Below are 72,089 nucleotides of genomic sequence, written 5' to 3'. Positions count from 1 at the left end.
TTTCAAGATTGTATGTATTAAGAGGGCTTATCCTTTCTAGCTATTTAGATTTTTTAACACTCAAAATATAGGATAATAACGTCCTTATGTGAGTAAATATGGATTTTTTTATGTCGTCATTAAAATATTAAACAAATCTAATTCATGTGTTAAATGTTTATAGCTAGCTCACATTATTTTAATAAATTGATATAGCAATTTAGAATCATACACAATATTAAACCCAAAATATTTAAAATGAAAATTTTGATATTAGTTGAAACAACCAATTCATTCACATGAGAAATAAGAAATTATCACCATAAAATAAAAGGCGGAGAAACCCATGTATAAACTACTTTTGAGAGCAATAATAGACACTGACACTTAACAACGATTATTGTGTTAACAAATTGATAAAATAGGATGGAATTGTAGGCCAAATCTACAAAACATGTCATGATACAAAATATATATTATATATAGTCATTCATAGTAGATGATCAATTTAATGTCACATAAACCCAATTTATGTGTATTTGAACATAAATATAGGAGTGTGAGAAAATATAAAAGGATTAAACATATCATCACTACTAAAATTTAAAAGGCTAAAATAGTTTAAGTTATGACATTACTCAATTATATTTTATTTTAATTTTTGAAAATTTACTTTATTTGTATATGTTTACAGATTTTTTTAAATATATTATTATTACTATCAGATTATTGTTCCTCATAAATTTAAACAAGCTTTCAGCTACAATAGATATTCATACCAAATACCCTCTATACCCATGTTCAAAAAACTAATCTACAATAAGTATTTATACCTTTTCAATATTATTCCAAATGATCCATACTAGCTACTATTTATTATTATAGTATATCGTCTTGATTATGTAGTGAACATATTTATTACCAACAATCAATAAATAAATAAACTTGTTTCATGATTATGACCATTTTGTCTTTTATTCTTTTCACAAGGACTAGAAATTGTCTAATCCTCTTTCTTCCTGTTTCATGATTATGACCATTTTGTCTTTTATTCTTTTCACAAGGACTAGAAATTGTCCAATCCTCTTTCTTCCATTTTTTTTTGTGAAAACTAAAAAAATATCTCTTTCTTCTAGATTCCAAAACTTCCCAATAATTTTGTGAACCTTGACCATTTTTATTCATACAAATTTTCTACCAATATCTTTCATTTTCTTCTTTTATTTATGAAATTTTTTCTACAAATATCTTCCCTTTTCTTCTTTTATTTATGCAATTTTATTAAAATATATCTTCCATTTTCAATTGGTTGATAGTAAAGAAGATGAAACTTAAGCTCTTAAGCCATGCCAATTGATCCTTCTTTGCCTACCAAATTACTCTATTGTATATGAATCTTTAGAATGTGAAATTTAATATGGAAAATTACGATTATAATCTACAAATAAATTAATAATATCTTTTAAAAACAAATTAAATATTAAAAATATATTTTAAATAAAAATTTAACTATTTAACAATATGGTTATACTTTTCTTTAACCGGTATACGACAAACAAAATTTCTCGCCCTAAATATTTTGTTTATTGAACACACTTGAAAGATTATTTGATAAAAATCATTATGATATTTTTTAATTTTAAATTTTCGCAAACAAAATTTGTGGTGAGGTCGATGCTAAAATGTATTAAGCCAATATGAAATCATGATAATGTAGGATATCGAAATGCTCTTCTCATTGAATTGGCATAGGCTTAAGGACTCTATAATGTGCATTGAATTTTTATTTGTATTTTATGTCAATTTATAAAGTATTAATTGATAATTTTTTTCATGTGTAATGGTGTTAGAAGAAATTTAAGGTCGGTAAGATGTAGAGGATGTATTTAAGTTAATCTAATGCATTAATTTTATAAATGGCGTGTGGGTATAATTAATGTTAACAATGCATTTAACACATTTATGGGTGTAGTTATTAGTTATTGTCAAAGAGTTTATTATAATTTGTATTTTATTTTAGATAGTGATGTTGATAAAATAAAATTCATTAAATATTTATTTGAGGTTTTTTTTTGGTGAAAGGATTTATAAATTTTGATTCAATAACTTAAATTTTAAAAAGTATTTTAACCATATAATATTAATTTAATAATTAAACTAGATCTATTAAAAATTGAAAATTACCAAATATGAAATTAGATATATAACAAATACTATAAATTTATAAACCATAATAAATTTATAAATTTATAATTAAAATTAAAAAATTTAATGTTTTTTAATCATACATAATTATTATTTATTATTATTTTAAATATTTTATTATATGAGTTTGTTTAAATTAAGTGAGAAATATAAAATTTAAGCTGGTTAATGCATACAGGGTCTAGATAGGGCCAAGGACTAATCCTCGTGACTTTGGTCAGTCCTTCAAAGTATATTTTTCAAAAATAAAATAAAATAAAATATTATATTTATATTAGTACTTAAACATGATAGGGTTAATAGTACTCAAAAAGGACTACATTTATTTAATAATTTATAAAATAAACTTGTCTTGATGATAAACCACACTAGTTGGTGGGAAACGCATCGATAAATGAATTATGATGTGATTTTCTCCTAAAACTTTTCTCAAAATCTCTATATAGATCACAAAAACCTAAATTCAACAATTCTAAGAAATATTTTAACAATACCTCTAATTAATATCTACTTAAATTTTATAAACAAACTTAATTTATAATTAAATTATTTTAAATTTATTTTGAATCCAGATTTATTAAAAACTGAAAATGATTAAATTTAAAATTAAAATGAATCTAAATTGACACTCTTACATTTCATAATAAAAATAAATTTCATTAAATTTTTAAATATATTTCATCATAACAAATACCATAAATTTGTAATTAAATTTTTATTTTTTATTGTACAACATGATTATTTTATATTTATTATTATTTTTATATTTATTATTATTTTTATATTTATTATTATTTTAAATATTTTATCATGTATTATCTAAGTTAATATAAAATTCAACCCCTGTTAATGCGTCAAGATAGTGTCACAGGACAAACAACTATGTTTATTTAATAATTTATAAAATAAACATAATTTATATTTGTAACGAATGAGCGTATGGGTAATGTAGTCAGTGTCAAACGTAATGATTGCATTTCAAAGACAAATACCATTTTAAAGATAAATAACTAATGAATTATAGCTTAGTGACTATTCTTATAAGCCGGGACGCTTCATTCATTCCTTCCAATCGTAACTGTACGAGTAGGGAAAACAGGTATCCTCACTACGGACTTTTCAGTCGCTGGGCACCGTGCGTTGAAGGCGTGCATGAGGGCTGAGATGCTGTTGCAGAGAGCGCGTTTGCAATTTGTTGGCAGGATGATTTTTGATGGGCAAATTGTTTGTTATGGTGGGGTTTGATTGTGAATGTTTTTTTTTTTAAACTTTCAAAATTTTGGGTTCAAATTGTGAACATAGGTAGGGAAGTTGGGAAGGTGTGGTTGGTTTTGAAATTCCATAAGAGATAGGTAGGGAAGTTGGGAAGGTGTGGTTCGTTTTGAAATTTAATAAGAGATGGGTTTGTTTTAAAATTCCAATTTTATTATCACTTCAAAAAACTGTTTTGAAATGGGTTTGTTTTGAAATTCTAATTTTATTGAAACATTGAAAACCATATGCCGAGAATTTTTGTGAAATTTCATGACTGATGAATTTGTTTTGAAGTTCCAACTCTACTTGCTAGTTTGAATCACTGAGAACCATATGACCTGCTCTGGTTTACCGATTTAGTTTTAACTACAGTTTACCAATCCCCCGCCTCGTTCTTCCAGGAGGAATCAGGTCTGCACACATTGAATTCAATGTCTATTTTATACATACAAGACCGAATGGTGATGTCGAAAAAAATAGTTTCAGGATACCAATTCCAGTAGACTGTCCTACTTCAGGGTTTCTGTTATTGAAAGGAAGCCTTTACTTACCTTTTCCAAGCAACTTCGTCCATTTTGCTGTTAATTCCCAATCCCAATCGCTTCCAGATCATTGCTTCTTGTGTCTCTGTGATCTAACTCTATCAATTTTATAGCGGCCTGTATCCCATATTCATCAGAAACCTTTACATACCTCTGCCAGTTCGAAGATCATGAAAATATACTTTAATACTTGCAAACGGACGACTATTATCTTCCATTTGATCGGCTTATTATTCATTCTCAGTTTTCCTTCCGTTATATCAGAGTTGCGGTCATATAAATGCAATAATGGTTCTACTTACGCTGATGGAAGTACATTTTCCAGCAATTTGAATAGGGTAATGGGTGATCTTGTGAAGAAAGCACCTCAAACAGGGTTCAACACTTCTTTCTATGGCAAAAGTCCTAACAGAATCTATGGCCTCCTCCAGTGCCAAGGTAACATATCTAAACAGGACTGTTCAATCTGTTCACAAGCAGCAAACGATAGTGTTATACAACTCTGCGGAAATGAAGTCGGCGGTCGAGTATGGATGGATAACTGCTTCCTGCGATACGAGAAATTCGACTTCATTTCAAACCTAGACAGCGACGGGAATTATCTGGAGAACGTAAACGACATTAGTAGTAATGTAAATAGATTTAGGAGCACCACTTCAGATCTCCTTTCCAACCTTTCTGATCAAGCTTATGCTCCTGCAAACAAGGGATTCGCTGAAGGATCAGCTGCATATTCTTCTATTGGCACCGTTTACGGCCTAGTTCAGTGTTGGAGAGATATATCCATCAAGGACTGCAAATCTTGTTTGCAATTGGCAAGGTCTAACCTCTACCAATGTTGTTCTATTAAGCAAGGAGCTCAAGCTATGTTGGGAAGCTGCACGGCCCGATATGAAATATACCCCTTTTTTGACACTCCTAGTGGAGGGAATAGCACTAGTCCATCTCCACCTCCACCTCCGTCCAACGCCTCCAGAGCAAACCCTCCGACAGTAGCTGCCCACGCTCCTTCGGCTAAAGGAACTTCACGCACCACGTCAAGTAATCTCTCTCTCTACTGCTTCTACCGCTCTTCAGTATTATACAAATTGATTGCAATTTCAATTTCTGTAAATAACATATTGCATGATCTACTCTACAGAAGGTTCTTCTTCAAAAACTTTACCCATAATATTGGGGATCGTGGGAGGCGTGGTTCTAGCGTTAATGGTCTGTTTGTTTGCCATGTGGAGGAGATTGAAGTCTGCCATTTCACCCAGGCAAATAACCCATGCGCAGAAGGAAGGTAGAATCTGCACTTTGGGCCTCTGTTTCGCATGGCCAAACTTATGCATCTCATCAAATGAGATTCTCATTCACCTTTTTTTGGTCTACACAGAAACACATGAGAATGATTCAGAATCAACGCTACTCAATCAGGAGCAAATTCTCTTCACCTTGGAAGCTCTCACAGAAGCAACGGATAATTTCGATGAAGACAAGAAGCTTGGAGAGGGAGGGTTTGGCCCTGTATACAAGGTATGTATGCACCTAATATTATTATTAGCATATGAAATTGCATGACTTAAGGAAGACGAAGAGGGTTTTTCCCATGGGTTGTTGATACGGTTAATTCTTTCAGGGAATAACCAGAAACGGAAAGGAAATAGCAGTGAAGAAGTTGTCTGTAAGATCTGGACAGGGAAAACGAGAGTTTATGAATGAAGTGCAGCTTGTAGCCAATGTTCAACACCGAAATCTGGTAAAGCTGCTTGGGTGTTGTGCCGAGGGACCAGAAAGGTTGCTTGTCTACGAGTATTTTCGGAACAAGAGTCTTGACACCTTTCTGTTTGGTAAGTCACTTTGGACATTTTTTGGTTGAGAGAAAGATGATAAATCTTCTATACATTTAATCGGATTGATTATTTAAAATCTTTCGAATTCTGTATTCTGGAAATACAAATGCAGATCCAGAGAAGAAGAGGCATCTTGATTGGCATAAACGCTATAACATCATAATGGGTATAGCGCGTGGCCTTCTTTATCTTCACGAGGATTCACAGTTGCGAATTATTCATAGAGACATTAAAGCCAACAATATTTTGCTGGATGAGGGATTGAATGCGAAGATTGCAGACTTTGGGTTAGCAAGACTCTTTCCTGAAGACGAGTCCCACATCCAAACAAGAGTTGCAGGGACATAGTAGGAATATTTCCCTTTACCCTTCCCTAATAAAATTTATGTACAGTTCACTTTTATGCAATCGTGGGATTTAGGCACATAAAACGCCCTACTTACTTGAAGAATTTTGGTTGGAGTATGCAGCGGTTACATGGCGCCAGAGTATGCAATGCAGGGCCAATTATCTGTAAAGGTTGATGTCTATAGTTTTGGAGTGCTGGTCTTTGAGATTGTAAGTGCAAGGAAAAATAGTGATGCCAATCTTCCGGACGAAATGCAAAGCCTATTAGAATGGGTAAGACTTCATTTCAGGAATGTTTTTTCTATATGTGCAGCAGTGGTTGGAGATAATGGAGATGTTAAGTGAGTAGGCCTTTCCCTTGGATATTTGTGATGCAGGCATGGAGATTATACAAGCGAGGGTGTCTTCTAGATATGATAGATTCCACATTGACCGAAACATGCAGGCAGGAGCAAGCTTTAAGATGCATTCAGGTTGGGCTTCTATGTACCCAAGCAGATGCAGGACTCCGTCCAATTATGTCTAATGTTATCTTGATGATTTCCAGCGCGTCTGTGACATTAGCAAATCCAACGAAGCCCGCATTTGTAAAAAGTAGCGACAGCAGCCGCGGAGGATCCACAGCCGGCAGCTCTAGCAGTGGGATTCAGCAGTCACGGTCCTCTGCCACCGTATCTTATGTGTCGTCTGCCTCTCCACAGAATCCTTTGGTTCCTTCCCTAAATGATGTCACCATTAGTGAATTGGAGGCTAGGTAGGCACAAAATCTTCACGGCCCATTCACAGTTAGTAAATTGGAGGCTAGGTAGGCACATAATCTTCACGGTCCATTCTAAATAAAGTGGGTTTCAGACTATTGAAAAAAATAGTAAAGTGGGTTTCAGTGGATAACAGTATTTTAATGGATGTGAAAGTGGTACTTCAACATCCATTTTGTTTCTGCACATATTTCCCATTGCTAAAATAAAGTCATAGAAGGCTGGCCTTCGAGATTCAAGATTTTCGCGGAGGCATTTATTGATTAGAGCCGTGGTAGTAGCTTCTTTCTGAAATCAGTGATGCATAATAGTTGGTAGTTATTAGTGAGCAGTGCACATACCTGCTGTGCTTAATGAAGGAATGGCAGATGTAATGGCAGATGTATACACTTTATAAATTTTACCCAAAATTTTATCATTACCGTACCATTCAGTATATTTGAAGGGTTATTTGGGAATCTGGGATTTTAGTCGAATGCCGCTTTCTGACAAATTTGAAGAATTTCCTATGGTATTCATGCTGTCAACCATTTGTGAGGCACTGAAGTCTATTTGGTGGCAATGTTATAGTCTCTTAAGCAAGTGCACTATGATTATGTTTTGTTAATTTATTAACAAAATTAAGCCGGCCTCCATTGTAGTATTATTGTACTCTTGTTTTTCTTTTACTTCATAAAATATGATATCCGTATTGTATCTTACTGTATAAATATTTCTCTGTTTTATTAGAAAGTGTTTCCAGTTATAATGCTCTGAGTAGTGAATGTGATTTTTTTTTTAACATATTTGGATATTTTCCAGATAACTTAATAAATTTTATTAATGTGTAGTTTTTATATGAAATAAAGTGGATGACTACTCAACCTCGAAGGTTTGGCTTATGCCAAAATAAACCAATATCTTCATAAGAAAAGTGAAACTTTAGACTGCTAAAATATGTAAGTGAAGTGGGGCAGTACCCACCAGAGCAGGCGTTGAGAGTGATCATAATTGCACTTCTTTGCACTCAAAGTTCTTCGGGTGACCAACAATGTCACAGGTTTTGTGAATGGTAAGCAACAATTCAGAGATTGGTGTTCAGCGTACACAATCAGCTTGTATAGATACCACATCAGAAACATAAGCAGCTTGAGAAGGTGATACCTTTTCACGTTAAGTAGATTAATGGATGCCATGTTTTGGTAAATTATTTAATTATTGCTTTATTAGGACGATAAAATAATATATACAATCCAGCCATGAATGATTTGAAAAAGATTTATCTATTTCACGGTTATAAAAACAAATCAAAGTTATAGGATAGCTTGTTTGATCCTGAGATATATTCATATCTCAAGGACCACAAAACTGACATGCAAATATATAAAGTTTTAAAACAAATTAATAATTTTACATATATATAGATTGATTTTAAAACAAATATATATGGATTAAAAAAATAAAGTTGTATATATTTAGGTTTTGGATTATATATATATAGAGGTTGTATTTTACTGGAATTTTTTTGTTTGAAAATGTAGTAATAGAAAATATGAAATTTATAAAATATGTGTTATAAAAATATGAAATGTAGATTTGATCATGAGATATGTTATACATTAGGAGGACTTTAAATATATATAATATTAAACAAAATCGATAGGTAGAGTTTTTCAAATATATATCTACTAAACTAATTAATATATGTATTTTTAATTATTTTTTGTTGTTTAAAATACATTTTTTAATGCATAAATGGATTAAGTACTATATTTATAACATTAAACAAAATTGATAGGTAGAGTTTGTCAAATATATATCTACCAAACAAATATATATATTTGTATTATTTTTGTTGTTGTTTAAAATATATTTTTGAATGCATAAATGGATTAAGCACCATATTTATAACATTAAACAAAATTGATAAGTAGAGTTTGTCAAATATACATCTACCAAACAAATTAATATATGTATTTTTAGATTATAATTATTTTGTTGTTTAAAATACATTTTTGAATGCATAAATGGATTAAGCACCTTGTAAAGACTTGTGGAGCATTCCAATTCTAAAAATTAAACAACTTAAACTCAAATTTTCTTTAAATATCTGTGAAATTTTGATTTATATAATGATTTCTTTTAATTCTTTTCCTATGTCTGTTTTTTGCATTTAAAAATTCATTTTAATTAATCCCAATAAATATTTAAATATTTTATTTAACTCTATAAATTATTTGTTTTATATAATTTATATTTATTAAATAATTATATAAAAAATATATATAGAGTAAATTGTTATGGATATTTAAGAAATATTTTTTTTTTATTGAATTTCGGTTCTCCTCAATATTCAGCCTTTTAAAATCAATTTTTAGGGCGGTCTAGGAGTCTTTGCCTTCCTCATTTATCTGAGTACTTTACATATGGGGTTAGGGTTTAGGAGTCATTATGTCATAAACAGGAAATTAAAAAGTTATTTTAAGAAAACATATTAACTAAATTGAATTATATTATAAGTAATTGAACTATATTATAAGTGGGTTATGTGATGCACTCATGGACTTTGGATTATTCATTTGGAATAAGCTCTATTTTCTTTTGAGCACCACAAAATAAATCAAGATTTGAGAAGTCAAAATATATTTGTTTGTATTCAATACTACGATTGTAAAATATGGAATAACAAATTTGTGGGTGTTATTAGAAATTGCCGTAAGTTAAAAAAAAAAAGTAATTTTGTTGCAACTTAAAAAAACATTTCAAAATAGATTATATTTATGATATACTAAAAATATAGGGTCTATATATAGGTGGTGTTAATTATATATTAACAAGATAAAATAAGTTGTGAGGATACAAATCAACAATGCTATTAGTTAGGGAACTGTAATAATGTTTAATTCATTTTTTTTGTATTGAATGGTGTGGTAAATTAGATAAATTAGATATTTGTAACTTAAAAGAAAATGTACTATTTATTGGGCTCATTTTAGTAAAGTTCAATTTTATTAGTGTTCATGTATTGGTATGAGAGGTTTTGGAAGATGTTTTAGAATAGTGTTAATGAAATAGAGATATTTATTAGCATTTAATAGTAAATAATTGTGTGATCGAAATTTGAGCAAGCTTATATGTGAGAAAGAAAGAAAGAATAGCCTTCCTTCAAGTAATCAATATTTGGTACCTGTATTCATTGGGAGACACTTTGAAATCAATATGGGCATCAATGTTTGAAGTATTTCCTAAAACAAAGTCTCTCATCATTAGAACAATATAGGCCACGTTAAGAAGTAAAGATAGATTTATCCTCTCAAATACCCTTATTGCAATTAAGTTGTACAATGTTAAAAAAATAATCCATACTCATAAATTTCAAAAGTTGCAATCTAATTGTTCTACATTTTCTTTCTAGACTAACCAACATTGGAGGAAAGAACCAATTTTTTAAATGAAGGATTTTGGTAAGGTCTTTCCACACAAACAAGAATGTCAGAAAGAATCAATTTTAATTTTCAAATATAGTTTATTTAACTACAATAAGGGATTAAGTACATCAAAGTGAGCAAGCATCAAGTTCATAAAAACCAAATATTTCAATGACTCAATAATAGAGAGTAAAGCAGTTTACTGACCTTAAATAGAATTATGAAAACCTCTTTTATTGGTAAATGTAAACTTAAAGTAGAGAGATATAATATTTTAGATTGAATTCTAATTCTGTATTTTTAAAATGATTTGCAATTATTTTATTTTGTTAAATCTTGATATTCTAAAATTTCTTATATTAATTTTACATATGTTTAATCCAGATATTTTTCTTTTTATCTAAGCCCTACAATGTTATTTCAATCAAAATGAGACCTAAATAATATTTACTTTTAGTTTACTTTTTTAGGTTGATGGAAATATTATAGAGTATCATTTGAAATTGTTAATGGAACTAGGAATTTGATGGGTGAGAAATGTTATCTCAACTCAAGAGTAAGGGTTGTGTGGACTTATGAAGCCCCCCTTACACATCCCAAGGTGGATGGTAGACTCACAATGGGTTGTGTGGAATTATGAAGCCCGTTTACACATCCTAAGTTGGATGGTAGACTCACAATAGGCATTTCATAGATCCCATCTAATAAGGGATCCACCATCAATCATATACATTATTATAAATCTTAGTTTATAAATTTTATCCCTAAATAAATCATAATTACTAATTACTATTGGTAGACACTAGACACACTATTAGATTTTCTTGTCCTTTAAAAAAAATTATCAATATTTATTTCACTCTATCTCAAATTCACTCCACCATTTTCATTTTTACCAATTCTTAAACATTACTTATATTCTTCTTTAACTTTGTATTTAAAAAATATATTTAATTTATTTAAAAAAAATCAACTATGTTTCACCTATTCTCTCTTCCTTTTTCTCAGTTTCTCATTTTCGCTTTCCCTTTCCCCACTTAAAATATATGTTAGTTATTTTATTTTGTCTTTTTTGTTATATTGTTTTTGTTTTTAGTAAAAAATAATTGACTTTAGGTTATATTATTTTTGTCTTTAGTAAAAAACATTTAGCTTTCAATTAGTTCTAAAAAAATTAAATAGATTTTAAAAAGTCTATTAAAGTTTTGAAAAAAATACCCCGGATGCGGGTGGCATTGAGACATTCAATGGCGAGCCACATGCCGGGCATGGGCTGCCACGTGATGGCGCTTCAACCTTAAATGCGGCAAGCCGCCGAAACTTCACAACTGAAGCGGCCTCTGAGCATCCTTAATGGAGCCGAGGGAGGGAATGGCTATCCAGCGAGGGGCATTCAATGCTGGTCTTTTCATTGGTAATGCTACGCGGTTTAAGTATGTGGATTGCTTGGGGAAGGGAGCTCATTCTGGTGAGGGGAATTTACAGAGCGTTGAGCGTCTGTGCTGTGAGCTGGAGGTTGAGAGTTGGGTCAAGGTTTATAACACACCTGCATTCCCTGGACTGGTTATACGCCTATTTATGCTTTGCTCTGTCTCTAACTGGGGATTACACGTTGTGGGGAGGGCTCAGATACAGTGCCGGACCTCGTCTGCCGGGGAACGGAACAAAGGCTTGGTGGCTATCATGGTGCGTGAGAGGATGCCTTGTCGCAGAGGACCCGGGCGTGGAGAATCCTCTCGCCCCCCAGCTGCAGATGTACATCATCATTGTTGTTGTTGTTACTGTTATCGTAGGATGGGAGCCACCCCTATCCCGGCCTGTCAAGTCATGGAGGTGGGCAGCTCTAGTGGAGGGGAGCCCAAGCTACCTGCATTTGGTTCAGTTATAATCACTCTGGGCAGCTCTGGGGATAATCCAGGCATTAATGCACACATCTCTATGCTTTTCACCCAAATTCAGGAGGAGAACGCAGAAGAATCGTCTCTGGTCCTGGCGGAAGACAATAATGCGCGCAGTAAGGGGAAGCTCCCAATGGGGGAGCCGTCATTTGAAGCGGAAGGCTCAGCAAATGTTCGAGGGAAGCTCCCAGTGGAGGAACCGGCGAGTGAGGAGAGCAATTCAGGGACAGAACGCTCTCAATCCCCCACCCAACATCAAGCTCTCGAGCAACCAGAACCAGCGCACAATCCGTCGGCGATGGAAGAAGAGCCAGAGGATTAGCTCTGGATGGTGGTCCTGTGTTTTTGCCTTACTCTCTCAAGTCGAGTTTCGGGGTAGGAACAATTTCAATTTCCTGTTTCACATGGTCGTCTGTGTTTTTTTGTTGCTAGTTACTGTATGCAATCTCCACCATTGCAGTGGGGACGATGTCTCATGTTGGGCGCAAATCCTTGGTGATTGCCTGGTTTTTTGTATGTTCATGGTTATGTATTCAGTTTCCATAGTTTGTCTGGGTTGTATGTTTTTTTGGAATTGCCCCTGCGTGGGCCGTTATGGAGCCATTCTGGAAACTCTCAGCATTTTGAATTTTGATCCTTCTGATCTTACAGCCCTGCGAGGCAATTGTACAAGTCTAAAAATGCAGCCCATGAGCCGCAGTTGGCCTTGGGCAGCCAGCTTCTTTGAATGTAAAGTTATCTGTACATATTAATATAAAAGTAGTTAATCTTGCCGAGAAAAAAAAAAAGTTTTGAAAAAAATAAATATTAAACTTAAAATTTTGAAAATTAAAAATAGATTTTGAATTTTTTTTAATTTAAATTTCCATTTTTCCATTGGTTCATATAGATGGAGTAGCTAATTTTATTTATAGTACACATATCATTGTCAATATTTATGACCAAATTTCAATCAAATCTCATGAGTTGTGAATATTTGTTTGACATGTTATCATTAAAATATTTTATAATTAAAATGTCATTAACGATTTTTATTGATATTGACATGTTATCATTAAATTATAGTTAAAATGAATTAGTTTATTTTTTTTGTTAAAATGTTTTTTTTACAATTCAATTTGAAAGAGACATGTAACTCTTATGTTCACATGGAGTTTACATATAATATTAAAAGAAATTAATAATAAAATAATATTTCAATATTTTTATTTTAATATCAACCAATTAAATTAGACAATTTTTACCAAACACATGATTTAACAATTTTCACCAAATTAATGAAACTTGCACAACTAAATTAATAAAGTAATCAATATGTGTGAATGAACATCATATTGCACTTATAATAATACCAATTAGCATATTAAACAAACACATATAATAAAATTTTAAAAATATGTTTTTTCGAAAAGAATTTAAAAAACTTTGAATTAAAATTTAATAAACTATTTCTTGAACACGTCATTTAATGGAAAAACAATATACTTTATTCTACCTTCATATACATTTATTCAGTTATTGCAAGACTATTTACATATATTTATTTTTTAATTTTGGTCTTTTATATTAATGTTTTTTTTGTGGTACAAGGCTTGTCTAGTTTTTTTTTTTAAGCTTGGCAGAACTACATCTTTATCATATCCAATATATCACCCCAATTGAAGCCGGGAATTGAACAAATGAGTTCACATCAACTAGAACCTTAACAAAGTATATGTGGACATCTAGCTTTAAAATAAATATTTAATAATATTTAAACTATCATCGCATTTCATTAATTGGTGTTTTAGAAATAGATTATTTAATATTTACATGCATGTCAATTTTAATTTGAAATTGGAATTTTCAATAAATGTGAAAATTTAATGGTTAAAATGCATGTTTAGATTTTTATTTTTTAATTCAAACTAATTTACACTTTTCTATGAATCACTTTTTACATAAGAAGTAGTACTAAACAAACACTACATAGTAGCTACTCCTATCGCTTAGTTTAAACATAGCTAAATTATAGTACAAATATTGAATTTAAATTAGTGTTAAGGTTTAGAATTCCATCAATTTGAATTTTACTTATTTGTGAAGTCCTCATTGTGCAATTGAAGAGTAAGGCCCTAATTTCAATGCTTATGTAAACGTAGCTTTAGAAAACTATAATATGTTATGCTTGCATTTACATTTGAACTACATTAGTCGTCCAAATCAAAGTTATCTATCCAAGTCAAGAATTAAATATTTTATTTCTTAAAATTTGAACTAAAATATTCAATAATATTTTTTTTAATATAATTATTAATTTATAAAAATGCATAAATTTTATTTTTAAAATCTTAATTTATATTTAAAAAAAAAATAATAACAATGATTTATTATTTATTTTATAAAATTGTATATGTTTTAATTTATTAAAATTTGAATTTAGATTTTAACCCAAAAATAATATTGTTATATACATATTTTTTAATTTATTAAAATTTGAATTAAAATATTTATTTTTAATATAATTATTAGTTTATAAAAAATAATAGTATAACATAAATGAAACACATTACCATAAATAAAAAGTAATGATTGCAAAATCTCAATTTCCTATGTGTTTTGCAATTAATTGAATATAGAAATATTTATGTTTATTTAATAACTTATATTTTTAACGAGGTGAGGGTATTATGGGGATGGGTAATGTAATTCAGTGTTAAACGTAATCATTTCATTTAAAGACAAATAACATTCTAAAGATAAATAACTAATGTATTAAGTCTTAATTGATAGACGCGACACTTCATTGATTCCTTACCATCGGGACGGTAGAGTTGGGAAGACAGGTGTCCGTCCTACGGACTTTTCAGTCGCTGGGCACCGTCTGTTGCAGTCGTGCCAGAGAGATGAGATAGTGTGGGAGAGAGTGCATCTGCAACTTGCGACTTTGAAACCCTGAGAACAGTATGACACATCTCGATTCTTAAAAAAAAAAAAAAATGCAGATGTATAATGTAAAAATCAACAAAGCTAGATTTTTATCACACATTTTATATTTCTAGAAAAAATTATCACACATTCTATATTTCTAAAACGAATCTTATTCTAATTAATTATCAGGTGTTTCTAGATCTCTTTACATAATTTAGAAATCTTATAAAATTTCCCAGCATTTATAAGTTCTAGACTTTTCAATTTTTCGGAAATTTGTTTTTTTTGAAGATAACCACATTTAAGTTATAGAAAAGTATTCGTAGACTCTTCTCTACGAGGTCCGTTTTGTAACAATTCCTTCAGAATCCCAAACTTCTTAAATTGTAATTGATCATTTCGAAGGAAAAAATTCCTTTACTCATTGAGGATCCCAAACTTATTGTAATGGATCACTTCCCAGGAAAAAAAAAATTACTCATTCTTCCTTTGTCTCATACTTTATTTTGTGGTTATCCATTTAATTTGTTAACATAATTTCTCTGAGCTGACTGCATTGCATTCTATGATTGGATGTTTTTTTCTCCTTTCCATACATTCTTTTGGGAAGTTGCTTCATAAGTTTCCACAACTCATTAATATTTTTATCGAATTTATTTCTTGATTGAAGATTGTTGTCAACTGCGGGTTGCATCTTCTTTTCAGACGTTGTCAACTGCGGGTTGCATCTTCTTTTCAGGCATGATACTGTTGTATGAAAGACTAATATTTTTCTCCAAACGCACTAACTTTGCCACCTTTATGAAAAACCTTCATCTATTGCCAATCAGTTTTCTAAAAATGTCATTTCTTTCTCAAAATCTCTAAAAAAAAATTGATTTAAAAGTTGTGAACGAGGTTGAATTTCATCTTCAAGAAATAACATAGATTCTATCTCCTTAATCACAACTTCATGTTCATCATTCCTCTTTGTACCTCCTTTCACAAGCAATAGGTTTAAGTGTTTCTCTTCAAAGAGTTTTTCCCTCATTCACTTTCATTATTTGTAACAAACATTTAATTCCACTCTTCCTCTAATTTTGTGATAGTTGTAGGTAACTATACACCATCTTCCATACGTGCATCCACAGCAAATTCGTTAGTTTTTATTTACAATGTAAGAAATGAATGAAATATGTTTTTATTAAGTTCTTTATTGATAAAACAACGACTAATAATTGGAAAATGTCATTAATTATTATTGGTATTGTCTACTGAGTAATCATTTTCGCTAGGATAGTAAAAAATAATTTGAATCCGATCATTTTTTTCAAAAAACAATCACAATTAGAGTGCTTGAATCTTGTTTTTTATGGTGGAAATGGATTTAGCTGCATTAAAGACCCTTAGGGTTTCTAAAATTTTGAAACTTGATAAGACCCCTAAAGTTCCTAAAATCTTGAAATTTGATAGCTGTAACATGGATTTCCAAAAATTTCTGCCATTTGATAGTTGTAACTTGGATTTCCAAAAATTTCTGCCATAAAATTTCAATTTACAGCCAAAATTTCCATTTCCAAAAAATTCTGCCATAAAATTTCAATATCCTGCCAAAATTTCCTTTGCTTTCTAGGTCAAATCGATACCTCTTTAAACTATGCGATTAGTTCAATATATATGGTATCATTTAATTACCAATAAACATCGTGTTTTATATATATATAAAAAAAAGTTAGGTACGAAGATAGATGTTATCATGGTGTTTTCAATACAATTCATCAATTTCTAACTGATTGATTTTGAAATGTAATTTTTTTAGTGAATATAAACTAATAAAAATATAAAAAAAATTGTATTCAAGTTTTTATGATCTACAATGAATTAAGTAAAGTGATCCATAATTTGAATAAAGATGATGGTTGGAATATTAGTCGAAGTTGGGTCCCTGTCCTGTCCTCCTAGTTTTTTAGGCTTCTTTTTGGGATTTATTTTGGTTGTTTGTTTATCTATGTAGGTATTGGCATCCTTTTTATAATATTTGTTGTAGATTTATTCTTCATTAGAGTTATTTCTAGATCCTTCATGTTTTGATGTATTTTATCATCCTATTGGTTCTTAACTCCTTTTCTTATTTTTTTATTTGTTTAATGGGCCTCAGTCCCATATTTTATTGTTGACCCCGTTATACTTATTAATTATTTTATTTTATTTATTTTTCCATTAATTATTTTTATTTTATTTTATTTTATTTCCATTAATTATTTTATTTATCAAATGATCTTATCTCGATTAGGGTCTTACTAGTTTTTATAATTTTTTACTCCCCTCCTTTTAAGTTTGATTTTTTTTTTAAATATTATTTATCAAAAAATAGCTATTTAATATAGTGGTTAGTTATTAATATTTGTTTTTAATAAATTAATAAAATAATATCACAATTTAAATATTATTTTTCAAAAAGTAGTAATATTTGGTTTTAATAAATAAATTTAAATATTATTTTTCAAAAACTAGTGTTTAATATAGTGGTTACCTATTAATATTTTTAACAAATTAATGAAATAATATCATTATTTAGATATTTTTTTCAAAAATTAGTTGTTTAATATAGCCATTACTTAATAATATTTGCTTTTAATATATTAATGCAATATAGCCTTTACTTGAAATTATGTATCTACATTGCTCTCTATTTAAGCATTTGCCATGGTCTTCTTCTGCATCTAGCCACACTTGGTTCGAAATGCGTCGCCCAAAAAATTTTCTTATATGACTTCTACCGAAAAGCTTTGATTAATATAAAAATTACATGGTTTTCAATTTTTTTATGTGACATTTTACTTTTATTTTCTTATAAGATTAATCTATTTTCTTATATATATATATATATATATATATATATATATATATATCCAAATAAAAATTGTAATTTTATAAAAAAAATAAAATTACATAGTAAAGATGCATAACATACCAAAAATGATCGAAAGACCACCCATAATTAAAATCTTATTTAATAAAGGCAAGTCCAAAATCCATCCATAAATACTAAGAGGAGCTCTTAGACATACTTGTGAATAAGCTCATAAAAAGTTATATACAAAGAAGAAAATATGCATCGAATATGGAAAATAAAGTCTCAATAAAAAGCATGTATAGGTCTATAATGCGCAAGCAAAAAGATCATATCATCTACCAAGAGTCATAGAGGGACTCTGAATGTCCTTTGCTCTATTTATCTAAAAATCATTTACAGACATGGACTACCTAATTGATAGCTCGGCTTCTCAGAGATCGAAGTCAGTAAGGACCGGTAGGGGCTCGACCATAAGGGCCGCCATCGATTTATCGCTCATCCATCATATGGGTGAGGGTGAGCCTGCCGAACTCTCGACCCCCGGGATTTATCGCTCATATAGGTTGTAAACTGCCACATTTATGTGTCTATAAATGTGTTTAAAAGTGATGTGAGAGAACTCTTGCTTTTGGAGAATAGCCTGAAAAATAGGTTAAGGAAGATAATTATGCAATCTGAAAAGTTCATTAATCCAATTTAGAACCAAGGAGGAGTCACAAGTTTGTAATAGGGTTTTCTAAGGCCCGCGAGAGAAATTGTTTATAGCAGTACATACTTTTGCCACCAAAAAAAATAAATATAGAATGAGATTCTGATAAATATAGGACTTCTTAACCTCCACACATTTGCCAAAAACAAAAAAACATAGAATGGGATTCTGATAGATATAGTACTCCTCGAGCTCCACCGATAGATGGGGAGCCTTGAGCCTCCCCATCAAAAACGTCCCAAGGAAAGCCTATCCTAACAGGAGGTTCATCTATGTTCCTCGGATTTCGTATTCCAAAGAGTGCTCGTAAATTTTATATTTATGTTATATAAACAAATATTTATTTGTACTTATAATTTATATATTATATAATGTTTTCATTAACATATATTTTTACAATCATAATTATTTGTAGAAACTAATTAATATCATGTGTTATTACAATTTTTTCTTTATTTTTTATTCCAATATAAATAATTTAATATATTTATTTATATTTGCTGAGAAGAGATTTATGATAATGATTATATAATTTTTGTAAATGTTAAAAACTTGTGTAATCATATAAATTAAATGGTTGGTAAATGTTGAAAGGCATCAATTTATAATAAGTATTAAAAAAATTATTTCATGTTCCTAAAAAAAGCTAATTAAATTATTACTTTATTTTAAATTATTATTATTATTAATTATAAAGAAAATTAAAATATAAGTTATATATATATATTTAAATGGCACAAGATTCTCAACCATGGAGATTTGTGCCCACTTTACTGTAAGCTTTGTTACAATGTCTCATTTTTTGTAAATGGTAGCACTTTATGTTCATTGATAAAATGAAGTTACATAACCACTATCAGGCTCAAATAATAGCTTCCAAACTTGACAAACATAACCATACAATCTTGACATCAACAAATAAAGAGACAGAGCAGTAAAAATGCTCTTCAAGATAGGGAAGGTGTATTGGGTTAGTATTGGTAGGGGTTTAAATAATAAGGAACCATGTATTGGGTTAGTATTGGTAGGGGTTTTAATAAAGTAATTTTTAGAAGTATTTTATAATATGTAGTCAAATTAAGGGTATTGTTTAGTATGACACGAATGCACATGCTATGTTAGAGGTTCATTAAGTGAAGCTCCCATGAAAAGCATTAAAATTTAAATTAATGTATCAAAATTAAATCTAATTATCTTATATATTAATTTCAATATATATTTAAAATTTAAACTAATATATATGACATTATTTCAAAGCATTAAAATATCAAAACTAAAAGCATGATTTTCAAAACATTAAAACATTAATTTATTAACCTATATTTTCAAAATTAACACAAATGCATATGTGCGGGACTGTGGAGGAAGTCCATTGTACGGAGGAAGCTTTAAAGCTTTCATTGTGTGAACCTTTGCACTCCACACAATATATTAATAATAAAAAATAAAGCTAGCCTAATTACACAAACATAACCATAATAATAAATGAGGCAAGTCAAATTTCATGTGTTATAACTGGAAAAGAGTTAAAATGCATTACAATTAGAACGTCAAAGAAAAACACATTATTACAAACTACAACATTCATTATTTGAAATCAATAAAAATTAAATTAACGTATCAAAATTAAATCTAATTATCTTATATATTAATTTTGATATATATTTAAAATTTAAACTAATCTATATATTAATTTTCAATTAAAATTCACATTGCATCAAAAATAAAAATCATTATTACATATGGAATTATTTCAAAGCATTAAAATAATCAAATCTAAAAACATCATTGAAATATTAATATTAACGTATATTTTCAAAATGAACACAAATGCATATGTACGAGGCTATGGAGGGAGTCCATTGTGCGCAAGAAGCTTTCACACTTTCATTGTGCATAACTCCGCACTCTACACAATCTATTAATAATAAATAACCATTGGCCTTTTGCGGGACTGTGGAGAAAGCATTCAAGCACAAAGGCGAGCACCTTGTGTGTGCTTGCATGAAGGTCGGGTGCACAGGCACCTATAGGCGGGGTTTCATTCACAAGTCTATCATAGGTGGGTGATTTGGAGCTTCAGGCAACAAGACTGCACAATGGGCGCCAAGGGTGAGTCGGGCAGAGAGCGTCGGTGATGCATGCATGACGTGCACGGGTTGGGTGAGATGTGTGATGGGCATGAACTAGACCTCTTGAGCAATGGTCAAGAACAAAATGTAGAGCAAGAAAAAGGCATAGGTCAGGCGAGACATGTGATGGGTGAAACGAGCATGGGTGAGTTCGGTGAAGCAAGTGGTAGGGTAACGTGAAATACATGGAAACATGGGTGCTCGTGCCATGGGCGCACTAGAACAATGGCAGGGCACCTGGGCTCCCAATGTGGCATTGCGTGTTAGGCACTTTGGGATGCCCAAACAAAGGGGCGTACCTGCACGACACACAACGGGTCAGCATGACTTGTTAAGGGGTGCATGCCCAAAAAATGAATGCATAGAGACCCATATAAGTAAAGGATTATCATGACCTCGAGTTGGCACTATAGCCAAATGGGCACCCATGATGATCCTTGGCAACATATAGATTGTGTGCACCCAATTCGTGCAATGTGATGGGTGTGGAGCATGGGCAAGACGCATTGGATGCATTGGTCGAGTGTTGGGTAGTTTGGTTGTACGAAGTGGACATGTGGGCATCACATAGAGTGCATGGCACAAAGGCGAGCACCCGAGGTGTGCCCGAATGAAAGCAGGGTGCTCGAGTGCCCATAGGCAGATTGCGTGCACGAGCTGACAATCGGCGAGTGAGTTGAATTGTTAGGCAACATAATTACATGATGGGCACCATGGGAGAGTATGGCATAGGGTGTCGGCGATACGTGCATGACAGTGATGAGTTGAGCGAAGTGCGACGGGCATGACCAGGGGACATGAGTGACATTTGGCACGACGTGCGGAACAAGCAAGGGTGAGTTCAGTGAATCAAGCGGTCGGGTGACGTGTGATACATGATGACGTGGGTGCCCACACCCTAGGTGTACCTGTTGGGGCGCTCGGGCACCTGACGAGACATTGCGTGTTGAGCACAACGAGGTACCAGAATGGAAAGGGGTGTGCCCTAACGACATGACGGTTCAACCCAACTTGAGAAGTGGCATCTACAAGAACAAATGGTCGAGAACAAATCATATAAATAGAAGGAAGGAGCGTGAATTGAAGATCATCAATGAAGTTCACTCAAGAAGAAGGACAAGAATTGCAGAGTAGGGTGTAAGTCACAAGAAGGAAACACAACAAAGGGGAAGTCACAGGCAAGTGAGACTTTTATTTTGTGGACCTCTGCACTCCACACAACCTATTAACAATAAAAAATGAAGCTAGCCTAATTACATAGAGATAACCATAATTATAAATGAGGCGAATCATATTGTACTTGTTCTAACTCCAAAAGAGTTAAAATGCATTACAATTAAAACATCAGAGAAAAACACATTATTACAAACTACCACATTCATTATTTGAAAGCATTAAATTTTAAATTAACATATCAAAATTAAATCTAATTATCTTATATATTAATTTTGATATATTGTTTAACATATAAACTAATCCATATATTAATTTTTCAATTAAAATTCCCATTGCATCAAAATTAAAAAGAATTATTACATATGGCATTATTTCAAAGCATTAACATATCAAATCTAAAAGGATGATTTTCAAAGTATTAATGTCACACCCTCCCACATTTACCCAAGTTAACGGATCCACTACGGTAAACATGTGACGAGAAGCTACTATGATCTGATTTAACTCCCCATGTATAGTTAAGGAAGTGGAACTGACAACACACAACCAACATGACCTTCTACACATGCTACAAAACCTCTAAAAGCCAACCAACCTTTCCAGGTGACTAACCCTTGACGCAACTTAACATTTTACTAACCTAGAGCCTCATTCGCTCCCGTGACATGGGAATTCATGCGACTAGGACCCTCCATTCACTCTCACATCAAGTGCATGCAAGCGAATAGGGTCTTTTCTAGCTAGTTTAGTGACCCCAGATTTTGTGCCACTTTTTCAAGGCTATGACTCAGGCTACTGCCCAGAACTTCACGAAACTTCCATAAATGAAATATAACATTGGAACAATGATACTAATTCAAATACTTGAACAAATACTTAACTTGACCCCTACAAGCCATGACAAACATTTAATCAAATGTGTTACAAATATGCATTCTACAAATCATAACAACAGAGCTGAGCATAGGGCTCTCATACTTATATGTGAATCACTAAGAAGCACTGATGCCTTATTACATTAGCTGTATTATCATCGATTAGGTAATATATTCATTATTCTTTCATTTACAAATCAAAACATGATGAGAGCCATACATAATCACTATCAAAAAACATATTCATAGCCTGTATATAGACAACAAAAATAATAAGGATACAACTAGAATCCACATATGAACTAGTACATTTACACATGAAATACCAAGGAGAAGGAATTCTTATTAAAGAATGCAAAAGCCAACCAGGGTTGGGACTTCCATGAACCACCCGACGATAGATTGGTTGAACCAAATCTTTCTTTCATCCAATCACCCCTATGCCATATTCCAAGCATGAATGTGAGGCTCATAACCAAAAATCAACTAGCGCTTCCCGAGGCTAAACCACCCCACCCTCATCAATAGAACTAGGATTTACTGTAATACTCATCGGATCACTAGGCCCTAAACAAGCATGGATGCCACCGGATTTATCCACCTACAACATGAGGAATTTTATTGTCTCCTAATCTCTAGGATTTACCGCAATCCATAGTCCAATTTAGGGATGATTATGCCATAATCGAGACTCCACCCTCTAGGCTTTACCATATATCCTACCATTCACTAGCCAACGATTCGTAGGCCTGATCGAGGGCACCCACCTCTAGGATTTACTGTATATCTCATCATTCACTAGTCAATGATTCCTAAGCCCACTGAGGCAACCAAAAATCTAGATTTAGCGCAACCCACAATCCGGTTCAGGGGTTACTAGGACAAGGCTTTATCGCAACCCACAATCTGGTTCAGGGGTTACTAGGCCAAGGATTTACCGCAATCCACAATCTGGTTCAGGGGTTACTAGGCCAAGGATTTACCGCAATCCACAGTCTGGTTCAGGGATCCACCTCACTAAGTTTCAAATCCATGCGACAATTCAGCTCAACTGAAACATAAGAACCCCATCACACCATGGCTATCCGGAAATGGCAAGGCTAGACTGAAAAACATTGTCACACATGGAAAAACCCATGCCTATGACAACAAGATAACCAAGAACACCATGCATAACCATGCATGCTAAATCTAGCAAGGAAATCATACATGAAAATCGATACCTGCAAATAATCCCGTTGTAGCTGCTTGAACTTGCTCTTCCTTGCTTGATCTTTGTTTCCTTTTGCCTTCTTTTCTCTTCTTAATCCAATGTTGAAGTGCTCCGAGAAAACTGTAAGTGTCCAAGAGTGTGAGAGAGAGAGAATAGAGAGAGGGTTCCAAAACTGAACTGACAAAAAGATACCAACTAATCCTCATAGGCCTGAGGCCTCTATTTTCTTCATTTTTCATTATTTACCTTCATTTTCCTCCTCACATGCAACCTGTGACCTTTTTCCTTCATTTTCTCTTAATTTACATTATTTTCATAAATAAAATGTCAATTAATGCCTGATGCATTTCTGAAGTCTTTTCCATTGCCTTTGCCAATTTCCTTAGCCATAATAAACCAAATGAACACCCAAACTAGGATGTTTTGACCATCATTAAGCTTGGAATAAGTGTTCCATAATTGTGGTTATTACTTTTCTTTTATTAACTTTATTACATGGAATTCTTACCATGGTTGTTACAATTAAAATATTAATAATAACGTATATTTTCAAAATTAACATAAATGCATATGTGCAGGACTGCGTAGGAAGTCCATTGTGTGGATGAAGATTTCAAACTTTCATTGTGTGGATCTTCGCACTCCAAACAATCTATTAATATAAAATAACCACTAGTTTCGATATATATTTAAAATTTAAACTAATCTATATATTAATTTTTCAAATAAAAATAAACTTTGCATCAAAATTAAAAAGCATTATTACACAATATGGCATTATTTGAAAGCATTTAAATATCAAAACTAAAAGCATGATTTTCGAAGCCTTAAAATATTAATATTAACATGTATTTTCAAAATTAATACAAATGCATATGTGTGGGACAAAGAAGGAAGACCATTCTATGGAGGAAAAGTTGTTAAACTTTCATTGTGCGGACCTCCGCAATCCATTCAATCTATTAGTAATAAAAAATGACGCTAGCAAAATCACATAAAGATAACCATAATAATAAATATGGTGAGTGAAATTCCATGTGTTCTAACATAAAAAGAGTTAAAATGCATTACAATCAACACATCAAATAAAAACACTTTATTACAAGATACCACATTCATTATTTGAAAGCACTAAAATTTAAATTAACGCATCAAAATTAAATATAATTATTTTATCTATTTAAAATTTAAATATACACACAAATATGTGTGTGTCAATTAAAAGTCACATAGCATCAAAATTAAAAAGCATTATTACATATGAGATTATTTCAAAGCATTAAAATATTAAAATAAATGAATTCTAACCCGCTCGTTTTAAAAAAAAACTTTAACCATAGTGAATAAAAAAATATCTCTCATTTCTTGTGATGGGAGATCATTTCATTATATTAAGTTCAAGTAAGCAACGAAGGAAGAATTTTGTTTATGCTCTCTAAATTCTTAATTATTTAACATTGAAATGTCAAAATTCAAAATAATTAACATACTTTTTGTGAAAAAATAAAATAAATTCTAGATAGAATTATTACATATGCCATTATTTCAAAGCATTAAAACACTGAATTTAAAAGCATGATTTTCAAAGCATTAAAATATTAATAGTAACATATATTATCAAAAGTAACAAAGGCATATGTGCGGGACTGTAGACGAAGCTTTCAAGCTTTCATTGTGTGGACCTCCACACTCCACATAGTCTATTAATAATAGGATAACCACTGGTCTTGTGAAGGATTGTGGAGGAAGCTTTCAAGCTTTCATTGTGCAAACCTCCACATTGCACAATCTACTAATAAAAAAATATGAAATGTGCCTAATTACACCTAGATATATATATTAATAAACGAGGTGGGTCAAACTGCACATGTACTAATTCCAAAAAAGTTAAACGCATTACAATTAAAAGATTTAAAGAAAAACATTACTTGAAATAGTTAAAATTTAATTTAATGTATCAAAATTAAATCTAATTAGCTTATATATTTATTTCGATATATATTTAAAATCTAAACTAAAATATATATTAAATTTTCAACTAAAATTCACATTGCATCAAAATTAAAAAGCATTATTAGACAATATGACAGTATTTCAAAGAAATAAAATATCAAAACTAAAAGCATGATTTTCAAAGCATTAAAATATTAATATTAACATATATTTTTAAATAACACAAATGCATATGTGTAGGACTGTGGAGGAAGTACATTGTGCAGAGGAAGCTTTCAAGCTTTCATTATGTGGATCTCAACACTCTACACAATTTATTAATAATAAAAATTGAAGCTAGCCTAATTACATAGAGATAATCATAATAATAAATGAGGCGAGTGAAATTTCACTTGTTCTAAGTCCAAAAGAGTTAAAATATACATTACAATTAAAACATAAAATAAAAACACATTATTACAAACTACGACATTCATTATTTGAAAACATTAAAATTAAAATTAATTTATCAAAATTAAATCTAATTATCACATATATTAATATCGAAATATTTTTAAAATTTAAACTAATATGTATATTAATTTTTCAATTAAAATTCACATTGTGTCAAAATTAAAAAGCATTATTACATATGGCATTATTTCAAAGCATTAAAATATCAAATCTAAAAGCATGATTTTCAAATTATTAAAATATTAACATTAACATATATTTTCAAAATTAATGCAAATGCATATGTGCAGGGCTATGGAGGGAGTCCATTGTGCGGAGGAAGCTTTCAAGCTTTCATTGTGTGGACCTTTAGACCCCACTCAATCTATTAATAATAAAATAATCACTAGTCTTGTGTGGGACTGTGGAAAAGTTTTCAATCACAAAGGCAACACCTTAGGCTCACCCGCACAAAGGCATGAAGCCCAAGTGCCTATGGGTGGGGTTGTGTGCACAAGTCTATGATAGGAATGCGAGTTGGAGCACTGGTTGACATGAACGCGCAAGGAGGGCTAAGGGAGAGTTGGGAAGAGGGCGCCGCCAATACACGACGAGCACGGTTTGGGTGAGATGTGTGATGATCATGAACCGGGCCACATGAGTAGTAGTCAAGCACAATGTGCAAAGCAAGCAAAAGGCATGGGATGGGTGATACATTTGATGTGATTCGGTTGGGAAAGATGTGTGATGGGCAGCACAAGCATGGGTGAGTTCAGTGAAGCAAGTAACGAGGTAGTGTGTGATACACAATGAAGTAGGTTCCTACACTTGCATGACTGTAGGGTGCCTAGGCTCTCGATGGGGCGTTACGTGACAGGCACTCCAGGGCACCTGAACGAAGGGGCATGCCATCACGTCACATAGTGGGTCGAATCAACTTGTGAAGGATCACTTGCCCAAACAAATGAATAAACAGTGACACATATAATTAAAGGATTTCCAAGGCCCCGATTTGGCACCATGTCCAAAAGGGCGCCCATGGTGATCCTTGGTGACTTATAGATCTATAGACATTATGTGTAGATTTGAAACTGCTCATGAAATTTACTAAAACACAAGACTCAAAACTACTCTACCACTCAGTGGAATTTAATTCACAATCGAGAACACAAATCATAAACATGGAAGAAGAAATCACACACATGCAAATAATATTTTTCGTACGGAAAGAAATCTTCTAAAAACCCTAATGCTTAGTTGCATGAATTTGATGAATAGAGATGTATTACAATTTTTTTGCTCAATTGAGGACAACCTATAAGTGCATAACCTATCTCTTTTCTCACTGAGAAGCTCTGCCCCAGACTTAGTCAATTCCTATCTCTGCTTGAGCCCCTATTTCCTTGTACAATTCCTTAGGAAATAGGATCCTATTATTTAGGAATTTCCCCCTATTTTCTTGCGCAATTCCTCTAGGTTGATCACCAGACCAATATAATAGTTATACACTCAATCCAGTATATAATTAATTTACACTACATTGGAAACTCCACCACCGCTGGGAAACTCGTATTCTTTACATGCATGAGATAATTATTAGTTGATCAATCAATTAACTATATGAGATCTGATTTAGACTGATGCCCCACTACTTAACTGACCACCAACTAGTTCTATTAATAGTTAGAACTAGTTTAAATGATTACAACTAAAATTGTCAACCTAAGCTCCTAAAATTTAGGAATCACTACATACAACTGAACTTCATGCCCCTAACTCAAATTAACTGAGTTAACTGAGTGGCTAGTGCCATGTCACCATAGTTAACTACCTCCAATATTTCTGCTGATATGGAATTTCGAATTTCCTCAATTTGACTAAGGAAAAATCAAATTAAGAATTTATTGCTGCATTTTATCAACCAAATCATGTGTGCCCAAGTCGTGAGATGTGACGAGTGTGATTATAGGCACGACACTTTAGATGCATGGGTCAGGTGTTGGGTGGATTACTTAGACGAAGTGGACCTGTGGGCGTCGCGTAGAGTGCACGACACAAAATTGAGCACTCTTAGTGTGCTCGCATGAAGGCAGTGTGCTCGAAAGCCCATAGGTGGATTGTGTGCACAAGTCGACAATAGGTGGGCGAGTTGAAGTGTCAGGTGACATGACTGCATGAAGAGAGCCATGGAAAATTTGGGTGGAGGGTGCGTCCAATATGGGCATGACGGGCATGGGTCGAGTGAGATGTGTGACGAGAATGACCGAGCGACATGAACGACAGTCGACATGACGTGAGGAACCAACAAGGGCCAGTTCAATGAAGAAAGTGGTGTGGTGACTTGTGATACATGACGACATGGGTTCTCATGCCCTGGGCACACGAGGCGGGGTGCTCGACAGGTAATTGTGTGTTGGGCACACCAAGGTGCTTGAACAACAAGGAGTGTGATCACACGACATGATGGGTCAACCCAACTTGAGAAGGGGCGTCCCCTCAAACACATGATCGGGAAATGACTCACATAAATAGAAGGAAGGCACACGATGTTGGAGATCATCAACAAAGTTCACTAATCCAAGTGGATATTGGTGGAAACTAGCCTATTCCACTTGGACCCCCAACATTGTTTCCTTTCAGTTTCCTTAATTCTAGCACAACTTTCTATTTTAGGTAGTTTTTCGAGTCGTAAACTTCCGAAGTCATTTTGAGGTCCTAAAAGACATTTTTTGGGGAAAGCGGAGAAACCGAGAAAATGCTAAAATATGGTTCCCAGATTCTTTTTTTTCCTACTCGTGGAGATATTCGAAACAAAGTATTATGATAAAAAAACAGAGATCATATGCCAAACTTATGGCCTCGAGAAGTTGGCGGTCCAACTTACCCCAACGGGGCCTAAGAAATTTGACGCTTCGTCTCCTAGTGTTAGGGTTTTAACACTTCTTCTTTATGGTAAAAAGGACTCTAAGCCTCATTATGAAACTATTCAAAAGGCATGTAGACGTCACATATCTTTTCAAATATAAGCTACCATCGCCCAAACTAGTTTGTTCGATTCTACATGTAAATAGTTTTCAATACTTATTATGAATTAATTGGAGTTCTCTTCTTTCGCTATATCTTTGTGTTCATTTTAAATCTATATTTCATTTCGTTCATTTATAAATCTAGATCGTTCACCCAATAAGAAGGACAAAAATCACAGAGTAGGGCACAAGTCACAAGAAGGAAACACAACAAAAGGGAAGACGCAGGCAAGTGAGGCTTTAATTTTGTAGACATCCGGACTCCAAAAATCTATTAATAATAAGAAATGAAGTTAGCCTAATTGCACAAATATAACCATACTAATAAATGAGGCGAGACAATTTGCACATGTTTTCCAAAAGACTTAAAATGCATTATAATTAAAACATCAAAGAAAAACACATTATTACAAACTACCATATTCATTATTTGAAAGCATTAAAATTTAAATTAATGTATCAAAATTAAATCTAGTCATCTTATATATTAATTTCATATATATTTAAAATTTATACTAATTTATATATTAATTTTTTAATTAAAATTCACAATGCAATAAAATTAAAAAACATAATTACATATGGCATTATTTCAAAGCATTAAGATATCAAATCTGAAAGCATGATTTTCAAAGCATTAAAATATTAATATTAAAATATATTTTCAAAATTAACAGAAATGCATATGTATGGGACTACGAAGGAAGTCCATTGTCTAGACCTACGCATTCCGTATAATCTATTAATAATAAAACAATCACTAGTTTCGATATATATTTAAAATTTAAACTAATCTATATATTAATTTTTCAATTAAAATTCACGTTGCAACAAAATTAAAAAGAATTTTTACACAGTATGGCATTATTTCAAAGCATTAAAATATCAAAACTAAAAACATGATTTAAAAGCATTAAAATATTAATATTAACATATATTTTCAAAATTAACACATATTCATATATGTGGAATTACAGAGGAAGACCATTGTGTCGAAGAAGTTTTCATTGTGCACAATCTAGTAATAATAAAAACTAAAGCTATCCTAATGACATATAGATAGCAATAATAATAAATGAGGCGATTCAAATTTCACGTGTTCCATACTCCAAAAGAGTTAAAATGCATTACAATTAAAACGTCAACGAAAAACACACTATTACAAACTACCATATTCATTATTTGAAAGCATTAAAATTTAAATTAATGTATCAAAATTAAATATAATTATCTTATATATTAATTTCGATATATAATTAAATTTAAAATAATTTATATGTTAATTTTTCAATTAAAATTCACATTGCATCAAAATTAAAAACATTATTACATATGGAATTATTTCAATACATTAAAATATCAAATTTGAAATCATGATTTTCAAAGTATTAAAATATTAAAAACAAGGAAATCCACCCTATCTGCTTTAAAAAAAATTTAAACCATAGAAAATAAAAAAATATCTCTCATTTCTTGTGATCGGAAATCATGTTATAATACTAAGCTTTTGTAAGCAATTAATGAAGAATTTTCCTTATGCTCTCTAAATTATTAATTATTTAACAACATTAAAATGTCAAAATTCAAGATAATTAACATACTTTATGTGAAAAAATAAAATAAAATTTAGATAGCATTATTACATATGACATTATTTCAAAACATTAAAATATCAAATCTAAAATTGTGATTTTCAAAGCATTAAAATATTAATAGTAACGTATATTTTAAAAAATAACACAAATCCATGTGTGGAACTGTAAAGGAAGTCCATTGTGCGGAGGAATTTTTCAAGCTCTCATTATGTGGACCTCTGCACTTCAAACAATTTATTAATAATAAAATAGCTACCAGTCTTGTGCGAGGAAGTTTTCAAGCTTTCATTATGTGGATCTTCACACTTCACATAATTTATTAATAATAAAATGACCATTAGTCTTGTGCGAGATTGTGGAAGAAGTTTTCAAGCTTTCATTGTGCGCGTCTCCAAACTCCACATAATCTACTAATAAAATAAAATGAAGTGTCCCTTATTACAAACAAAACTATAATAATAAACGAGGCGGGTCAAATTACACATATGCTAACTCCAAAAGGGTAAATATGTTTTACATTTAAAAGATCCAAAGAAAAACATTATTTGAAAGCATTTAATTTAAATTAACGCATCAAAATTTAATTTAATTATCTTATATATCAATTTCGATATATATTTAAAATTTAAACTAATCTATATATTACTTTTTCAATTAAAATTTGCATTGCATCAAAATTAAAAAACATTATTAAAGAGTATAACATTATTTCAAAGCATTAAAATATTATCATATACTAACTCCAAAAGGGTGAATATGTGTTACACTTAAAAGATTCAAAGAAAAACATTATTTGAAAGCATTTAATTTAAATTAACATATCAAAATTAAATTAAATTATCTTATATATCAATTTCGATATATATTTAGAATTTAAACTAATCTATATATTACTTTTTCAATTAAAATTTGCATTGCATCAAAATTAAAAAACATTATTAAAGAGTATAACATTATTTCAAAGCATTAAAATATTAAATCTAAAAGCATGATTTTCAAAGCATTAAAATATCAAATCTAAAAGCATGATTTTCAAAGCATTAAAATATTAGTATTAACATACGTTTTCAAAATTAACACAAATGCATATGTGCCAGACTATGGAGTGAGCCAATTGTGTGGAGAAAACTTTCAAGCTTTCATTGTGCGGAACTTCGCACTCCGCACAATCTATTAATAATAAACTAACCACGAGTCTTGTGCGGGACTGCGAAGAAAGCTTTCAAGCTTTCATTTTGTAGACTTCCGCACTTCACACAATCTATTAATAATAGAAAATGAAGTGTGTATAATTACACAGAGATAACCATAATAATAAATGAGACTAGTCAAATCGCACACGTACTAACAACAAAGAGTTAAAACAAATTACAATTAAAAGATCCAAAGAAAAACATTATTTGAAAGCATTAAAATTTAAATTAATGTATCAAAATAAAATATGATTTGTTTATATATTAATTTCAATATATATTTAAAATTTAAACTAATCTATATATTAAATTTTCAATTAAAATTCACATTGCATTAAAATTAAAAAACATTATAACTTAGTATGGCATTATTTCAAAGCATTAAAATGTCAAAACTAAAAGCATGATTTCAAAGCATTAAAATATATGGTACATGTATTTTCAAATATAACACAAATGCATATGTGTGGACTCTCTCTAAAGTCCATTATGCAGAGGAAACTTTCAAACTTTCATTGTGTGGGCCGCCACACTCCGCATAATCTATTAATAATAGAAATGAAGCTAGCCTAATTACACAGATATAATCATAATAATAAATGGGGCAAGCCAAATTACACGTTTTCTAACACCAGAAGAGTTAAAATGCATTACAATTAAAACATCAAAGAAAAACACATTATTACAAACCACCACATTCATTATTTGAAAGCATTAAAATTTAAATTAGCATATCAAAATTAAATCTAATTATCTTATATATTAATTTCAATATATATTTAGAATTTAAACTAATCTATATATTAATTTTTCAATTAAAATTTATATTGCATCAAAATTAAAAAATATAAATATATACATATGACATTATTATAAACATTAAGATATTAATTTTTTTTCAATCGAAATTCACATTGCATCAAAATAAAAAACAATTAATAGAGATGACATTATTTCAAACATTAAGATATCAATTTTTTTTCAATTAAAATTCGCATTGCATCAAAATTAAAAAGCATTATTAAATATTGCATTATTTCAAACATTAAGATATAAAATCTTAATCCATAATGTTCAAAGCATTAAAATATTAATATTAACGTATATTTTCAAAATTAACAAAAAAGCATATGTGAAGGACTGCGAAGGAAGTCTATTGTGCGGAGGAAGTTTTCAAAATTTCACTATGATGACCTCTGCACTCCGCACAATCTATTAATAATAAAATAACCATTGGTCTTCTGCGGGACTGTGGAAGAAGCTTTCATTGTGCGGACCTATGCACTCAACATAATATATTAATAATAAAAAATGAAGTGTGCCTAACTACAAAAAGATAACCATAATATTTGCACATGTACTAACTCCAAAAGAATTAAACCGCATTACAATTAAAAGATCCAAAGAAAAATATTATATGAAAGAATTAACATTTAAATTAACGTATCAAAATTAAATCTAGTTATCTTATATATTGATTTTGATATATATTTAAAATTTAAACTAATCTATATATTAATTTTTCAATTAAAATTCATATTGCATCAAATTTAAAAATCATTACTACACAATATGATATTATTTCAAAGCATTAAAATATCATAACTAAAAGCATGATTTTCAAAACATTAAAATATTAATATTAACATATATTTTCAAAATTAACACAAATGAATATGTGCTGGACTACGAAGGAATTCATTGTGCGGAGGAAGCTTTCAAGTTGTCATTGTGTTGCTATGCACTCTGCACAATCTATTAATTACACAAAGATAACCATAATAATAAATGAGATAGGTCAAATTGTAGGTGTATTAACTCCAAACACATTATAATTAAAAACATCCAAGGAAAAACACATTATTACAAAGTGCCACATTCATTATTTGAAAGCATAAAAATTTAAATCAACACATGAAAATTATATCTAATTATTTTATCTTATATATCAACTTCCATATATATTTAAAATCTAAAATATTTTATATATTAAATCTAAAAGCATGTTTTTCAAAATACTAAAATATTAATATTAATGTATATTTTCAAAATTAACATAGATGCATATATTCAATCAAACCTGACCTATATATTCAATAAAATCTAACAGATTAAATCAATCTGTAATATATATATATATATATATATATATATATATATATATATATATATATATATATATATATATATAAAGTTAAAAAAATAGTATTGCATCATTTGATGGACACAAATGGACATATGACGATTATGCTATTGTGAATTTGAGCGATTTATATTTCCCAATCATCTGCATCGTCACCAGCACCGCTCCTTCATTTTTGGAGTATGAAGATCTTTCATTGTGCGGAGTTTTCTCTGAACTCCTTACAAAGGAAAAGCTTCCACATAATTCACACATGCTTTGATTATTTGTGTTGCAACATTGACTGCCAGCTACTATTATTTTTATTTGTAATTGGAACATGAATATCTAAAGACTTTATAACTTTGAAATATTGAACTCGTGTAACTGGAAACGAATTGTTGACTCAACAATAATTGTATGACCAATTAAAAAATGTTTGACATCCTCCACAACATCTCATTGTTGTATGTGAATTGCAGAGAGCTTTTATTATGCGATGTTTTCTCCACACTCCGCACAATTCATACACATTTTACTTGTTCATGCTACAAAATTGATTGTTGGCTACTATTATTTTTATTTGTAATTGGACCATGAATATATGAGGACTTTATAGTTTTGAAACATTGAACTCACATAACTGGAAATGAATTGTGGACTCAGCAATAATTTTATGACCAATTAAAAAACAATTGACGTCCTCCACAAACACTCTAAATAGTCTTTCCATCAATAAAATTACTCTCAATAACTACAACATTGAGAAATTATTAGTAGCAGTCGACAAGTCAATATTCAATAGCAAGAACAAACATAGCATGTATGAATTGTGTGGAAGCTTTATCATTGTGTGGAGTGTAGGGAAAACTCTGGACTATGAAAGCTCTCCACACTTCGCAATGTAATCTAAAATCTCATGGCATCCCATTTGCGTTTGAGTAGTATGAAATGGAGAAATTGTGTGGGTAACATGTGTACATGCATATTTCACATTGTATCAAGTTCTTGCTCCGTGATCACACAAAATTGTCATTTTTATTCTCATTTTTGGTTTTCGTTGATGTGCGGAGGCAGGAATAGCTGCAAAGTTGTGTGGAGGTGACTTTCATTATGTGGAGGAAGCATGTGCGGAGGTGGGAGTTGTGTTGAGGTGGATTTCATTATGCAAAGTGTAGATGTGCATAGGAAGAATGTGTGGAGGAGGGAATAATGAAAGATTGCGGAGACAATTGCGGAAAAAGAGCATTCTTGAAAAATGAAAAACCTCAGAGCCCACATTTCCTTAATCAATCAATTAGTGGTAGATGCAGGGACTATTCTGCATTGCAGTTACTACCCTCATTTCATTTATATGGCAAAATAAGCAAGTATTTTTGGGGTAATTTTTCACTTATATCTCAATAACAATAAATCAAATTTGGAAATTATATTATGTGTTTGTTTATGAATTTGGAGATTAAATGAAAGAGAAATATTCTACAAGGTAATATTCCTTTTCTTGTACCAAAACTTCAAAATTTTCTTTTGCACTTTAATAATAACTATATCAACTAATCCCATCCAAGGATATCCCAAAACAATATCCACATCACCCACATATTCAACATGAAAATCTAATTGAAACACATATTTATCCATGTTAATCTTCAAATATTGAAAATTTTGAACATTCTCCCCCTCAACTTGTATTCCTTGAATATGCTTTATGGAATCTTGCAATATTTTAGCCAAATTAACATTGATAAAATTATGTTTGATTATAAGGGTCTATGCATGAAGTTGGGTTTCACTTTTTGGCAAGGGAGGGCACATTTTGGGTGGAAAAAAGTAGCTCGATCGAGAAATATTTGAGCCCTCGATCAAGTTGTTTGAGAGCTTAAAGAAAGCTTGATCGATTAAAAAAACAAACTCTCAATTGAGCTCCTTTGTAACCCGAGATTTCACAGGAGCTCCATCAAGCTCTAGGACTTGATCGATCCTCTATTTTTCATTAAAATCCCTGTGCTCGATTGAGCTATAGCTTGATCGAGCCTCTATTTAACCATGTTAAGGGCTTGATCAAGTGTTTCTTAAACCCTCGATCAAGCTATTTGAACTTATATCTCAAGCATTTGATCAAGCATTTTAAGCACTCGATTGAGCTGCTGAGGTCCTAAAAAACAAGGTTTTATCTCTCCTTCTATAAATTGCTTTGCAACACCATTTTGTACCCTAGCATACTTAAGGAAAAATTGTCCTTATGTGGTAGAGTTGATCATGTTGGATTCATAAAGGAATCCTCTATCTAATGCCATACGAGTTTGACATTTTCGAATTCATATGATACTTTTTATTTAATTTATTTTAAAAATAATGCTCAAATTTTTTTTGGACAATTTCAAAGGGGCTGAATAAAAATCAATAACATAAAAGATAAATAACGAAAAAAATTCAAAAAAATTACCATTATCTTTGTTTACGAGTCCTCTTCAAAAGGGTGCTCTTGTTTTTTGAATTTATTTAAATAGTTGAAAAATATCTTACGTGAACACATGTGTCTATAAAATGCAATTGAAATATTACTTTACCAACTTCGAAAAATAATAAAAAACATAATTTTGCATAAAAAATATTTTTTAATATGCATAATTTAGTTCTCTTTGTGTTGATCATGCTTATATATATATATATATATATATATATATATATATATATATATATATAAGTCTAAGTTATGCTACGTGAACGCACACATATTTCTTAAGATATGAAATTTTTTGCATGGACAAACATGTCATTTAATGGAAAATTGACAGATTAGTGCTCTTTGTACCCTTCATAGTGCCATAAAATTATCTATCTAACTATATTATTTCATATTCTCCATATGGAATTTTAATTATTTCTAGCGAGAAATGTGAGTCATACCATATAAATTATTTATCCCTTAAATGAATGATAATATTCACTTTCCAACTTATTAGATATTTTAATTTCATCCATTTTGTATATTCTTCAATATTAGGTCCACTAGATCTCCCTATAACATACATCTTTCCAAAAATAAAACTAAGTTTTTGAAGAATTAACTTAATTTTCAATATTATTCTTTGTGTAACTAGGGCTAGAGGTGATGATTGTAAAATTATAATAACCTTTCCAATAATTCTCTAATTGGATATTATGACAACAATTATGAAATACCATATTCTCTTTTGCATTTATTGGTACTAGTTTGACTCGAATCTAGACACTATCAAAAGATATATAATATGAAAACTATGTGCATGCTTAACTAAAGATATAATGTTTGTTTTTTAGTGTAACTTATATTTATAGTTGGTTTCTTCAAATTCTGCACATAAATTTCAAAAATCAGAATGAATGTTGTTATCCTCTTTTTTCCTTAAAGAAAAAATAAACATATACATCTTTTTGTGCAAGAAAAAGCTTTGATCCCACTTATAATGAACATCGATATGTAAAAGCTACAAAATAAATCATTAATTTCATATATATCAAATGCACTCTTTATAAACAACACAAGAATATAGAAAACCCCCAAAGTGGAATGACACCATCAACTACTCTTTATGGGACAAATCACTCCGAGCCATTTTTATACAAGAATCAACACTCAGTTATCCCATACAACAATATTGATATGTATTTATCATAATATTATGGTTACTACTCCTAGAAGTTGAGGAGTTTGTACTTGACATATCCTCGCTCTTGCGAGCCTTAAGCTTGTTAGAAATGTTCCCTTTCGTGGGGAGTTTCTTAGGGGGATTGGGAATTTTTCAATAGCTTTATGGGAGCTTGATTTGAGCACTCCATTTTTTTGCGAGTTTGTAAAATCTCCTTATTTAGGAGCTCTTCTTAGGGAGATTGGGAAATTTTCAAGAGCTTTATGGGAGCTTGATTTGAGCACTCCCTTTTTTTGCGAGTTTGTAAAAACTCCTTATTTAGGAGCTTTTAGAAGCTTCATGGAAAGCAGGGAGCTTTTATAAGATCTTTACCAATTTAATATATCAATCATATCATTTTTGAAAATTTCAAGATTGTACGTATTAAGAGGGCTTATCCTTTCTAGTTATTTAGATTTTTTCACACTCAAAATATACGCTAATAGTGTCCTTATGTGAGTAAATATGGATTTTTTTATATCGTCATTAAAATATTAAACAAATTTAATTCATGTCTTAAATGTTTATAGCTAGCTCACCTTATTTTAATAAATTGATATAGCAATTTAGGATCATACACAATATTAAACCCAAAATTAAAATGAAAAGTTTGATATAGTTAAAACAACCAATTCATTCACATGAGAAATAAGCAATTACCACCATAAAAAAAAAGGTAGAGACAACCATGTACTAACTACTTTTGAGAGCAATAATGGATATTGACCCTTAACAATGATTATTGTGTAACTTAACAAATTGATAAAATCAGATGGAGTTGTAGGCCAAATTTACAAAACATGTCATGATACGAAATATAAATTATATATAGTCATTCATAGTAGATGATCAATTTAATGTCACATAAACCCAATTTATGTGTATTTGAACATAAATATAGGGGTGTGAGAAAATTTAAAAGGATTAAACATATAATCACTACTAAAGATTTAAAAGGATAAAATAGTTTAAGTTATGATATTACTCAATTATATTTTATTTTAGTTTTTGAAAATTTACTTTATTTGTATATGTTTATAGATTTTTTGAAATATATTATTATTACTCTAAATTTATTGTTTCTAGTAAATTCAAGCAAATTTTCAACTCCAATAGATATTCATACCAAGTACCCTATATACCCATATTCTAGAAACTCATGTACAATAAGTATTTATACATTTTCAATATTATTCCGAAGGGTGTATGCTAACTACTATTTATTATTATATTATTTCTTCTTAATTATATTGTGAACATATTTTTAACCAACAAGTATTAAATAAACCTATTTCATGATTATGATCACATTACATTCATTATTCCCTTAGCTATATCATAGTAAATTTTAAAGATAAAATTCCACACCAAATCCTTGTTATTATCTTATTCTTTGTCTTTAATTTTTTCACCAAGACTAAAATTGTCCTATCCTCTTTCTTCCATTTTATTTTTGTCATATCCTCTTTCTTCCATTTTTTTGTGAAAAGTCAAAAATAGTCTCTTTCTTCTATCTTCCAAGACTTCCCCATTGTTTTTTGTGAAAACTCAAAAATAGTCTTTTTCTTCTGGATTCCAAGACTTCCCCTTAATTCTGTGAACCTTGACTTCTTTTATTTATTTTTTGTCCTATCCTCTTTCTTCCATTTTTTTTTGTGAAAACTCAAAAATAGTCTCTTTCTTCTATATTCCAATTCTTCCTCATTTTTTTGTGAAAACTCAAAAATAGCCTTTTTCTTCTGTATTCCAAGACTTCCCCTTAATTCTGTGAACCTTGACTTCTTTTATTTATTTTTTGTCCTATCCTCTTTTTTTCATTTTTTTTTTGGTGAAAACTCATAAATAATCTCTTTCCAAAACTTCTCCATTGTTTTTTATGAAAACTCAGAAATAGTCTTTTTCTTCTGAATTCCAAGACTTCCCGTTAATTCTGTAAATCTTGACTTATTTTATTTATATATATTTTTTATATAAATATCTTCCATTTTCAATTGGCCATAGTAAAGAAGATGAAACTTAAGCTCTTAAGTCAAGCCAATTGTTCCTTCTTTGCCTACCAAATTACTCTACTTTATATTAATCTTTGAAATGTGAAAATTTAATATGTAAAATTACGATTATAATCTACATATAAATTAATAATATTTTTAAAAACAAATTAAATATTAAAAATGTATTTTAAATAAAAATTTAATTATTTAACAAAATGGTTATAATTTTCTTTTAACGGTATACGACAAACAAAATTTTCGACATTTTGTTTATTGAACACACTCGAAAGAGTATTTGATCAAAATGCCTACGTTTTTTTTTAAATTTAATTTTTTTTTTGCTAAAATTGTAGTAAGTTTGATGCTAAAATATATTAGGCCAATATGATATCGAAATGCTCTTCTCATTGAATTGGCATATGCTTAAGGACTCTGTAATGGACATGGAATTTCACTAAATTGGCATATGCCTAAGGAATTTATAATGGGCATGGAATTTCAAATCTTTCTGGTATATTTATTTATTTATTTTAATGGGTATAAATAAAATTATAAAGTGTTATTTGTTCATATTTTATGTAAATTTATAAAGTGTTATTTGATAACAAATTTGTGTAGTAGGATTATAGGAAATTTAAGGTATGTAAAATGTAAGGAAATATTTAGGTTAATTTAATGCATTAATTTTATAGATGGTAGGTAGGCATAATTCATGTTAATAATATATTTAATATATTTATGGGTGTAGTTGTTGTTGGAGATTTTATTATAATTTATATTTCATTTTAGTTGGAGAGGGCAAAAAAAATTCAACAAATCTTGGGGAAGGAGTATTTAAATCATGTTTTGGAAGGTGGAAATGGATTCAGAACCATAAGAAACTTCTAGGGCATCTAAAATCTTGAAATTTAACAACTGTAACTTGGATTTACAAAAATTCGTGCTGGAACTTATCAAAATATTGCCAGAATTTTCATGATTTTCCAGGCAAAAAAGCAATCTAGTTAAACATTTATTTGATTTTGTTTTGTTGTTTAGGCAAGTGAGAGTGTTTATAGATTTTGAACCAATAACTTAAATTTTAATAAGTATTTTAACAATACAACTAATTATTAATTTAATGATTAAATTAGTTTAGATTTATTTTAAATCTAGATTTATCAAGAACTGAAAATGACCAAATTTGAAATTAAGATGGATCTAAGTTGATACTTTTGCATTTCATAATAGATTTTATCAAATTTTTAAATATATTTCATAATAACAAATACCATAAATTTATAAACCATAATAATTTTACATTTCAAAATAAATTTCATCAGACTTTTAGATATATTTCATAATAACAAATACCATAAATTATTAAACCTTAATAATTTTATAGTTTAATTTATCTTTATAAATTTTTAATTAAAATTAAAATTTATAGTTTTTTTTTAATCCTACCATATAATTATTTTATATTTATTATTATTTTAAATATTTCCTCATAAGGCCAAGAGACTAATCCTTGCTCCTATGACATTAACCAATCCCTCAAAGTATGATTTTCAAAAATAAAATAAAATATTTATATTAGTACATGCGTATAACATTATTATTTTAAATATTTCCTTATAAGGCCAAGAGAGTAATCCTTGCTCCTATGACATTAACCAGTCGCTCAAAAGTATGGTTTTCAAAAATAAAATAAAATAAATAAATATCTATATTAGTACATGCGTATAACGATAGGATTAATAGTACTCAGAAACAACTACGGTTTTTTAATAATTTATAAAATCAACATAACTGATATTTTTAACGGCTTGAGCATTTTTTTAATAATTTATAAAATCAACATAACTGATATTTTTAACGGCTTGAGCATTTTTTTAATAATTTATAAAATCAACATAACTGATATTTTTAACGGCTTGAGCGTATGGGTAATGTAGTCAGTGTGAACCATAATGATTGAATTTCAAAGACAAATAACATTTTAAAGATAAATAACTATTGAATTAAGACTTAGTAACTAATTAAGGTTATCATTTATTCTTATTCTTATAATCCGTTGACGGGACACTTCATTGATTCCTTCCAATCGTAACTGCATGAGTAGGGAAAACAGTGTCCACGGACTTTTCACTGGCCGGGCACCATGAGTTGAAGGCGTGCCAAAAGGTTGAGATTGTTGAGATATTAATTTTATTGTTAGTTAGTTGTTGGTTAGCTGTTATTTTAATTGATTTTTTGTTTGCTAAGTGTCATAAGTAATTTAGTCTTACTTGAGTTCTACTCCATAGGTGTCGAGTTCTACTTCAGTGATTTATTATTGATGTTTACAATGTAACCTATTTAGTCTTTTAGAATATTAAGAAGAGAAATCTCTGCTCTACTCTTCAGTTTCATTATTTGTCATGGTATCAGAGCTCAGCATGTGTAAGACTCCTTGAGAGCAACAGAGAGAGGAGTTTGCATAAGACTCCGTGAGAGAGCAACAATGTGAGTGAAGAAAAAGCTTAAGCCTCTTCAGCAAAAGATTGAAGAACCCTGGGAAGAAGCAGCGGCCAGAGAACCAATAAACAATTTCATTATTTGTCATAAATAAAGAGAGAGCATCTGCAATTGGCTAGTTTGCCAGTAGGGATAGAATTTGATAGGAAAATTGTTTGTTAAGATGTGGTTTGTTGGTTAAATATTATGAAAATAAGTTGAGAAGGTGTGAAAATAGTCATGATGGATAAATTTGTTTTGAAACTTCATAGCAGATAGATTTCTTTTGAAATTCCAACCATACTTGCCAATTTGAAAAGTTGTTTTGAAATTCCATCACTATTGTGTTTATGTTGAAATTCCAACCCTACTTGCAAGTTTGAAACACTATATGTTTGAAAAACTGTTTTGAAATTTTATTATGGGTTTGTTTTGAAATTCCAAACCTCCTTGTGAGTTTGAAACACTGAGAACGATATGTTTGAAATGCTTTTTTGAAATTCCGTTGTTTTGAAATTCCATGACAGATGGGTTTGTCTTGAGATTCTATTGCTAGCCTAAGCCGACTTTACCCACAGTATGCATATAAAATGCATAATCTCATTTGTCCCAGGAATTTCAATTTCCCTGCCTAGTCAAACCTTCATAAATTAAGGTTTAAGGACCCTTAATTAAATCTCATGCAGAAATGTTTTATTTCACTGTCCATAGTCTTAACCTTAATTAATCCTTTTGAGCGGAACTTTATTCAACCCTTCTTAACCTTTGGTTAATTCTTAATATCCACTCATCTTAACCATACCATGGTTAGACTTTGGTAAAACCCGACTTAAACCATAATACCTTTGACTCTGCTATTTCTATTATAACTCTAGTATAATAGAAATATTACATAAACTGCTTTAAACCTTACCTTTCCACCATTCCATGACCTTGCACATTTTCCGATGCTCACCTTTATCGCATTCAGCCTCCACCATTGATTTCACTCCATCAAATCAACGACTGTCACGTCGTATCACCACTTAAACCCATTCATCCGCCGGAACTCAAATCACTTAACTTGCGTTGATAAACTTCTCGGGTCCGCTCAGGCCCAAGCCTTGTCGACTTCAATCTCCACCGTTGATCTCACCCTTCAATCCGACGGTTGATGACTCACCCAATCACAAACCTAATTGGCGATCCTCCACCGTTTGATCAAGGCACACTTGATCCAACGGTCAACAGCGATATCGGACGGACCACTTGTATGAGGGTTAACTGCCCTTACAGATCCGATAGGAATATAAATCCTTGATGTATAAATGTTCGGGTCTGATTTTGAAATTAAATTTTGATCACTTTATGACCCGATATCCGTTGGATATAAGAGGCCATCAAATCTACGATTTGCGGGACTTCAACTAGCATACAGTTTAAAAACAGTTTTAACCCCTGCAGTTGACTGTGATCTAAAAGTTGAATATGAGATCAACGATTAGGAGTGAGTGCGGGACTTTAGCCACGATCAAGAAAATCCGTACTCTCCTACCCCCACAGTTGCTAATCATCGTCGATATAACAGATCTATCGATCTGACGATCCAGATCTATTCCTCCGCTCAAGATTCCGCTCACTCTGAAATCCACTTAATCACAATTTCACTTCATCGTGGTTCCACTCTTCCACCAAACTTGGCGCTTCCACTAAATTTCCTTCTCAACTCCAGATCGACTTGTTACCAAGTTCAAATCTGCCACCTCCTTTCTCCTCTTAGAAACAGTGTGTTGAGACTTCTCTGATTTCTTTACTCTGCCTTGCAGCTATACCTGATTATCTGACATTTGATAGTGCATACGGATCTTTGAATCCACTCCGCTTTTAGTTTTCGAACTCCTTCCAATGGGATCACACCGATCTCGAATAGCCCTTCCTACAGAATCAAGTTCACATTACTTCCTGAACCAAACCCAATAAACTCTCAATCGATTCTCCACCATTATCACTATTGCATTCAGATTCATTTATATGTCAAAACTCTCACATCCACTGTTACAGAACCATATTCAAGCATAGTCATAAGTGTTGTGATATATACACACAGTCATTATGGGATTTCCTCCTTATTCACAAATACACAGACAAATCCTTCGGATAACCATACATATAGACAGATCATATACAGACCCTCAACCAATATTAACTCAGAAGATATGAAACTTCTATTTGCTAATTAAAATCTGTATGTACATAAACTCAATGGCCTTATCTACATTCAGTTGGCCTTTCTCGTTTCAATGCCCGTAGGCTCAGAATCCAACCCTCCTATCTGCTAACTCTCTCACTAACTCTCTCTTTTAAGCCTTCGAGGCTTACAAATTATACACAAAAGGACTATGTTAACCAATTTTGGTTCAAATCCTGAATAATTTCATCTGAATCATAAATATCCTAATATAATCCCTAAAATCATGAAACTAACTCCTAATTCCTCTAACTTACACACTATTCTTAAAATCTCTCTTAACGAGAATATTTCATTACAATATCCTCACTATTATACAACCCTCATAAAAACATAGGAAAATAAATAATTAATCACTCTTTAGAGAATTAAGTCCCTTGAAACACAAGACCCTATGCTTACTAAAATGCAATGGTTTTTCTGAGCAGGACGCTCTTGCATCAGACTCCCCAGGTAAGAAAATTTATGACCTCCTAGTCATAAGTCTGGATAATTGATTCCTCCTAGATCCCAGACTTTATTTTGTAATCTGTCTTTGCTTGTCAGTTGTTCTATTGTTGTGGTTGTCTGCTGCTGTTCTCTAGGTATCCATACCTTATGTTGCAATGCTCCACTTGCCATGCTTTCATAATTTGTTGTTGTCTTCCTCTTGTTGTTGCTTCTTTTCTTTCTTGCTGTTGTCTTCTTCTGAGACACTTTCATCATTAACCTTCTTACCAACCCAATTTCTTTGTCCAGTATATCCTCTGTCTGTTGATTGCCTTCAACTCTTAATTTCTGAATTTTCATTTTTACTGCCACCCTTACATCCTTACCCTCTTGTTCACTATTGTCTTGCACCTTTTCAGCTGCTGCCATATTGTCTTTCAAGACAATTTTCTGCTTCTGTTTACTATACCTGTCAACTTCTTCTTGACTGTCATTTATGACAATTTCTTTGTCATCCTTCATTAGCAATTTACTTTGGATATTTATCCTTTGTTGTTCTAGCTTTCTCCTTTGAAGGTCTAACTCTCTATATAACTCAATGATTTTACTTGGAGTAAAATTTGGAAATTTTATACAATCTCCCATTTCTTCATTTGCTATTGACCAATCATCAGATGGTCCTTCTTCCTCTGTTAAATCTTCCTTAACATCTTTCAGTAGATGTTCTTTCTCTTCTTCTTTCATTTGGCTATCCACCTGTGCCAAATATGTTCCAGTTTCTGCAACAAAATCTGCAATCATAAGACAATTATCAAAATAAAAAATATAAGGCCTTTGTGCCTCTTCTTCCTTTGGCAACCTTTCAGTATGTTTCTTTGATCTTTCCTTTAACTCCTCTGTCAGCACATTAGTATGCTGATTCAAACTCAAAGAATTCTTGAGACTGTCAGCAAGTCTCTTTTCCACACCATTTGTTTTAATGATGCCTCTCTGCACTTGTTCACTATAGTGAATTGTTTCTTCTCCAGTCTCATTGTCATACTCTGCTTCAAAACTTTCATCTTCTGGAAGGTATTCTTCCATGTTTTTGACAGCTTTAAAAGACTGCCTATCTTCTTCCAAACCTGCAACCATACACAAATTATTAGTTTTAAAAACACAAGACCTTATGGTCTCATTTGATGCTTCAGCCATCAAGTCTTATGGCTGCTCTGAATCATTCATATGATTCAACTCCTCTGTCTCTTCATTACTTTCAAAAAGTAATGGTCCATGTTTTGGTTCACATACCAAAACTTCAACACCTTCTCGAGCATTTTCCTTTTGTTGTAGCTCAACTCCTTTGAGCTTCTCTGTCTTTAATTTGACATCTACAATATGTTCAAGCTCCCTCAGATCCTTTATTAACTGTATATTTTCTTGTTGATTCCTCTTCTCTTGTAGCCTCTGCCACTTTATTTTCTTTCTCATGACATAACCATGTTTCTGGTCTTTCTCATTTTTCTGCAGCATCTCCATTAATACTTCAAGCTGAACTGCTATCTTAGCCATTTCTTTATCATATTTTCCATCACTCATTCTCATGCCATTTGCCTTGGAATCTCTCTTCTTTTGTCCTCTGTTGTGGTCTCTTTCAGAACCTCTGCTATGACTGTCACTAGTCATCATCCTTTCCATCTCTATGAGTTCCTCACTCACTTCACTATGAGTTGCGCAAGCCTCTGCAATAGCAAGTCTTCCCTGCTGCCAGTTACCTCACCAAACTCTCCTCTGGACTTGGTCTTTTGGCAAGTACTGGTCCTCTCTCTAGAATCTCCTTGAGCATTTCCCTTTGTTCCTTCTAGGCTTCAACTCATCTGCACTTTAAGAACACAACTGCCATTTTCTTCCAATCTTTCGCTGAAACATTTAGGTTTTGACCACCTCTTCGTTCACTTAGAAACTCTTACTAGCTTCCTTCATCCCTTAGCAATTCTACCCACATCCTTTGTGGAATTGTCTTTGTGGTTTCAACAATACCTCTGCAGTAAAAAGTCTCCTTCTTGTTACATATGCCTCTCTAAGCTTCTCTCCTCTAAGCTCAGTCTTTTAACATTTCTCTGGTTATTTTCTCTGGAACCAATTGAGCACTCCTTGCTTCTAGGTTGCTGCAATATAATCACTTTCTTATGCTGCTACCTGTGCATCAATATAAAGACCACAAACTCTTCAATCTTCAAATCAAATTAAAATAAAAACATATCATCTCACCTTCAAGATCTCTGCATGATCTTGTTTTACTATTCACCTGCACTTTGAATGGATTGTCATCTGTTCCCTTGCATCTGCAATTCTCCTAATATTTTTCTATACTTTATCTCTGTGCACCTACTGTTTGTCAGATTAAAATCTAATCTCCTCTTGCCCGCATACACACCTTAAAACATAACTCTGTTCTAAATTCTCTCAAAGAAATTTTCACACAGAATTTCTTTGTGCTACTTTGATACCAAATGTTTCAACCACAATTCTGCTTTGATACCAAAATGTTGCCAGCCTAAGCCGACTTTACCCACAGTATGCATATAAAATGCATAATCTCATTTGTCCCAAGAATTTCAATTTCCCTGCCTAGTCAAACCTTCATAAATTAAGGTTTAAGGCCCCTTAATTAAATCTCATGCGGAAATGTTTTAATTGACTGTCCATAGTCTTAACCATAATTAAACCTTTTGAGTAGAACTTTATTCAACCCTTCTTAACCTTTGGTTAATTCTTAATATCCGCTCTCTTAACCATACCATGGTTAGACTTTGATAAAACCCGACTTAAACCATAATACCTTTGACTCCGCTATTTCTATTATAACTCCAGTATAATAGAAATATTACATAAACTGCTTTAAACCTTACCTTTCTGCCATTCCACAACCTTGCACATTTGCTGACGCTCATCTTTATCACATTCAGCATCTACCATTTATTTCACTCCATCAGATCAACGACTGTCACATCATATTGCCACTTAAACCCATTCATCCGCCAGAACTCAAATCAGTTAACTCGCGTTGATAAACTTCTCAGGTCCGCTAAGGCCCAAGCCTTGTCGGCTTCAATCTCCACCGCTGATCTCACCCTTCAATTTGACGGTTGATGGTTCACCCGATCACAAACCTAATCAATGATCCTCCACCGTTTGATCAAGGCACACTTGATCCAACGACCAACATAGATATTGAACGAACCACTTGCACGAGGGTTAACCGCCCTTACGGAGCCGATAGGAATATAAATCCTTGATGTATAAATGCTTGGGTCCGATTTTGAAATCAAAGTTTGATCACTTTATGACCCGATATCCGTTGAATATAAGAGGCCATCAAATCTATGGTTTGCGAGACTTCAACTAACATACAGTTTAAAAACAGGCTTAAGCCCCGTAGTTGACTGTGATCTAAAAATCGAACACTCCACGAAAACATTGAATTGACGTTGATCGTATGCAGATGTGCAGCTTCGGACAATCAATGGCGGAGGACACGAGAGCAAATCCGACGGTGGACAACAATATCGGAAACCCATTTTCTGCAGAGCTTTACCTTCCGAGATTCTTACGTTGGCTTACGTCAGGGGTGAACCACGTGTCAGCTTCAAATTTTCTCGGGTTCAAAATTACGGAAAATCCCTTTGCCGGAATGTGACCCAAGAACTCTCCGGCGGGTTTGCTGACCGGTTTCTGGCAATGTTTCCAGCGGCGTTGAAATTACGATTTCAACACTCCCCTTTAATTTCAACCGCTGGGCATTCGGTCATACCCAGACTCTTCCTCTCGTAGAAGGATTCCTTAGTAGTGCTATTACAAAGATATCTTCCTCACATAGAGGGATTCACCAACTGCTTCTGATGCAGTTCACAAACAAACAAAGTTGTCTTCCTCTTAATAGAGGGATTAACCTGAAACTGTGCTTAAGAGCACCTTCCTCATTACAGAGGGATTCACCATAACAATGTGCTGAAGAGCACCTTCCTCATGACAGAGGGGTTCACCATTACAATGTGCTGAAGAGCACCTTCCTCATGACAGAGGGATTCACCTGTTATATATAAAAAAACATCTTCCTCTTAACAGAGGGATTTACCAAACAATGCTAAAGAGCATCTTCCTCTCAACAGAGGGATTCACCAACCGAATGGTGCATGGAAGTTTATCTTTCAAGTTTTGATGATGTCGAAATAATACTTTCAGGATACCAATCCCAGTACACTGTCCTACTTCAGGGTTTCTGTTATTGAATGGAAGCCTTTACTTACCTTTTCCAAGCAACTTCGTCCATTTTGCTGGTAATTCCCAATCCCAATCGCTTCCGGATCATTGCCTCTGTTGGGTATTTTTAAATGGGAAATACCAAAACCAATCATGCAAATACCACAGAGCCAATGCTCTGTTTCATTTCTTCCAGGACCTTTGCACAGCGAAGCTATTAAAAACAAAATGACTCAAAACAGTCCATTTCACAGCCATAAAATACTTCTATTGATTAAAATACATGCCTGATACAAATACATGCCTGATACAAATACATGCCTGATACACATTCATCCTCTTTGGTGAGAGGGATTTACCAAAAACTTACATTCAGCAAAAACAAAACTATGTCTCCACCTGAGAATTCACCGTGTTGGGTTTACTGCAGTAAAACCCTTTTTTTTACTTTACTGGTGTAAAACTATTTTTACACATACTCAGTAAAAATTTCATTACATTCACCATTTAAAAAAAACTTGTGCGTTCTTTTCTCTTGCATTTCAATGCATACCCAATATATTAAAAAAAAACTTTACTCACTCTACGCACTGCTATGTAATACATTTCTTCATCTGCGCCTCCTCTTTCTCTATTCGCACTGCTGTGCAAAAATTAATTCCTTGCTTCATTCGCTGCTGGGTTCTCTCCATTTACATTCAACCACACTCTGCTATTTCCTTCATGCACTGTTGTGCACTCTCTCTCTTTTTTTTAAACGCTCCCCCAAGCTCTCATATTACAAGAATGGTCGACTCATATTACAACACTACGCAGCCATCACACACCATTACAATACAATAATGTGCGCAGGCACAATACCCATATATCAAAAAACTGCTGCACGTTGACCACAATAACAATATAAAAAAAATATAAAAAACACAACGTATGTACTATGGAACACATATGCCCATAACCAAAATTTAATGGGATCCACCTAAATCTACGAACCAACATTAACTCTTTCACCTACGGCGGTCAACCAAAAATCGAACACTCCACGCAAACCTTGAATTGACGTTGATCGTATGCAGGTGTGCAGCTTCGGACAATCAATGGCGGAGGACACGAGAGCAAATCCGACGGTGGACAACAATATCGGAAACCCATTTTCTGCAGAGCTTTACCTTCCGAGATTCTTACGTTGGCTTACGTCAGGGGTGAACCACGTGTCAGCTCCAAATTTTCTCGGGTTCAAAATTACGGAAAGTCCCTTTGCCGGAATGTGACCCAAGAACTCTCCGGCGGGTTTGCTGACCGGTTTCTGGCAATGTTTCCAGCTGCGTTGAAATTACGATTTCAACACTCCCCTTTAATTTCAACAGCTGGGCATTCGGTCATACCCAGACTCTTCCTCTCGTAGAGGGATTCCTTAGTAGTGCTATTACAAAGATATCTTCCTCACATAGAGGGATTCACCAACTGCTTCTGATGCAGTTCACAAACAAACAAAGTTGTCTTCCTCTTAATAGAGGGATTAACCTGAAACTGTGCTTAAGAGCACCTTCCTCATGACAGAGGGATTCACCATAACAATGTGCTGAAGAGCACCTTCCTCATGACAGAGGGGTTCACCATTACAATGTGCTGAAGAGCACCTTCCTCATGACAGAGGGATTCACCTGTTATATATAAAAAAACATCTTCCTCTTAACAGAGGGATTTACCAAACAATGCTAAAGAGCATCTTCCTCTCAACAGAGGGATTCACCAAATGACTGCTTCAAATGCAGTTCCAAAACAAACAATCATTGCACTGCTGTGTGTGCAAACTCATTACAATGTTCTCCTATGCTGATGCATATTCTCTGCTGCACTGTTGTGCCATCTTCTTTACTGTGTCTACCCCACACTGTTGTGTCTACACTTGTTGTTGTGTTGCTGCACTTCACTTACATTTCTTTGCAAACTCTACATTGCTGTGCATTCTTCAAAGACAGAATACTCTGTCTTTTCTGGAACAATTACTCTGTCCCACCTTACAGATTTACACTGCTGTGTGTAAACATTTCTTACACTCACTGCTGTTGCATATATTGCATTTCAATTCAATGAACAACAAATTCATTACATTTACCTTTACTGTTGTAAGGAAAATTTCTTTTGCATGTGCTGCTGTTCAAAACTTCTTGCTGCTGCATTTTTCACATTTGCATTTCTGTGTGCTTCTCCTTATTGCCATCATGTTGCTGTCCATAACTTCTTTCTGCTGCATTTTTCATATTCACTGTTGTCCATACCCATAACCATAGACTGTCATCCCTGGGCTTTTTATTTGCTGCTGCGTTGCCTCTGCAATTTGCACTGTGGCTGCCTTTTGTTTCATCATACTGTTGTATGCCCATACACTAACTCTTTACTCTCCATTGCTTGCATATAGAGAGAAATCATCCTCACGCTGTTTTGCGCTGCATTCTCCACACAACAAAAAAATAACACGGGCTGCTGCCTTTTCTTTTTACACCCTTGCTTCACACAATCTTAGTCTCCATTCATTTTTTTTACACAATGCACTGCTGTGTAGTTCCTTTCGATTTGCTGCTGCCACACATTATCATTCATCCCATGTGCATTAAAAATATACGCTGCCCTTGTTTTTCTTTAGGCATTTTTGTGCATGTTGCATTGCATACAAAAAAAATATTACATTTTTCACTGCTGTGTGAAAAATTTCATTGCATTCTCAGCCACTGGGCATTTATGCTCTGCTGCGTTTTGCCTTCTTCTCATTTTCTTCTCACTGCTTTGCATTTTCATTCCCAATACAGAACATTTCCTTCTGCTGTGTATTATACTCACTCCGCTGTGAGTATATTCTCTCACATTACATAAAAGGAAAACTACATTCCATTGCTATGCATTTCAATGCATGCGCACCACAAAAAAAAAAATTAAACTGCTGTTCATTCTAATCCATGTGCTCCAAAAAAAATTTCCAAACTGCTATCTTATGCTCTATCTTCCCACTGCTGTGAGGGTCTCCATGCTTTGCATTTTTCTCTTATCTTGCTGCTGCTCTTTACATTTCAGCGCTGCCATCTTTTCTTCTTTATGCATTTCTATGCATATTGCATAAAAACAAAGCAAAAACATTGCTGATTTCATCACTGTTGCATATTACCTTTTAGAGGGATTAACAAAGATTTCATTTGCAACTGCTGCGCTGCAATACATCCTCCATCAACAAATGACTGTTAATACAGTTCAGCAAAAAAAAAAATTACAAGCTCCCCTTTAGTGTATGCTTTATCTTCTTTTGGAAGACTCTTCTCAAAACAAATTTAGATCCACTGGGGAGTTCAAGAGGTTTTCAGATTGCCTTTCCTTCCTTCTCCATACTTGTGTAACTTTCTTCTTTTGCATGGGTCTAGCTTGTGTAAGAGCCCATGTCAAGTTACAGTCATGTGCCATATGCCCAATGTTATGACACTTGAAGCATTCAACTTTATTCATGAATGAGAATTCATGATTTCTTCTTGTGAAATTATTTCTTGGAGATTGTCGGGGACCACAACATCTATCTCCATGAAATGCTCTACAGTCTTTTGCCATATGACCAAAGTTTGAACAAGCATAACAATAACCAAAAAATGAACTTTGGTACCTCGTAGATGGAGGTTTTCTTGATGTACTTCTGAATCCTTGCTGCCTTGAGATCCTTTGTTGATGACCATTGCATCTTGCCTCTTTGCCATCAGCTACATTTCTTCTTGGAGCTGGTTTTCTTCTTGGAGCAGGATTTCTTCTATTGCAACCTTCATTTTTCTCCTTGCCTTTGCTGGAACTAGGAGCTTCACAACTTCTTTCTGGCTTCTTCACATCTCCTTTGCTTAAAGCATCTTCATCCTTGTTTAAGGGTTCACCTACATACCCAAGTCCTGATTTATCAAATGGAGATCTGTGATAGCTGAGCATGTCATCCACAGCTTGAGAGCTCTTCATGATCTTGTTCATCCCTTCAACCTTCTTCCTGAGGAGGACAATCTCTTCTTCCAACTTTTCACATACATTATTTTTCTTTGCTAGTTGTTCCTCAGTTTCTTCCTTGCTACGAGTAGCTTCAGCTGCTTCTATTTTAAGGGAGATAATATCAGTTTTCATTTTGGAGATTTCTGCTTGAATGCTCTCCATTTTCTTTTCAGCTCCTTGTGCCTGCTTCTTGGCTTCTTGTAGTTCGGACTTAAGGGAGGAGACCTCTACCTTGTACTGTCCAATCTCTTCTACAAGTTTGTTCACTCTCTTGTGTCTTTCTTCAAGTTCACTTGTCAAGACATCTGCTTGCTTCTTTGCACTATTCAGCGGATTTGTCATGGATATGACTTCTTCATGATGTTTCTTCTTGCATTGGTCAAGCTCCTTCTTAAGCTTGGCAAGCTCTTCATCCATTTCTTTTACTTGAAGGTTGATGAGGTCAAGCTTCTCATTCTCAGCTTCTATGATGGGTTCTTCTTGACTCATTGTTATGGTCAGTGCTCCCTTTGCATGAAGGTCATGCAGTCTGTCCCATATATCCTTTGCTGATGTATATTTTCCTAGATTCCTCTTCACAGAATCAGGGAGTCCATCCAAGATAGTCTTTGTTGCTTGTGCATCATACTCCATGGATTCTTTATCCATCTTGCTGTCATCAATCACTGACTCCCAGACTTCAATCCCCTCAGACATCAGGAAAGCCCTCATCATTATTTCCCATACATCAAAGTTTCCATCAAACTTTGGGGTTTCAAATAGAATGTATTCAAATGGATTGCCTTCTAGTTTAGTAGAGGAGGGAGACACATTTTTAGCAGACTTGGAGGCTTTCTTCTTTGATCTTGCCATTCTTAACTATTTTTAAAATCCCTGACTGTGTTTTTAGAATGACTCACTGTTTCTTCAACAGCAACTCAAAAACTTGAGAAATACCTGAATCCTTTTGGCTGAAACTTCACACACTGCTGGAAAAGCTTTACTACTGCTGCAACAAGAGTCTTTCCTTCAGCTTCTTTGAGTCTTCAAAGAGCCTAGACTAGCTCTGATACCACTGTTGGGTATTTTTAAATGGGAAATACCAAAACCAATCATGCAAATACCACAGAGCCAATGCTCTGTTTCATTTCTTCCAGGACCTTTGCACAGTGAAGCTATTAAAAACAAAATGACTCAAAACAGTCCATTTCACAGCCATAAAATACTTTTATTGATTAAAATACATGCCTGATACAAATACATGCCTGATACACATTCATCCTCTTTGCTGAGAGGGATTTACCAAAAACTTACATTCAGCAAAAACAAAACTATGTCTCCACCTGAGAATTCACCGTGTTGGGTTTACTGCAGTAAAACCCTTTTTTTTACTTTACTGGTGTAAAACTATTTATTTTTACACATACTCAGTAAAAATTTCATTACATTCACCATTTAAAAAAAACTTGTGCGTTCTTTTCTCTTGCATTTCAATGCATACCCAATACATTAAAAAAAAACTTTACTCACTCTACGCACTGCTATGTAATACATTTCTTCATCTGCGCCTCCTCTTTCTCTGTTCGCACTGCTGTGCAAAAATTAATTCCTTGCTTCATTCGCTGCTGGGTTCTCTCCATTTACATTCAACCACACTCTGCTATTTCCTTCCTTCATGCACTGTTGTGCACTCTCTCTTTTTTTTTTTAAACGCTCCCCCAAGCTCTTATATTACAAGAATGGTCGACTCATATTACAACACTACGCAGCCATCACACACCATTACAACACAATAATGTGCGCAGGCACAATACCCATATATCAAAAAACTGTTGCACGTTGACCACAATAACAATATACAAAAAATATAAAAAACACAACGTATGTACTATGGAACACATATGCCCATAACCAAAATTTAATGGGATCCACCTAAATCTACGAACCAACATTAACTCTTTCACCTACCGCGGTCAACCAAAAATCGAACACTCCACGAAAACATTGAATTGACGTTGATCGTATGCAGATGTGCAGCTTCGGACAATCAATGGCGGAGGACACGAGAGCAAATCCGACGGTGGACAACAATATCGGAAACCCATTTTCTGCAGAGCTTTACCTTCCGAGATTCTTACGTTGGCTTACGTCAGGGGTGAACCACGTGTCAGCTTCAAATTTTCTCGGGTTCAAAATTACGGAAAGTCCCTTTGCCGGAATGTGACCCGAGAACTCTCGGGCGGGTTTGCTGACCGGTTTCTGGCAATGTTTCCAGCTGCGTTGAAATTACGATTTCAACAGCCTCTTGTGTCTTTGTGATCTAACTCTATCAATTTTATAGCGGCATGTATCACATATTCATCAGAAACCTTTACATACCTTTGCCAGTTCGAAGATCGTGAAAATATAATTTAATACTTACAAACGGGCGACTATTATCTTCCATTTGTTCGGCTTATTATTCATTAGCAATTTTCCTTCCGTTATATCAGTCGAGCGGTCATATAAATGTAATAATGCTTCTACTTACTCTAATGGAAGTACATTTTCCAGCAATTTGAATAGGCTAATGGGTGGTCTGGCGAAGAAAGCACCTCAAACAGGGTTCGACACTTCTTTCTATGGAAAAAGTTCTAATAGAATCTATGGCCTCCTCCAGTGCCAAGGTAACATATCTAAACAAGAATGTTCAATCTGTTCACAAGAAGCAAACGATAGTGTTATACAACGTTGCGGAAATGACGTCGGCAGTCAAGTATGGATGGTTAACTTCTTCCTGCGATATGAGAAATTCGATTTCATTTCAAAGCTAGATACCGACGGGAAATATCTGGTGAACATAAACGACATTACTAGTAACGTAAAAAGTTTTAGGAGCACCACTTCAGATCTCCTTTCCAACCTTTCTGATCAAGCTTATGCTCCTGCAAACAAGGGATTCGTTGAAGGAACAGCTGAGGATTCTTTTCTTGGAACCATTTATGGTCTGGTTCAGTGTTGGAGAGATATATCCATCAACGACTGCAAACCTTGTTTGCAATTGGCAAGGTCTAACCTCTACCAATGTTGTTCTATTAAGCAAGGAGCTCAAGCTTATTTGGGAAGCTGCACGGCCCATTATGAAATATACCCCTTTTTTGACACTCCTAGTGGAGGGAATAGCACTAGTCCATCTCCACCTCCACCAGCCTCCTCCGGGCAAACCCTCCCACTGTAGCTATCCACGCTCCTTCGGCTAATGGAACTTCACCCACCACGTCAAATAATCTCTCTCTCTACTGCTTCTACTTTTACCATTCGCCGCTCTTCAGTATTATACAAATTGATTGCCAATTTCAATTTTTGTAAATAACATATTGCATGATGTACTCTACAGAAGGTTCTTCTTCAAAAACTGTGCCCATCAAATTGGGGATCGTGGGAGGCGTGGTTCTAGCTTTAATGGTCTGTTTGTTTGCCATGTGGGGGAGATTGAAGTCTGCCATTTCACCCAGGCAAATAACCCATGCGAAGAATGAAGGTAGAATCTGCACTTTGGGCCTCCTTTTCGCATGGCCAAACTTATGTTATCTCATCAAATTATATTCTCATTCACCTTTTTTTGGTCTACACAGAAACACATGAGAATGATCCTGAATCGACGCTACTCAAGCAGGAGCAAATTGTCTTCACCTTAGAAGCTCTCGCAGAAGCAACGGATAATTTTGATGAAAACAAAAAGCTTGGAGAGGGAGGGTTTGGCCCTATATACGAGGTATGTATGCACCTATTATTATTATTATTAGCATATGAAATTGCATGACTTAACGAAGACGAAGAGGGTTTTTCCCATAGGTTGCTGATAGGGTTAATTCTTTCAGGGAATAACCAGAGACGGAAAGGAAATAGCAGTGAAAAAGTTATTTGTAACATCTGGACAGGGAAAACGAGAGTTTATGAATGAAGTGAAGCTTGTAGCCAATGTTCAACACCGAAATCTGGTAATGCTGCTTGGGTGTTGTGCCGAGGGACCAGAAAGGTTGCTTGTCTACGATTATTTCCGGAACAAGAGTCTTGACACCTTTCTGTTTGGTAAGTCACTCTGGACATTTTTCGGTTGAGAGAAAGATGATAAATCTTTTATACATTTATTCGGATTGATTATTTAAAATCTTTCAAATTCTGTATTCTTGAAATACAAATACAGATCCAGAGAAGAAGGGGCATCTTGATTGGCATAAACGCTATAACATCATAATGGGTATAGCGCGTGGCCTTCTTTATCATCACGAGGATTCACAGTTGCGAATTATTCATAGAGACATTAAAGCCAACAATATTTTGCTGGATGAGGGATTGAATGCGAAGATTGCAGACTTTGGGTTAGCAAGACTCTTTCCTGAAGACGAGTCCTATATCCAAACAAGAGCTGCAGGGACATAGTAGGAATATTTCCCTTTACCCTTCCCTAATAAAATTTATGAACAGTTCACTTTTATGCAATCGTGGGATTTAGGCACATAAAACGCCCTACTTACTTGAAGAATTTTGGTTGGAGTATGCAGCGGTTACATGGCGCGAGAGTATGCAATGCAGGGGCAATTATCTGTAAAGGTTGATGTCTATAGTTTTGGAGTGCTGGCCCTTGAGATTGTAAGTGCAAGGAAAAATAGTGATGCCAATCTTCCCGATGAAATGCAAAGCCTATTAGAATGGGTAAGATTTCATTTCACGAATGTTTTTTCTATATGAGCAACAGTGGTTGGAGATAATGGAGATGTTAAGTGAGTAGGCCTTTGCCTTGGATATTTGTGATGCAGGCATGGGGATTATACGAGCGAGGGTGTCTTCTAGATATGATAGATTCCACGTTGACCGAAACATGCATTCAGGTTGGGCTTCTATGTACCCAAGCAGATGCAGGCCTCCGTCCAATTATGTCTAATGTTATCTTGATGATCTCCAGCGCTTCTGTGACATTAGCAAATCCAACGAAGCCCGCATTTGTAAAAAGTAGCGACAGCAGCCGCGGAGGATCCACAGCCGGCAGCTCTAGCAGTGGGATTCAGCAGTCACGGTCCTCTGCCACCGTATCATATGTGTCGTCTGCCTCTCCCCAGAATCCTTTGGTTCCTTCCCTAAATGATGTCACCATTAGTGAATTGGAGGCTAGGTAGGCACAAAATCTTCACGGCCCATTCACCGTTAGTAAATTGGAGGCTAGGTAGGCACATAATCTTCACGGTCCATTCTAAATAAAGTGGGTTTGAGACTATTGAAAAAAATAGTAAAGTGGGTTTCAGTGGATAACAGTATTTTAATGGATGTGAAAGTGGTACTTCAACATCCATTTTGTTTCTGCACATATTTCCCATTACTAAAATCAAGTCACAGAAGGCTGGCCTTCGATTCAAGATTTTCGCGGAGGCATTTATTGATTAGAGCCGTGGTGGTAGCTTCTTTCTGAAATCAGTGATGCATAATAGTTGGTAGTTATTAGTGACCAGTGGCTGTGCTTAATGAATGAATGGCAGATGTACACACTTTAATGAAGTAAGGGCAGATGTATATACTTTATAAATTTTACCCAAAATTTTATCATTACCGTACCATTCAGTATATTTGAAGGGTTATTTGGGAATCTGGGATTTTAGTCGAATGCCGCTTTCTGACAAATTTGAAGAATTTCCTATGGTATTCATGCTGTCAACCATTTGTGAGGCACTGAAGTCTATTTGGTGGCAATGTTATAGTCTCTCAAGCAAGTGCACTATGATTATGTTTTGTTAATTTATTAACAAAATTAAGCCGGCCTCCATTGTAGTATTATTGTACTCTTGTTTTTCTTTTACTTCATAAAATATGATATCCGTATTGTATCTTACTGTATAAATATTTCTCCGTTTTATTAGAAAGTGTTTCCAGTTATAATGCTCTAAGTAGTGAATGTGATTTTTTTTTTAACATATTTGGATATTTTCCAGATATCTTAATAAATTTTATTAATATGTCGAGTTTTTTTTATGAAATAAAGGGGACGACTACACAACTTCGAAGGTTTGGCTTATGCCAAAAAAAACCAATAGCTCCATAAGAAAAGTGAAACTTCAGATTATGCTAAAGTATGCCACTTTATAAATTTTTTGTTTTATATAATTTATATTTATTAAATAATTATGTATAAAATATTTTTATAAAAAATTATAAAAATAAATTTATATATAAAATAAGTGGTCAAGTGCCTTAATTTTTTAATTAAAAATTCATTTTTAGTTAGTTTCTTATAAATATGTTAAAAAGTAATTTTAGGGAACTTCCGTTCTCCTTCACTATTCAACCTTATGATTTTAGATTGGTCTACGAGTCTTTGCCTTCCTCATTTCTCCTGGTACTTTACTTATGGTGTTAGGGTTTAGGAGTAACTATTTCATAAACAATAAATAAAAAAGCTAACTAAATTAAATTACATTACAATGAGGTCATGTGATGTACTCAGGGAGCTTGGAGCTTGGATTATTTTTTTGGAATAATCTCTAGTTCTTTTTAGCACTACAAATGGAATCAAAATTTGAGAGGTTAAAATATATTTGTTTGTATTCAATATTATGATGCAGGGAAGAAAATTGTAAAATATGGAATAACTAATTTGTGGGTGTTATTAAAAATTGATGGGTTCATTATAAGTAAAAAAAATAAATAAAAAATTATTACAACTTAAAAAACATCTTAAAATAGATCACATGATATATGGAAAATATAGTGTCTAGGTATAGGTGGTGTTAATTACATATTAACAAGATAAAATAGGTTGTGAGGATACAAACCAACAATGCTATGGAATTGTAATAATGTTTAATTCAATTTTTTGTATTGAATGGTGTGGTAAAGTAGATAAATTAGATATTTTTAACTTCAAAGAAAATATACTATTTCTTGCCTTCATTTTAGTAAAGTTCAATTTTATTAAGGTTCATGTATTGGTATGACGTTTTAAACTAGCGTTAGTGAAATAGAGGTATTTATTAGCATTTAATAGTAAATAATTGTGTGATCGAAATTTGAGCAAGCCCATATGTGAGAAAGAAATAATAGTCTTCCTTCAAGTAATCGATATTTGGTATCCTTATGTCATTGGGAGACACTTTAAAATCAAGATGGACATCAATGTTTGCAGTATTTCCTAAAACTAAGTCTCTCATCATTAGAACAATACAAGTTAAGTTAAGAAGTAAAGATAAATTTAGCCCCTCAAATACCCTTATTGCAACTAAGTTGTACAATGTTAAAAAAAATAATTCATTCTCATAAAATAGATTTCAAAAGTTGCAATCTAATTGTTCTACATTTTCTTTCTAGACAAACCAACATTGTAGGAAAGAATCAATTTTTTAGATGAAGGATTTTGTTAAAGTCTCTCCAGACAAACAAGAATGTAGGAAAGAATCAATTTTACTTTTCAAATATATTTTATTTAACTACAATAAGGGATTAAGTACATCAGAGTGAGCAACATCAAGTTCATAAAAACCAAATATTTCAGTGATTAAATAATAGAGAGTAAAGTAGCATACTTACCTTAAATAGAATTATGAAATCTTGTTTTATTGGTAAATCTAAACTTAAAGTAGAGAGATATAGAATATTTTATATTGAACTCTAATTCTTTAATTTTAGGATGATTTACAATTATTTTATTTTGTTAAATGTTGATATTCTAAATTTTCTTATATTAATTTTACATATTTTTCATCTAAATCTTTTTCTTTTTATCCAAGCTCTCCAATATTATTTCAATGAAAATGAGACCTAAATAATATTTACTTTTAATTTACTTTTTTAGGTTGATGGAAATATTATAGAGTATCATCTGAAATTGTTACTCGAACTAGGAATTTGATGGGTGAGAAATGTTATCTCAAGTCAACAGTAAGGTTTGTGTTGACTTATAAGCCCCCTTACACATCCCAAGTTGGATGGTAGACTCACAATGGGTTGTATGGACTTATGAAGCTCCTTTATAGATCCCAAGTTGGATGGTAGACTCACAATGAATATTTCATGGCTCCCATCTAATAAGGGATCCACCATCAATCATATACATTATTATAAATCTTAGCTTATAAATTTTATCCCTAAATAAATCATAATTACTATTGTTAGACACTAGACACACTATTAGATTTTCTTGTCCATTAAAAAAAATTATCAATATTTATTTCACTCTATCTCAACTTCACTCCACCATTTCCATTTTTATGAAATATTATTTATATTCTTCTTTAGCTTTGTATTTAAAATATTTAAAAAATATATTTTATTTATTTTAAAAAATTCAACTTTGTTTTCACATATTCTCTCTTCACATTTTCTCATTTTCGCCTTACCTTTCCCTAGTTAAAATATATGTTAGTTATTGTATTTTGTTTTTTTTGTTATATTGTTTCATTGTAAAAAACAATTTACTTAGGTTATATTGTTTTTGTTTTTAGTCTAAAATAATTGGTTTTCAATTAGTTCTAAAAAATTTAAATTGATTTTATAAAGTCTATTAAAGTTTTCAAAAAAATAAATATTAAATTTAAAATTTTGAAAATTAAAAATAAATTTTGAATTTTTTTGCCTAATTTTATTTATAGTACACATATCAATGCCAATATTTATGACCAAATTTCAATCAAATCTCATGAGTTGTGAATATTTGTTTGACATATGATCATTAAAATATTTTATAATTAAAATGTCATTAACAACTTTTTTTGATATTCACATGTTATCATTAAACTATTTTATAGTTAAAATGAATTAGTTTACTCTTTTTTGTCAAAATGTTTTCTTTACAAATCAATTTGAAAGAGACATGTAACTCTTATGTTCACATATAGTTTACATATAATATCAAAAGAATATTTCAATATTTATCAAAAATAAATTATTTCAATATCAACCAATTAAATTAGACAATTTTTACCAAACACAAGATTTAACAATTTTCACCAAATTAATGAAACTAGCACACCTAAGTTAATAAAATAATTGATATGTGATAATGAGCATCATATTCCACTTGTAATAATACCAATTAGCATATTAAATATATAAAATAATATATCTATATAGAATAAAAATTTAAAAATATGTTTTTTCCTAAAAGAACTTAAAAAACTTTAAACTAACATTTAATAAACTACTGCTTAAACACACCATTTAATGACACAACAAGATTATTTATTTTTCGATTCATTGTTATTCTATCTTCATCATTGTTATTCTACCTTCATATACATTTATTCAGTTATCTCAAGAATATTTATATATATTTATTTTTTTAATTTTAATCTTTTATATTAATGTTTTTTATGGTACAAGGCTTGTCTAGTTTTTTTGTAAGATTGGCAGGACTACATCTTTATCATATCCAATACATCACCCCATTGGAGTTGTGAATTGAATCATATCCAATATATCACCCCATTGGGGCCAGGAATTGAATGGATGACTTCACATTAACTAGAGCCTTAACAAAGTACCTAATCACAATCTATCCAAGACTCATGGACATCTAACTTTAAAATATATATTTAATAATAATATTTAAACTAACATAGAATTTCATTAATTTGCTTATGTGTTAATGAGAAAGGTATTACAGACTTTATGTGGAGTTGCTTATGTTAATTAGTACAATGGATCGAAAAGGTTGCAAATAACATATACACATAAGCAAATTGAAAACACATTCAAAGACATCAACACAACAAAATTTAATAAAGGAGTTCACCATACTTCCTAGCTACATTTCCTAGTCCTTTAGCTTCCAGTGCTGACCTCTTTATTTTGTCTTCAAAATTTTGTTATAGGTATGAGCTCAAAAACAGAGACTCAAATGAGAAAGTGGGCCTCACCATTGCATTCAGCTCGAAATTTTGAGTCAAACAAGTATAAACTTGACCATATTTGGTCACTATGACCTCCAGACCCCCTGGAATGATCCAAAATCGCCTTTGTCCCTGCAAAACCACTCTTTGCTGACAAAAACCACCTTGGCCTGCTCAAAACTGCCTCGGTCTGTGTGCTGGTGGTATGGCGGGTTCGGCACCTGCAACTGTTTAAATAAAATTATGGTGGCTTGGTTAACCAAGTCCCACCCTTGACATGTTGGTTAGCCCGAATGTTTGAAGTCGTTGGTATATAAGGTTGGAGGTCGGCGGGTCAAAACCCCCGCCCGACACTCCCGCCGTTTTACATTGGATATACATAGATATTCGCACTATATGATAAGGTTTCAGGCTATATGGTTCTGCTTGTTGCTTGTTATATGGTTTGTTTGGTTCATATATGGTATATGGTTACCATCGCCCATTGCATGTGGGATATTACATTAATAAACTTAAGGGTTCTGGCGGTCGTGGGGTTGACCCCGACTGTCAGCCCTTTTTTCCGGTGACCCAAATCCCGCACACCATAAATATAACCTAATCACTTCCATTAACAAGACCTGTGGTAGCCCAACTGGTGAGCTAGTTCCAACGAAGACTTAGCCATTCCAAGAGGTCAGGGGTTCGATCCTCCCTGATCCCCAAAATTTTGGAAATAAGGCCACATTGGGCAAAATTCGGGCTGCCACGTGTCAACACCAGATTGGCCCATATCAACCAATCACACCGCGACATGTCACCTCCTCTGCTGATGTCATCTAGGACAAGTGGTGTATTCTCGGGACGACACGTGTCCTGCTGACATCATCCAGTTGACCGTTGACTGTTGACCTTTGACTTTTTGCCCTAATTTTTTATAAACTTTGATTGGCTTTAACTTCTTCATCCGGATTCGGATTTGAGCGTCGTTCGCACCGTTGGAATTGTATCGATGAGAACTTCGACTTGATCCTACTTTAATTTGCATTTGAATAGTTTGATAGGGAGGCAAAACTAGATCCATTTTGGATCACTCCTCCCCACTGGAAGCTTTTGGACCATCAAAAGTTGGTTTTAGTTGTCGAGTAAGTGAGGATAAAGTTACCTCACTTTTCCAATCCCGATCCATCGTGCTTTACTTGGATTTTTACCTTTGAGTCCAACTCGAAGATACTCAACATTTCCCCGTCGTGAAGTCCTTATCCTTCTGACAAGAACTGTGTCCTCCTGTAGCTTATTGAGATACTCGGGAAAAAGATTTTTAATGGAAGGTATCTCACCTTGCTCTTCGGGATCTTCAATCAATGAATGCTCATACAATTGCAAGTTTTAAACATTTACGATGGAATAGATTTGAATATAAGCTGGTAGATCTAGGCGGAAAGCATTTTCACCAATTTTGTCAAGTATTTTGAAAGGAACATATCTAATTGGTTTCAATTTCTTACCTTTCCCTTGCAGTCTTTCTTTGTTGATGTACAACCAAACTTGATCACCAACTTGAAAACTATGCTCAATTCGATGCTTGTCATGCCGTGCCTTATACTTTGCTTGGCTTCTTTCCAACTATTCCTGTACTACCTGGTGAATTTTCTAGATTTGTTCAATGAAATTGGTTGCTTTGTACACATCATTGTTTCCATCAACTATTATGTCTTTACCAAAGACAAAATCCAAGGGAGACTTTGGTATAAAACAAAAACAAATCTCAAAAGGAGATCTCTAAGTAGAAGAATGTTTTGCATGGTTGTAAGCATGCTGCACATAACACAAATGCTCATCCCAAAGTTTGGGATGCTTGCTGCAATATCCTCGAAGCAACTGTATCACTGTCCTATTGACCACTTCTGTTTGACCATCTGTTTGCGGATGAAATGATGTGCTCTTATTTAACTTTGTGCCCATTAACTCCCATAGACTTGACCAAAATTTCCTGAAAAATCGAGAATGTCGATCGAATACAATAGAAGTGGGTAACCCAAAATGAACCCATACATTTTGAAAGAACAACTTTGCAGTTTGTTCAGCTGTGACCTATTTATTACATGGTGTCAAAATACACATCTTATTGAACCTATCCACAACTACATACAAATAATCATGACTCTTTCTAGACTTTGGCAATCCCCCAACAAAATCCATGGATACACTTTCCCAAGGACGAGAAGGAATTGGAAGTGGAGTATACAAGCCTAATTTTCTATTACTTGGCTTGCTTGTAGCACACATAGTACATCCTTCAATATATCTAGAAGTTGTCTCATTCATTCGTGGCCAATAGCAGAATCTTTGTAATTGTGCAACTGTTTTACTTACACAAAAATGACCTGATATGTGAGAAGTATGTGCTTCTCGAATTATATTAACTCTTTTAGTTTGTGGAATGCATAACTTTCCCAAATGATATAAGAGTTTGTCCTTTATGAAATAATCCAATTCTTCTATCTGCTTTCCATGACTTAAAGTTGTATATACATCCTTAAAATTTGTGTCTTGAGCATATTGTTTAATGTAACTTTCATGAATTACTGAATTATGCTTAAGTATTGTGGATGCATTTATAATTGGTCTTGATAATGTGTCTGCAATCTTATTATGTATGCCCTTCTTATATCTAATAACAAGATGAAATTGATGTAGAAAACCCATCCACCGATAGTGTCGTGATTGTTGCAATTTCGTTTGTGAGTGTAAATATTGAAGTGGTTGATGATCTGTGTGTATGATTGTTTCTTTACCCATTATGTAATGTTTCCAATTTTAACACTCTGAAATAATGCATATAATTCTTTATCATATGTAGGATAGTTAACTACTACTCATGCGAATGTCTCAGAATGAAAGCATATAGGCTTTTTGTGCTGCATCAACACTGCCCCCATGGCATATTCACTTGCATCTGTCTCGATCTCAAATGGATGCTGAAGATCTGGCAGTGCTAGTACTGGTGTTGTACTGATCCTTTCTTTTAATGTGTCGAAGGCTTTCTGTTGTTTGGCTCCCCACTGAAACACCTGTTTCACACTTGTAAAAGCATGTAAAGGAGTTGCAATCAAAGAAAAGTTAGCAATAAACTTTCTCCAATATTGTGCTGCCCCTAAGAAACTTCTAACTTCTGTAGTTGTATTGGGCTTAGGCCAATTTAAAATGACTTCGACCTTAGAGGGATTTGTCTTCAATTCACCACCCCCTACAATATAACCCAAATAATTCAAAGACGTTCTGCCAAATTCACATTTTGACAGTTTAACATAAAAAATTTCTCTTTTCAAAACATCTAAAACCTGCTTTACATGCTTTACATGTTCATCACATGTTTTACTGAAAAAAAGAATATCATCTAAATAGACTATTACAAAATCATCAATGAATGGTCTAAATACATCATTCATGACTCGCATGAATGTAGCTGGAGCGTTAGTTAAGTCAAAAGGCATAACCATCCATTCATAGAGTCCTTGCTTTGTTTTGAAAGCAGTGTTCCATACATCCAGTTCTGCAACTTTGATCTGATGGTATCTGCTTCGCAAGTCCAATTTAGAGAAGTAAACTGCATCTTTTAACGGGTCTAACAAATCATCAATATGAGGAAGAGGATAACAATTATTTATTGTGATTTTATTTAATTCTCTAAAATCAATGCAAATTCTCCACGAACCATCTTTCTTTCGCACTAACACAATAGGTGATCTGCACGGTGATGTGCTTTGTCGAATAAAACCTTGATCAAGCAACTCCTTTACCTGCTTCTTTATTTCTGCATTCTCTAGAGCTGATAATATGTACATTCCAATGTTAGGTAGTGGAGCATCTTGCTGCAAATAAATCTCATGTTCTATCTCTCGCTTGGGTGGAAGCCCTTTAGGCTCTTGAAACAAAATATCATAATCGAAAACAAATTTAACTAGATTTTCTTTCTGTTTAGGATTACAACCTTGGAAAGCATCGGATTTATCAATATCCTTTGATTTTACAATCATAAGTAAAAATTGTTTACTTGAATTTACAATTATTTTCATCTGTCCTAAATTTATGAGAGAGAAGTTATCTTTGAGTTTATGAGCCCTTACAATATATTCAATTCCATCCTTAGTGAGTTGATACTTATTTTCAGTTCGATAGAAGATAGCATTTCTATCGTACAAGTATGGACTTCCTAATACAATTCCACATATGTCCAATGGGACTGTGTCTAACTCAACCTCATCTACAAACTTTGACCCAATAGCAAAACGAATTTTACATTGTTTCGTAACTTGTAGCTTAGTTTTATCACACACCCAACCTAATGGATATGGATTTTTATGGGGTTTTGTTTCTAGACCCAACTTCTTTACAATTGGTTCAGAAATCAAATTAACTTGTGACCCACTATCAAATAAAGTATCAATTTTAGTATGCTTGCAAATGACTCTAATGTGAAATAGCTCATTTCTTTTCCTCTCATCATTATCATTATCAACATAATGCGAAGAAGTACTTGTAGATCCTTTAGAATATTTACCTTTTATACCTGTAGCTGTAACCATTGTCTTGTCACCTAAATCTAATCCCAAGTCCTTTTGAATAGCAACAACATTCTTCTGCTCCTTACTCCCAAACTTCTTAGGATTCAATTCTGGATGCAATGATCAACAGTGTGCCTCATCGTGACCTTTCATCTTACAATGAGTGCATGAAGGCTTATATTTCTTCACAATGTTTGTTTTCTTCTCCTCCATTTAAGTTTCTTCTTGCCTTTATTCTTGCTTTCAATAGGTTTGGATGATTTCCCAACATCTTGGATTACATTTTTACCTCTAGCTTCTAGATGAGTTGCTTGAACAGATACATCATCTAAGCTAGTTGGATTAAACATAAGTATGGCATGCCTCAAATAACTATGAAGACCACCTATGTATTTCAACAATGTCTCTGGTGAGTCCAATGGTATGCCTAATGTTAAAGCTCTCTTGCGGAATTCTTGAGTATAACTTTGAACAATTTGACCGTTTTATTGACATAGTGTTTGCCAACTCATCATTGCTTGTTGCATATAAGCCAAATGATAAAATTTCTTTTTAATAGCAGAAACAAATTAATTCCAAGTTGAAATGATTTTACCATGCTTTTGGAGATCTGCTTGTGTCTTGCCTTCCCACCATACAAGTGCGGTTCCTCCAAGTCGAAGGCTAGCAAGATGGATATTCTTCCTTTCTGAAACAACTTTATGCGCCCTGCAATACACTTCAATTTGTCTTATCCAATTATCAAGATTTTCAGCGTTAAGTTCTCCATCATAAATTGGCAAATCAAATTTTACATCTAATATGATCAAAGATGACTTCTTTTTTTTCTTCTTAGAAGGACTAGATTTATGAGAAGAAGAGGATGATGATGACGATGATGGTGATGGTGATGATGGAGGATATGGTGGAGGAAGCATTCCTCCCTTTCCCTTATCTTCTTGGTCTTTAGTGGATGAAGTGCCTTCATCTTTGTTCTTCTTAAACTTGTGATACATCTGTTCCACCATTGCATGTATCGTCATGAAACTATCCAAGAATTGAGATTCTGACCCAAGTGGAGTTTCATCCGCCATCCTTCTTTGTGAAAAGACCCTTCCAATCTCTGGATTTGCCTCAACAAGTTCACCTTCACCTCGTCCGAGCCTCAACCTAGTAAGCATTCAAATCTTCACACAAACTTGTCAAACCTTAAAAACCTTGAGCTCTGATACCACTTGATCCGTTAATGAAAAAGGTATTACAGACTTTATGTGAAGTTGCTTATGTTACTTAGTGCAATGGATCGAAAAGGTTGCAAATAACATAAACACATAAGCAAATTGAAAACACATTCAAACACATCGACACAACAAAATTTAATAAAGGAGTTCACTAGACTTCCTGGCTACGTCTCCTGGTCCTTTAGCTTCCAGTGCTGACCTCTTTATTTTGTCTTCAAAATGTTGTTATAGGTATGAGCTTAAAAATAGAGACTCAAATGAGAAAATGGACCTCACCATTGCGTTCAGCTTGAAATTTCGAGTCAAACAAGTATAAACTTAACCATATTTGGTCACTGTGAAATAAAATTATGGTGGCTTTGTTAACCAAGTCCCACCCTTGACATGTTGGTTAGCCCGAATGTTTGAAGTTGTTGGTATATAAGGTTGGAGGTCGGCGGGTTGAAACCCCTGCCCGACACTTCCACCATTTTACATTGGATATACATAGATATTCACACTATATGATAAGGTTTCGGGCTATATGGTTTCGCTTGCCGTTGCTTGTTATATGGTTTATTTGGTTCATATATGGTATATGGTTACCACCGCCTGTTGTATGTGGGATATTACATTAATAAAATTAAGGGTTCTGGTGGTCGTGGGGTTGACCTCGGCCGTCGGCCCTTTTTTCCGGCGACCCAAATCCCACACACCATAAATATAACCTAATCACTTCTTTTAAGAAGACCTGCAGTAGCCCAACCGGTGAGCTAGTTCTGGTGAAGACTTAGCCATTCTAGGAGGTCAGGGGTTCGATCCTCCCTGATCCCCAAAATTTTGGAAATAAGGCCACATTGGGAAAAATCCAAGCTGCCACGTGTCAGCACCGGATTGGCCCATATCAACCAATCACACCGCGACACGTCACTTTCTCTATTGATGTCATACAGGACAAGTGGTGTATTCCCGAGACGACACGTGTCCTGCTGACATCATCTAGTTGACCGTTGATCGTTGACCTTTGACTTTTTTAATTTTTTCCCTAATTTTCATAAACTTTGACTGGCTTTAACTTCTTCATCTGAACTCGGATTTGCGCGCCCTTCACACTGTTGGAATCGTATCGATGTGCACTTTGACTTGATCCTACTTTCATATGCACTTGAAGACTTTGATATGGAGGCAAAACTGGATCCATTTTGGATCATTTATGTTTACATGCATGCCAATTTTAATTTGAAATTGAAATTTTCAAGAAATGTGAAAATTTAATTGTTACCGTGCATGTTTAGATTTTTATATTTTTAGTTCAAGATTAATTTACACTTTGCTATGAATTACTTTTTACATAAGAAGCAGTACTAAACAACCGCTACATAGTAGCTATTCCTGCCACTTAGTTTAAACATAGCTAAATTACAGTAAAAATATTGAATTCAAATTAGTGTTAAGGTTTAGAATTCCATCAATTTGAATTTTACTGATTGGTAAAGTCCTCATCTATGCAATTAAAGAGCAAGGCCCTAATTTCAATGCTTATGTAAACATAGCTTTAAAAAACTATAATATGTTATGCTTGCATTTACATTTGAACTACATTAGTCATCCAAATCAAGGTTGTCTATCCAAGTCAAGAATTATATATTTTATTTCTTAAAATTTGAACTAAAATATTCAATAAAAAATTCTTTTAGTATAATTATTCGCTTATAAAAATACATGGATTTTATTTTTAAAATTTTAATTTATATTTGAAAAAATTAATAATAACATTGATTTATTATTTAGTTTATAAAAATCCATATGTTTTATTTTATTAAAATTGAATTTAGATTTTAACCCAAAAAAAATAATTTTATATACAATTTTTTTTTTAATATAATTATTAGCGTATAAAAGGTATTGGTATAATATGAATGGAATACATTGCATTAATAAAAGGTAAAGATTGCAAAATCACAATTTACAATATATTTTGCAATAAAATGTTCAAATAGTTTACAATAAGATGTAAGAATATTTATGTTTATTTAATAACTTATATTTTTAAGGAAGTGAGGGTATTATGGGTATGGGTAATGTAAGTCAGTGTGAAACGTAGTCATTTCATTTCAAAGACAAATAACATTCTAAAGATAAAAAACTAATGTATTAAGCCTTAATAACTAATTAAGATTATCATTTATTTTTATAATTCGTAGACACAACACTTCGTTGATTCCTTACCATCGTGACCGTAGAGTCGGGAAGATAGGTGTCCTTTCTATGGACTTCTCAGTCGTTGGGAACCATATGTTGTAGTCGTGCCAGAGAAATGAGATAGTGTGGGAGAGTGGGCATCTGCAACTTGTGACTTTGAAACGCTGAGAACAAGATGACACATCTGATTCTAACTATAGTTTACGACACTACCCAAATCCCTACTCAAATCAAAAGTCATAGTCTATGTATATTAGACATTTTCCTTTTCTTTACTTTCTCAATTAAGATTGCTAGATGAGTGTTATCTTCCTCTTCCATATAACCTATACTAAACACATAATGAACTGCGGCATCTGCTAGAAGAGAGAGAGTATCTTCAATTGGTGAATTAGATTGGGGGTTATCCACAGAGGGGGCATATTCCTCTGAATAATCAATGTTTATTGGAGAGGTTGATATAGCAAGGAATCCTTTTGAGGATGCAAATCTTTTCTTGACAGAGATCCTGGTCAATTTCCTTAAAGGGCCAGGGGTTTCAGTTATGACTTCCTTCTCTTACTTAAGCATCGACTTCTTCGATTGGGTTTTCTTTACTTTAGTCTTTGAGGCCTTAATAGTCTGTGGGGTTAATAACTTCCTTTTTTGTTTTGGCTTCTCATTAGTAAATTTTCCATTCTTCCCTAATTTCTTCATTGTACCCTATCCTTTAAATGCTTTCAGAAACTCCTCCCATGTCGTCTCCTTTTCTTCTAACTCTTTTTTAAATTAGAATTTCAATCAAACCGTAATGACATACTTTACGCCCGACTTGACTTTCTTGACTCTTCTGAATTCTTTTTGACATCTTCTCTAAACTTT

At 32.9% G+C, this 72,089-nt stretch overlaps 1 protein-coding gene and 1 pseudogene across 2 annotated transcripts; both read left to right on the top strand.

Annotated features, from left to right (window-relative positions):
* Positions 1-3,268: 3,268 nt before the first annotated feature.
* On the top strand, positions 3,269-7,616 carry LOC149222940 (cysteine-rich receptor-like protein kinase 15). 2 transcript variants are annotated; one of them, XM_089385680.1, is made up of 8 exons: positions 3,269-3,418; positions 4,306-5,021; positions 5,122-5,265; positions 5,359-5,498; positions 5,602-5,812; positions 5,928-6,162; positions 6,286-6,436; positions 6,541-7,616. In XM_089385680.1, exons 2-8 carry the CDS (start codon positions 4,322-4,324, stop codon positions 6,919-6,921), a joined length of 1,962 nt encoding a protein of 653 aa, XP_089241806.1. In that variant the 5' UTR covers positions 3,269-3,418; positions 4,306-4,321; the 3' UTR covers positions 6,922-7,616. The 2 variants fall into 2 exon arrangements, with proteins under 2 accessions (XP_089241806.1, XP_089241805.1); XM_089385679.1 differs by lacking the exon at positions 3,269-3,418 and having other exon boundaries at positions 3,449-5,021; positions 6,541-7,615.
* A 48,232-nt stretch (positions 7,617-55,848) lies between these two features.
* Positions 55,849-58,760, top strand: LOC149222939 (cysteine-rich receptor-like protein kinase 15; annotated as a pseudogene).
* The last annotated feature ends 13,329 nt before the right edge of the window (positions 58,761-72,089 follow it).

The sequence above is a fragment of the Pinus tabuliformis genome, chromosome Q (assembly GCF_031772625.1).
Source record: "Pinus tabuliformis cultivar Carrire ecotype Pingquan chromosome Q, CPIR1, whole genome shotgun sequence".
NCBI lineage: Eukaryota > Viridiplantae > Streptophyta > Pinopsida > Pinales > Pinaceae > Pinus > Pinus tabuliformis.
This window is presented reverse-complemented; position numbering and strand designations above follow the sequence as displayed.

Excerpts from the sequence above, each read along its gene's own strand:
- LOC149222940 (XM_089385679.1), top strand. The coding sequence starts at position 4,151 with ATGAAAATATACTTTAATACTTGCAAACGGACGACTATTATCTTCCAT. Across the intron at positions 5,813-5,927 it reads TCTTGACACCTTTCTGTTTG|ATCCAGAGAAGAAGAGGCAT; the intron begins GTAAGTCACTTT and ends ATACAAATGCAG. Across the intron at positions 6,163-6,285 it reads ACAAGAGTTGCAGGGACATA|CGGTTACATGGCGCCAGAGT; the intron begins GTAGGAATATTT and ends TGGAGTATGCAG.